Here is a 60,948-nt window from a genome sequence, read left to right on the forward strand (position 1 = left end):
AAAAACAGTCAGATATCATGGTTAATACCAGTACCTACAGGGTTAACAACAGTCAAATATCATGGTTAATACCAGTACCTACAGGGTTAAATACAGTCAGATATCATGTTTAATACCAGTACCTACAGGGTTAACAACAGTCAAATATCATGGTTAATACCAGTACCTACAGGGTTAAAAACAGTCAGATATCATGTTTAATACCAGTACCTACAGGGTTAAAACAGTCAGACATCATGGTTAATACCAGTACCTACAGGGTTAAAAACAGTCAGATATCATGGTTAATGCCAGTACCTACAGGGTTAAAAACAGTCAGATATCATGGTTAATACCAGTACCTACATGGTTAAAAACAGTCAGATATCATGGTTAATACCAGTACCTACAGGGTTTAAAACAGTCAGATATCATGGTTAATACCAGTACCTACAGGGTTAAAAACAGTCAGATATCATGGTTAATACCAGTACCTACAGGGTTAAAAACAGTCAGATATCATGGTTAATGCCAGTACCTACAGGGTTAAAAACAGTCAGATATCATGGTTAATACCAGTACCTACATGGTTAAAAACAGTCAGATATCATGGTTAATACCAGTACCTACAGGGTTAAAAACAGTCAGATATCATGGTTAATACCAGTACCTACAGGGTTAAAAACAGTCAGATATCATGGTTAATACCAGTACCTACAGGGTTAAAAACAGTCAGATATCATGTTTAATACCAGTACCTACAGGGTTAAAAACAGTCAGATATCATGGTTAATACCAGTACCTACAGGGTTAACAACAGTCAAATATCATGGTTAATACCAGTACCTACAGGGTTAAAAACAGTCAGATATCATGTTTAATACCAGTACCAACAGGGTTAAAAACAGTCAGATATCATGGTTAATACCACTCCCAACAGGGTTAAATACAGTCAGATATCATGGTTAATACCAGTACCTACAGGGTTAAAACAGTCAGACATCATGGTTAATACCAGTACCTACAGGGTTAACAACAGTCAGATATCATGGTTAATATCAGTACCTACAGGATATAAAACAGTCAGATATCATGGTTAATCCCAGTACCTACAGGGTTAAAAACAGTCAGATATCATGGTTAATACCAGTACCTACAGGGTTAAAAACAGTCAGATATCATGGTTAATACCAGTACCTACAGGGTTAAAAACAGTCTGATATCATGGTTAATACCAGTACATACAGGATTAAAAAGAGTCTGATATCATGGTTAATACCAGTACCTACAAGGTTAAAAACAGTCAGATATAATTTTTTATCACCAGTCCCTACAGGGTTAAAAACAGTCAGAAATCATGGTTAATACCAGTACCTACAGGGTTAAAAACAGTCAGATATCATGGTTAATACCAGTACCTACAGGGTTAAAACAGTCAGACATCACAGTTAATACCAGTACCTACAGGGTTAACAACAGTCAGATATCATGGTTAATATCAGTACCTACAGGATATAAAACAGTCAGATATCATGGTTAATACCAGTACCTACAGGGTTAAAAACAGTCAGATATCATGGTTAATACCAGTACCTACAGGGTTAAAAACAGTCAGATATCATGGTTAATACCAGTACCTACAGGGTTAAAAACAGTCTGATATCATGGTTAATAACAGTACATACAGGATTAAAAAGAGTCTGATATCATGGTTAATACCAGTACCTACAAGGTTAAAAACAGTCAGATATAATTTTTTATCACCAGTACCTACAGGGTTAAAAACAGTCAGAAATCATGGTTAATACCAGTACCTACAGGGTTAAAAACAGTCAGATATCATGGTTAATGCCAGTACCTACAGGGTTAAAAACAGTCAGATATCATGGTTAATACCAGTACCTAAATGGTTAAAAACAGTCAGATATCATGGTTAATACCAGTACCTACAGGGTTAAAAACAGTCAGATATCATGGTTAATACCAGTACCTACAGGGTTAAAAACAGTCAGATATCATGGTTAATACCAGTACCTACAGGGTTAAAAACAGTCAGATATCATGGTTAATGCCAGTACCTACAGGGTTAAAAACAGTCAGATATCATGGTTAATACCAGTACCTACATGGTTAAAAACAGTCAGATATCATGGTTAATACCAGTACCTACAGGGTTAAAAACAGTCAGATATCATAGTTAATACCAGTACCTACAGGGTTAAAAACAGTCAGATATCATGGTTAATACCAGTACCTACAGGGTTAAAAACAGTCAGATATCATGGTTAATACCAGTACCTACAGGGTTAAAAACAGTCAGATATCATGTTTAATACCAGTACCTACAGGGTTAAAAACAGTCAGATATCATGGGTAATACCAGTACCTACAGGGTTAAAACAGTCAGATATCATGGTTAATACCAGTACCTACAGGGTTAAAAACAGTCAGATATCATGGTTAAAACCAGTACCTACAGGGTTAAAAACAGTCAGATATCATGGTTAATACCAGTACCTACAGGGTTAAAAACAGTCAGATATCATGGTTAATACCAGTACCTACAGGGTTAACAACAGTCAAATATCATGGTTAATACCAGTACCTACAGGGTTAAAAACAGTCAGATATCATGTTTAATACCAGTACCTACAGGGTTAAAAACAGTCAGATATCATGGTTAATACCACTCCCAACAGGGTTAAATACAGTCAGATATCATGGTTAATACCAGTACCTACAGGGTTAAAACAGTCAGACATCATGGTTAATACCAGTACCTACAGGGTTAACAACAGTCAGATATCATGGTTAATATCAGTACCTACAGGATATAAAACAGTCAGATATCATGGTTAATACCAGTACCTACAGGGTTAAAAACAGTCAGATATCATGGTTAATACCAGTACCTACAGGGTTAAAAACAGTCAGATATCATGGTTAATACCAGTACCTACAGGGTTAAAAACAATCAGATATCATGGTTAATACCAGTACCTACAGGGTTAACAACAGTCAGATATCATGGTTAATACCAGTACCTACAGGGTTAGAAACAGTCAGATATCATGGTTAATACCAGTACCTACAGGGTTAAAAACAGTCAGATATCATGGTTAATACCAGTACCTACAGGGTTAAAAACAGTCAGATATCATGGTTAATACCAGTACCTACAGGGTTAAAAACAGTCAGACATCACAGTTAGAACATCACAATCCTAAATAATGTACAGACATGTTTCAGCTTAATGTACAGACATGCCACCATCAATGACAATAACCTGTAATCAGTCCTACTCCTTACACTGTGGTCAGTGTTATTAGAGCAGTAGTATATTACCTTGGGTTGGTCAGTGGGGTGCCGTCCACCCATATCAAGGTCCCCTCAGTAACAGAGTCAGTCAGACCAATCCAGAATCCCTTGTTGAGTTTGAAGAGAAACTCCTGTTGTTGAAAAAGATAAATATATATATATATACGCCTTGCATCTCTCTCTCTCTCTCTCTCTCTCTCTCTCTCTCTCTCTCTCTCTCTCTCACCTGTTCCTTATCACTGTTTATGATCACCAGGTCTGCTCCTCTCTCCATACAGTCCTCTCTGCTCTTCTTCCAGGTTTTAGTCTCAGTAGACAGGAAGTACCAACTGGAATCAAACTTCTGCCAGCCTTCAGAACAGGTTTGTTCTACAAGATGAAAACATGAATTTCCTTCAACTTATCACACTGGACACTTAATGAAAGAATACAGACACACGATAAGGTGTGTTGGATTAATGAAAATGTGTTACTGTAGGTTTACTCACTGAGATTGGTAAACCTCCCACTAAGAAAATCTCTCTCAGTCTGTAGCTGGTCTCTCTCTTTAGTCAGGGTGTTGTAACTGGTCTGTAGCTGGTCTCTCTCTTTAGTCAGGGTGTTGTAACTGGTCTGTAGCTGGTCTCTCTCTTTAGTCAGGGTGTTGTAACTGGTCTGTAGCTGGTCTCTCTCTTTAGTCATATTGCTGTAACTGGTCTGTAGCTGGTCTCTCTCTGTTGAGTTGTGATGACCAATGACTCCATCTGTAAAAGGGAAAAGTTAATCAAACATGTAACTACCACACCATTGATGATTAAGTATGATTAAGTAGGCTACATAAGTCTCAGTGACAACATACTAAACTTACAGTAGACAGACAGGCCTATGATCCCAGCCAATAGGAGAACACACAGCAGCCCCAGACACACTGCAGCAACTCCAGAGGGTCTCTTCCACCACTGAACATGTACTGAATAACACATTATTAAAGTAAGATCTTTGGTCATGTGTTTTACTGTATCATCCAGGATTGAGACAAATAAAGATAAAGTACTACAGGGTAATCACACCTGTAATGTGTTGTTTGTGTTATTTTTTGGTGTGTGTTAATGCGTGTGTGTGGGTGTGTGTGTTCGTGCAATCTTACCTGAAGAAACAACTCCATCTCTTGGACTGGGCTTGAAGGCTCTTACATTGGCATATAGTTTTCCATCAATGTCTGTGTTCTTCATTGCATCAGGCTCATCGTCTTCAAATCCATCTGATATTTCATAGACTCCCTCTGACATCTTAACACACTTGTGGTCAAATACAGTAACTTCTGCTTCTAACCTTAACTCTAATGTACGTCTGTACATGTGTCGTCTCCCTGCACTGTCCTGCGTCTGTGTTACTTTACGTTGTGAAACTCTTTATCAGTCAACCAAAGTGTGATATTAACACAACACTGGCCACCACGTGACTCCCACCAGCCTTAGTTTATAATATAATACATGATATTACTCCCACCAGCCTTAGTTTATAATATAATACATGATATTACTCCCACCAGTCTTAGTGTGATAATATAATACATGATATGACTCCCACCAGCCTTAGTTTGATAATATACTACATGATATGACTCCCACCAGCCTTAGTTTGATAATATACTACATGATATGACTCCCACCAGCCTTAGTTTGATAATATAATACATGATATGACTCCCACCAGCCTTATTTTGATAATATAATACATGATATGACTCCCACCAGTCTTAGTGTGATAATATAATACATGATATTACTCCCACCAGCCTTAGTTTGACAATATAATACATGATATGACTCCCACCCGCCTTAGTTTGACAATATAATACATGATATGACTCCCACCAGCCTTAGTTTGGTAATATACTACATGATATGACTCCCACCAGCCTTAGTTTGATAATATAATACATTATATGACTCCCACCAGCCTTAGTTTGATAATATAATACATGATATGACTCCCACCAGTCTTAGTTTGATAATATACTACATGATATGACTCCCACCAGTCTTAGTTTGATAATATAATACATGATATGACTCCCACCAGCCATAGTTTGATAATATACTACTTGATATGACTCCCACCAGCCTTAGTTTGATAATATCCTGCATGATATGACTCCCACCAGTCTTAGTTTGATAATATAATACATGATATGACTCCCACCCGCCTTAGTTTGACAATATAATACATGATATGACTCCCACCAGCCTTAGTTTGGTAATATACTACATGATATGACTCCCACCAGCCTTAGTTTGATAATATAATACATTATATGACTCCCACCAGCCTTAGTTTGATAATATAATACATGATATGACTCCCACCAGTCTTAGTTTGATAATATACTACATGATATGACTCCCACCAGTCTTAGTTTGATAATATAATACATGATATGACTCCCACCAGTCTTAGTTTGATAATATAATACATGATATGACTCCCACCAGCCATAGTTTGATAATATACTACTTGATATGACTCCCACCAACCTTAGTTTGATAATATCCTGCATGATATGACTCCCACCAGTCTTAGTTTGATAATATAATACATGATATGACTCCCACCAGCCTTAGTTTGATAATATACTACATGGTATGACTCCCACCAGCCTTAGTTTGATAATATAATACATGATATGACTCCCACCAGCCTTAGTTTGATAGTATAATACATGATATGACTCCCACCAGCCTTAGTTTGATAATATACTGCTCCAAAAAAAATAAGGGAACACTAAAATAACACATCCTAGGTCTGAATGAATGAAATAATCTTATTAAATACTTTTTTCTTTACATAGTTGAATGTGCTGACAACAAAATCACACAAAAATAATCAATGGAAATCCAATTTATCAACCCATGGAGGTCTGGATTTGGAGTCACACTCAAAATTAAAACAACACTACAGGCTGATCCAACTTTGATGTAATGTCCTTAAAACAAGTCAAAATGAGGCTCAGTAGTGTGTGTGGCCTCCACGTGCCTGTATGACCTCCCTACAACGCCTGGGCATGCTCCTGATGAGGTGGCGGATGGTCTCCTGAGGGATCTCTTCCCAGACCTGGACTAAAGCATCCGCCAACTCCTGGACAGCCTGTGGTGCAACGTGGCGTTGGTGGATGGAGCGAGACATGATGTCCCAGATGTGCTCAATTGGAATCAGGTCTGGGGAACCGGCGGGCCAGTCCATAGCATCAATGCCTTCCTCTTGCAGGAACTGCTGACACACTCCAGCCACATGAGGTCTAGCATTGTCTTGCATTAGGAGGTTCCCAGGGCCAACCGCACCAGCATATGGTCTTACAAGGGGTCTGAGGATCTCATCTCGGTACCTAATGGCAGTCAGGCTACCTCTGGCGAGCACATGGAGGCCTGTGCCTCCCCCCAAAGAAATGCCACCCCACACCATGACTGACCCACCGCCAAACCGGTCATGCTGGAGGATGTTGCAGGCAGCAGAACGTTCTCCACGGCGTCTCCAGACTCTGTCACATCTGTCACGTGCTCAGTGTGAACCTGCTTTCATCTGTGAAGAGCACAGGGCACCAGTGGCGAATTTGCCTATCTTGGTGTTCTCTGGCAAATGCCAAACGTCCTGCACGGTGTTCGGCTGTAAGCACAACCCCCACCTGTGGACGTCGGGCCCTCATACCACCCTCATGGAGTCTGTTTCTGACCGTTTGAGCAGACACATGCACATTTGTGGCCTGCTGGAGGTCATTTTGCAGGGCTCTGGCAGTGCTTCTCCTGCTCCTCCTTGCACAAAGGCGGAGGTAGCGGTCCTGCTGCTGGGTTGTTGCCCTCCTACGGCCTCCTCCACGTCTCCTGATGTACTGGCCTGTCTCCTGGTAGCGCCTCCATGCTCTGGACACTACGCTGACAGACACAGCAAACCTTCTTGCCACAGCTCACATTGATGTGCCATCCTGGATGAGCTGCACTACCTGAGCCACTTGTGTGGGTTGTAGACTCCGTCTCATGCTACCACTAGAGTGAAAGCACCGCCAGCATTCAAAAGTGACCAAAACATCAGCCAGGAAGCATAGGAACTGAGAAGTGGTCTGTGGTCCCCACCTGCAGAACCACTCCTTTATTGGGGGTGTCTTGCTAATTGCCTATAATTTCCACCTGTTGTCTATTCCATTTGCACAACAGCATGTGAAATATATTGTCAATCAGTGTTGCTTCCTAAGTGGACAGTTTGATTTCACAGAAGTGTGATTGACTTGGAGTTACATTGTGTTGTTTAAGTGTTCCCTTTATTTTTTTGAGCAGGGTACATGATATGACTCCCACCAGTCTTAGTTTGATAATATAATACATGATATGACTCCTACCAGCCTTAGTTTGATAATATAATACATGATATGACTCCCACCAGCCTTAGTTTGATAATATAATACATGATATGACTCCCACCAGCCTTAGTTTGATAATATAATACATGATATGACTCCCACCAGTCTTAGTTTGATAATATAATACATGATATGACTCCCACCAGTCTTAGTTTGATAATATAATACATGATATGACTCCCACCAGCCTTAGTTTGATAATATAATACATGATATGACTCCCACCAGCCTTTGTTTGATAATATACTACATGATATGATTCTATATCATGGTATATGATGTATGTGTGAATTCACAGGGTCCCAATTGTGGATGTGCTAAAATATATTGGGATTCTGATAATTGACATATACACTACATATATCCTGACTGAGTTTACAGCACCCACAGCCTTCAAATGGAGAGCACTTTATGGCTCTCACTCTGACTGCTTGTGTAGGGGGAAGTTGCCACTAGACGCTGATCTTAGGTTGGTTTTGCATTTCCACCACAAATGGTTAAGGTTAGGATTGGGGGAGAGACACCTGATCCTAGATCTGTAGCTAGGGGAAACTTCCCCCCGGAGTGTGACCGGCACCAATGGCCATTTACAGCAGGGGTCTTTTTTTAATCTATGCTGTCTGTGAAGATTTACTCAGAATGAAAAAGCAGAAGTTCTAACAATATCTCCATAGATTCAGTTTGACAGATTTAAGAGACAGACCAAAAAAAACCCTTCACATGTATTATGATAAAAAGTTCATATTTCCACCCTGTCTTTCAGTACAACATAACATATACATACCAGTTACATCTAATGACACAATTCTCTCTGTACTGATTGGATGTAGTACTAACTACAGGTACAGCTGTAGTGTTGGTGACGGAGACCAGGGTGGATGTAGTACTAACTACAGGTACAGCTGTAGTGTTGGTGACGGAGACCAGGGTGGATGTAGTACTAACTACAGGTACAGCTGTAGTGTTGGTGACGGAGACCAGGGTGGATGTAGTACTAACAACAGGTACAGCTGTAGTGTTGGTGACAGAGACCTGGGTGGATGTAGTACTAACTACAGGTACAGCTGTAGTGTTGGTGACAGAGACCTGGGTGGATGTAGTACTAACTACAGGTACAGCTGCAGTGTTGGTGACAGAGACCAGGGTGGATGTAGTACTAACTACAGGTACAGCTGTAGTGTTGGAGACAGAGACCTGGGTGGATGTAGTACTAACTACAGGTACAGCTGTAGTGTTGGTGACAGAGACCTGGCTGGATGTAGTATTAACTACAGGTACAGCTGTAGTGTTGGTGACAGAGACCTGGGTGGACGTAGTACTAACTACAGGTACAGCTGTAGTGTTGGTGACAGAGACCTGGGTGGATGTAGTACTAACTACAGGTACAGCTGTAGTGTTGGTGACAGAGACCTGGGTGGACGTAGTACTAACTACAGGTACAGCTGTAGTGTTGGTGACAGAGACCTGGGTGGATGTAGTACTAACAACAGGTACAGCTGTAGTGTTGGTGACAGAGACCTGGGTGGATGTAGTGCTAACTACAGGTACAGCTGTAGTGCTGGTGAAGGAGACCTGGGTGGATGTAGTACTAACTACAGGTACAGCTGTAGTGTTGGTGACAGAGACCTGGGTGGATGTAGTACTAACTACAGGTACAGCTGTAGTGTTGGTGACAGAGCCCTGGGTGGACGTAGTACTAACTACAGGTACAGCTGTAGTGTTGGTAACAGAGACCTGGGTGGATGTAGTACTAACTACAGGTGCAGCTGTAGTGTTGATGACAGAGACCTGGGTGGATGTAGTACTAACTACAGGTACAGCTGTAATGTTGGTGACAGAGACCTGGGTGGATGTAGTACTAACTACAGGTACAGCTGTAGTGTTGGTGACAGAGACCTGGGTGGATGTAGTACTAACTACAGGTACAGCTGTAGTGTTGGTGACAGAGACCTGGGTGGATGTAGTACTAACTACAGGTACAGCTGTAGTGTTGGTGACAGAGACCTGGGTGGATGTAGTACTAACTACAGGTACAGCTGTAGTGTTGGTGACAGAGACCTGGGTGGATGTAGTACTAACTACAGGTACAGCTGTAGTGTTGGTGACAGAGACCTGGGTGGATGTAGTACTAACTACAGGTACAGCTGTAGTGTTGGTGACGGAGACCAGGGTGGATGTAGTACTAACTACAGGTACAGCTGTAGTGTTGGTGACGGAGACCAGGGTGGATGTAGTACTAACTACAGGTACAGCTGTAGTGTTGGTGACAGAGACCTGGGTGGATGTAGTACTAACTACAGGTACAGCTGTAGTGTTGGTGACAGAGACCTGGGTGGATGTAGTACTATCTACAGGTACAGCTGCAGTGTTGGTGACAGAGACCAGGGTGGATGTAGTACTAACTACAGGTACAGCTGTAGTGTTGGAGACAGAGACCTGGGTGGATGTAGTACTAACTACAGTTACAGCTGTAGTGTTGGTGACAGAGACCTGGCTGGATGTAGTATTAACTACAGGTACAGCTGTAGTGTTGGTGACAGAGACCTGGGTGGACGTAGTACTAACTACAGGTACAGCTGTAGTGTTGGTGACAGAGACCTGGGTGGACGTAGTACTAACTACAGGTACAGCTGTAGTGTTGGTGACAGAGACCTGGGTGGACGTAGTACTAACTACAGGTACAGCTGTAGTGTTGGTGACAGAGACCTGGGTGGATGTAGTACTAACAACAGGTACAGCTGTAGTGTTGGTGACAGAGACCTGGGTGGATGTAGTGCTAACTACAGGTACAGCTGTAGTGCTGGTGAAGGAGACCTGGGTGGATGTAGTACTAACTACAGGTACAGCTGTAGTGTTGGTGACAGAGACCTGGGTGGACGTAGTACTAACTACAGGTACAGCTGTAGTGTTGGTAACAGAGACCTGGGTGGATGTAGTACTAACTACAGGTGCAGCTGTAGTGTTGGTGACAGAGACCTGGGTGGATGTAGTACTAACTACAGGTACAGCTGTAATGTTGGTGACAGAGACCTGGGTGGATGTAGTACTAACTACAGGTACAGCTGTAATGTTGGTGACAGAGACCTGGGTGGATGTAGTACTAACTACAGGTACAGCTGTAGTGTTGGTGACAGAGACCTGGGTGGATGTAGTACTAACTACAGGTACAGCTGTAGTGTTGGTGACAGAGACCTGGGTGGATGTAGTACTAACTACAGGTACAGCTGTAGTGTTGGTGACAGAGACCTGGGTGGATGTAGTACTAACTACAGGTACAGCTGTAGTGTTGGTGACAGAGACCTGGGTGGATGTAGTACTAACTACAGGTACAGCTGTAGTGTTGGTGACAGAGACCTGGGTGGATGTAGTACTAACTACAGGTACAGCTGTAGTGTTGGTGACGGAGACCTGGGTGGATGTAGTACTAACTACAGGTACAACTGTAGTGTTGGTGACAGAGACCTGGGTGGATGTAGTACTAACTACAGGTACAGTTGTAGTGTTGGTGACAGAGACCTGGGTGGACGTAGTACTAACTACAGGTACTGCTGTAGTGTTGGTGACAGAGACCTGGGTGGATGTAGTATTAACTACAGGTACAGTTGTAGTGTTGGTGACAGAGACCTGGGTGGACGTAGTACTAACTACAGGTACAGCTGTAGTGTTGGTGACAGAGACCTGGGTGGATGTAGTACTAACTACAGGTACAGCCTTAGTTGGTGACAGAGACCTGGGTGGATGTAGTACTAACTACAGGTACAGCTGTAGTGTTGGTGACAGAGACCTGGGTGGATGTAGTACTAACTACAGGTACAGCTGTAGTGTTGGTGACAGAGACCTGGGTGGATGTAGTACTAACTACAGGTACAGCTGTAGTGTTGGTGACAGAGACCTGGGTGGATGTAGTACTAACAACAGGTACAGCTGTAGTGTTGGTGACAGAGACCTGGGTGGATGTAGTGCTAACTACAGGTACAGCTGTAGTGCTGGTGAAGGAGACCTGGGTGGATGTAGTACTAACTACAGGTACAGCTGTAGTGTTGGTGACAGAGACCTGGGTGGATGTAGTACTAACTACAGGTACAGCTGTAGTGTTGGTGACAGAGCCCTGGGTGGACGTAGTACTAACTACAGGTACAGCTGTAGTGTTGGTAACAGAGACCTGGGTGGATGTAGTACTAACTACAGGTGCAGCTGTAGTGTTGGTGACAGAGACCTGGGTGGATGTAGTACTAACTACAGGTACAGCTGTAATGTTGGTGACAGAGACCTGGGTGGATGTAGTACTAACTACAGGTACAGCTGTAGTGTTGGTGACAGAGACCTGGGTGGATGTAGTACTAACTACAGGTACAGCTGTAGTGTTGGTGACAGAGACCTGGGTGGATGTAGTACTAACTACAGGTACAGCTGTAGTGTTGGTGACAGAGACCTGGGTGGATGTAGTACTAACTACAGGTACAGCTGTAGTGTTGGTGACGGAGACCTGGGTGGATGTAGTACTAACTACAGGTACAGCTGTAGTGTTGGTGACGGAGACCTGGGTGGATGTAGTACTAACTACAGGTACAACTGTAGTGTTGGTGACAGAGACCTGGGTGGATGTAGTACTAACTACAGGTACAGTTGTAGTGTTGGTGACAGAGACCTGGGTGGACGTAGTACTAACTACAGGTACTGCTGTAGTGTTGGTGACAGAGACCTGGGTGGATGTAGTATTAACTACAGGTACAGTTGTAGTGTTGGTGACAGAGACCTGGGTGGACGTAGTACTAACTACAGGTACAGCTGTATTGTTGGTGACAGAGACCTGGGTGGATGTAGTACTAACTACAGGTACAGCCTTAGTTGGTGACAGAGACCTGGGTGGATGTAGTACTAACTACAGGTACAGCTGTAGTGTTGGTGACAGAGACCTGGGTGGATGTAGTACTAACTACAGGTACAGCTGTAGTGTTGGTGACAGAGACCTGGGTGGATGTAGTACTAACTACAGGTACATCTGTAGTGTTGGTGACAGAGACCTGGGTGGATGTAGTGCTAACTACAGGTACAGCTGTAGTGTTGGAGACAGAGACCTGGGTGGATGTAGTGCTAACTACAGGTACAGCTGTAGTGTTGGTGACAGAGACCTGGGTGGATGTAGTACTAACTACAGGTACAGCTGTAGTGTTGGTGACAGAGACCTGGGTGGATGTAGTACTAACTACAGGTACAGCTGTAGTGTTGGTGACAGAGACCTGGGTGGATGTAGTACTAACTACAGGTACAGCTGTAGTGTTGGTGACAGAGACCTGGGTGGATGTAGTACTAACTACAGGTACAGCTGTAATGTTGGTGACAGAGACCTGGGTGGATGTAGTACTAACTACAGGTACAGCTGTAGTGTTGGTGACAGAGACCTGGGTGGATGTAGTACTAACTACAGGTACAGCTGTAGTGTTGGTGACAGAGACCTGGGTGGATGTAGTACTAACTACAGGTACAGCTGTAGTGTTGGTGACAGAGACCTGGGTGGATGTAGTACTAACTACAGGTACAGCTGTAGTGTTGGTGACAGAGACCTGGGTGGATGTAGTACTAACTACAGGTACAGCTGTAGTGTTGGTGACAGAGACCTGGGTGGATGTAGTACTAACTACAGGTACAGCTGTAGTGTTGGTGACGGAGACCTGGGTGGATGTAGTACTAACTACAGGTACAACTGTAGTGTTGGTGACAGAGACCTGGGTGGATGTAGTACTAACTACAGGTACAGTTGTAGTGTTGGTGACAGAGACCTGGGTGGACGTAGTACTAACTACAGGTACTGCTGTAGTGTTGGTGACAGAGACCTGGGTGGATGTAGTACTAACTACAGGTACAGCTGTAGTGTTGGTGACGGAGACCTGGGTGGATGTAGTACTAACTACAGGTACAGCTGTAGTGTTGGTAACAGAGACCTGGGTGGATGTAGTGCTAACTACAGGTACAGCTGTAGTGTTGGTGACAGAGACCTGGGTGGATGTAGTACTAACTACAGGTACAGCCTTAGTTGGTGACAGAGACCTGGGTGGATGTAGTACTAACTACAGGTACAGCTGTTGTGTTGGTGACAGAGACCTGGGTGGATGTAGTACTAACTACAGGTACAGCTGTAGTGTTGGTGACAGAGACCTGGGTGGATGTAGTACTAACTACAGGTACAGCTGTAGTGTTGGTGACAGAGACCTGGGTGGATGTAGTACTAACTACAGGTACAGCTGTAGTGTTGGAGACAGAGACCTGGGTGGATGTAGTGCTAACTACAGGTACAGCTGTAGTGTTGGTGACAGAGACCTGGGTGGATGTAGTACTAACTACAGGTACAGCTGTAGTGTTGGTGACAGAGACCTGGGTGGATGTAGTACTAACTACAGGTACAGCTGTAGTGTTGGTGACAGAGACCTGGGTGGATGTAGTACTAACTACAGGTACAGCTGTAGTGTTGGTGACAGAGACCTGGGTGGATGTAGTACTAACTACAGGTACAGCTGTAGTGTTGGTGACAGAGACCTGGGTGGATGTAGTACTAACTACAGGTACAGCTGTAGTGTTGGTGACAGAGACCTGGGTGGATGTAGTACTAACTACAGGTACAGCTGTAGTGTTGGTGACAGAGACCTGGGTGGATGTAGTACTAACTACAGGTACAGCTGTAGTGTTGGTGACAGAGACCTGGGCCCGGTTTCCCAAAATAATTTTAAGCCTAAATTCATTTTAGAACAAAAGGATTCTGTGGTAATAATGATGAAGCCTTACGATGCTTTTGGGAAACTGGGCCCTGGGCTGTAGAGCCTTCACTGAGCCCAAACACACACCCACGTTGCCTGCCCTCTCCATTACCACCAGCTCTACCTTCTTTGAACAGCAGGTGGAACTGCGGTCCACCCGGGTGTCACGGCTGTCTAAAGGATCGGACCAAAGTGCAGCATGGTTGTAGTTCCACATATTTATTTAATCCGTGAAACTATGCAATACATCAAATAACTGAAATATACAAAACAACAAACCGTGACGCAGAGGAGAAACAAACTCTACTCACAAATAGTCACCCACAAAAACAGGTGGGACAAACATCAGCTTAAATATGACCTCCAATTAGAGACAACGATGACCAGCTGCCTCTAATTGGAGATCATACCAAACAACACCAACATAGAAATACAAAACTAGAAACTGAACATAGAAATACAAAACATAGACAAACACCCCCTGTCACACCCTGACCTACTCTACCATAGAAAATAACAACTTACTCTGGTCAGGATGTGACACCGGGTCACATTCTCGGCCCTGGGGCCCACCGCCGTAGAAGTGTTGAGAGTCAATGTGCGGGGGCACCGGTGTCGAGGTAACTGAGGTAATTATGTACATGTAGGTAGAGTTATTAAAGTGGCTATGCATAGATAATAACAGCGAGTAGCAGCAGCTTGGGGGGGTGGGGCAATGCAAAAGTCTGGGAAGTCATTTGATTAGCTGTTCAGGAGTGTTATGGCTTGGGGATAGAAGCTGTTGGGGATAGAAGCCTCTTGGACCTAGACGTGGCGCTCCGGTACTGCTTGCCGTGCTGTAGAAGAGAGAACAGTCTATGACTAGGGTGGCTGGACTCTGACCATTTTTAGGGCCTTCCTTTGACACCACCTGGTATAGAGGTCCTGGATGGCAGGAAGCTTGGCCCCTGTGATGTACTGGGCATTTCGCATTACCCTCTGTAGTGCCTTGCGGTCGGAGGCCGAGCAGTTGCCATTCCATGCAATGATGCAACCTGTCAGTATGCTCTCGATGGTGCTGCTGCAAAACCTTTTGAGGATCTGAGGACCCATGCCAAATCGTTTCAGTCTCCTGAGGGGCAATAGGTTTTGTCGTGCCCTCTTCACGAATGTCTTGTTGTGCTTGGACCAAGTTAGTTTGTTGGTGATGTGGACATCAAGGAACTTGAAGTTCTCAACCTGCTCCACTACAGCCCCGTCGATGAGAATGGGGGCGTGCTCGGTCCTCCTAATAACAACTGGAGACTGCGTCCAGTGTGTTCGCCCGTTGTTATCAAGGTAATCACGTGTATATCCGGGATGCATCCAGTTTACTCAGTCCAACATCACATGCACACCAGCATTCAGTGTGCACAGGGAGCAGCGCGAGCAGCGACGTCGTCATTACATCATCCAAAAACATAGCAGACATCGGATGAATATAAAATATACTTTTTTATCGGCCTCAGCAAAAATTATTTGAATAATTCATTGGATATTTTGTTCACAAAGGTAATGACTAAAGTGACTTATTACACATTTTCAAATCTGACTTCTCTATGTGTCAAACTTTATTGGTCATATCTGGCTTGGTATAGATGGACTCAGACATTTTCAAACAATGCTTTCTGACTATAGCTACAGTGCCTTATACAGTACTGTATGATTACCTTTCTAACTGACTCCTAATGGTAATATCTACTGTATGATTACCTTTCTAACTGACTCCTAATGGTAATATCTACTGTATGATTACCTTTCTAACTGACTCCTAATGGTAATATCTACTGTATGATTACCCTTCTAATTGACTCCTAATGGTAATATCTACTGTATGATTACCTTTCTAACTGACTCCTAATGGTAATATCTACTGTATTCTAACTGTACTGACAAGTAGTTAAGTAGTTGGTCTAATGTGGGTCTCTGCTCTCTGTCTGTGGTCCAATACAGTTGATAGAATCACCTTCAAACAGGAAGTTAAACTTTTCAAGGTTATACTGTTTGTGGCATCGTTCATAAGGAAGTCGTAATAGGCTTGTGCTCTGTGGCCAGCCACCGATGGCCCTATAGGCGCCTTTTTATTTTATCTATTGTTGTGGACAATTCTATCCTAAGAGTAGGTAGAGACTATTGGAGTATAATAATGAACCTTTATTCAAGCAGCTGCAGGGGAGATGTATCTCTGAGTATAGTCAGGAAAGGAGCTCGGAGGGGAGATGGTTACATTTCCCTCATATAGTGGGAGGCGATAATGCAGTAATTTTGGTTACACAACAGTTATTTTATGCAAGCAACAGTTCCAGAACCCAATGGCCTTGTGTAAGGGTGCGAACATAACGGAGTCAATGAAATGTAGTTTATCTCAGTTCAACACAGAACAGAGCATAAAGTTACAACAGCTCACCCCAAATTCTGCCCCAACACTATGCTGTCTGTGTGTGACATCAGTGTGAAGAGTTACTCAGAAGTGTGTTTGGGGAATCTTTTATCTGCATCGTTATCAGAGGTTTTAAAAGGGAACTTCACACGTGTGTGTATGCGTTGTGTGTGTACTGTATGCTGGAAACTCCCTCCAGCCGTGTTTGCACCAATCCAATGCACACTTCTGGAGAAGGGTAGCGAATCAGATTGCAGCCAGATTCCAGGTGCACACTGCAAGTGCACACTTCGGAAAGGTAGAGTCTAGACACAGCACTAGTGACTGACTTGACAATTTACACGCTCAGAGATTCTCTTCTCCAGCGTTGCCATCTCATTGGTCAGGGCAATGTAACGCTCCTGTAACTGTTGTCTATTATCCTAAGTATTGCACTATATAGAGAATAAAATGCTGCCCTTGTCAATCTGCCCCTCTAGGCGGTTGCCTATACCTGCCTAATGTCCAGGCTGGCCGTGTTATTATCCAGCACTTACCAAGCACAGCAAACATATCCTGAAACCTGTCTCGTTCTCTCTGTGGCTGGTCTCTATCGTTAGTCAGGACATCGTAGCTGGTCTGTAACAGGTTGTAGCTGGTCTCTATCTGGTCTCTATCTTTAGTCAGGACATCGTAGCTGGTCTCTATCTGGTCTCTCTCTTTAGTCAGGACATCGTAGCTGGTCTGTAACAGGTTGTAGCTGGTCTCTATCTGGTCTCTCTCTTTAGTCAGGGAATCGTAGCTGGTCTGTAACTGTCACGCTCGTCGAAATGAGTAGACCAAGGCGCAGCGTGCATAGAGTTCCATATGTTTATTAGATGAAACTCACAGAAAACAATAAAGCGCAAAACGAAATGTGAAGCTAATGTAGTGCTCGCAGGCAACTAGACATAGACAAGATCCCACAAAAAAACAGTGGGAAAAGGCTGCCTAAATATGATCCCCAATCAGAGACAACGATAGACAGCTGCCTCTGATTGGGAACCATATCAGGCCAACATAGAAATGAAAAAACTAGACTGCCCACCCTAGTCACACCCTGACCTAACCAAAATAGAGAATTAAAAGGATCTCTAAGGTCAGGGCGTGACAGTACCCCCCCAAAGGTGCGGACTCCGGCCGCAAAACCTGACTCTATAGGGGAGGGTCCGGGTGGGCATCTAGCCTCGTTGGCAGCTCCGGTGCGGGATGTAGACCCCGCTCCGCTCGCGGATCCGCCATCTTCGGTGGCAACTCTGGTGCGGGGATCATCGCTGGAGGCTCCGGACCGTTGAACGTCGCCGGAGGAACCGGACCGTGGATCGTCGCCGGAGGAACCGGACCGTGGATCGTTGCCGGGAACTCCGGACCATAGATCTTCGCCGGAAGCTCTGGACCGTGGATCGGCGCTGGAGGAACCGGACCGTGGGTCGTCACCGGAGGAACCGGACCGTGGATCATCGCCGGAGGAACCGGACCATGGCTCGGCGCCGGGGACTCCGGACCGTAGATCGTCGCCGGAGACTCCGGACTGGGAACCCTCGCTGAAGGCTCCAGACTGGGAACCGTCGCTGGAGGCTCCGGACTGGGAACCGTCGCTGGAGGCTCCGGACTGGGAACCGTCGCTGGAGGCTCCGGACTGGTAATCGTCGCTGGAGGCTCCAGACTGGGAACCGTCGCTGGAGGCTCCGGACCTTGGATCGTCTCTGGAGGCTCCGGGCCATGGATCGTCACTGGAGGCTCCGGGCCATGGATCGTCACTGGAGGCTCCGGGCCATGGATTGTCACTGGAGGCTCCGGGCCATGGATTGTCACTGGAGGCTCCGAGCCATGGATCGTCACTGGAGGCTTCGGGCCATGGATCGTCACTGGAGGCTTCGGGCCATGGATCATCACTGGAGGCCGGGTGCGTGGAGCTGACACAGGACGTACAGGGCTGGGGAGACGCAGAGGAGGCGTGGAGCGTGGAGACGGCACAGGATATACTAGAACGTGGAGGCGCACTGGAGGTCTGGAGCGTAGAGCTGGCACAACGCATCCTGGACAAATGACCACCTTCGCATGGCAAGTGCAGGGAGCTAGCACAGGACGCACTGAGCTGTGAAGGCGCACCGGGGACACAGTGCGTAGAGCCGGCGCAGGATATACTGGACCGTGGAGGCGCACTGGAGGTCTGGAGCGTAGAGCTGGGACAACGCGTCCTGGACAAATGACCACCTTCGCACGGCAAGTGCAGGGAGCTGGCACAGGACGCACTGGGCTGTGGAGGCGCACTGGAGACACGGTGCGTAGATCCGCAAAACATGGCACCTGAACGGTGGCCAACTCCACACGGTGAGTACAGGGAGTTGGTTCTGGTTCCTCCCTTGGCTCCGCCAACCACCCCGTGTGCCCCCCCCCCCAAAAAAATATTTGAGGGTGCCTCTCGGGCTTCCGTTGTGGCCGTGAACCCCAGTAGCATTGTTGTTGCTCCTTCCCTGCCTCCGTCTGCTTCCACGGCAGGCCTTCGTATCTTGCCAGACTTCCTCCCAAGTCCAGGATATTCTCTCCTCAACCTCCTCCAAAGACCAGGATGCCATCTCCTCCCGGGTACGCTGCTTGGTCCTGTCGTGGTGGGATCTTCTGTCACGCTCGTCGAAATGAGTAGACCAAGGCGCAGCGTGCATAGAGTTCCACATGTTTATTAGATGAAACTCACAGAAAACAATAAAGCTCAAAACGAAATGTGAAGCTAATGTAGTGCTCGCAGGCAACTAGACAGACAAGATCCCACAAAAAACAGTGGGAAAAGGCTGCCTAAATATGATCCCCAATCAGAGACAACGATAGACAGCTGCCTCTGATTGGGAACCATACCAGGCCAACATTGAAATGAAAAAACTAGACTACCCACCCTAGTCACACCCTGACCTAACCAAAATAGAGAATTAAAAGGATCCCTAAGGTCAGGGCGTGACAGTAACAGGTTGTAGCTGGTCTCTATCTGGTCTTTGTCTTTAGTCAGGACATCGTAGCTGGTCTGTAACAAGTTGTAGCTGGTCTCTATCTGGTCTCTCTCTTTAGTCAGGACATCGTAGCGGTCTGTAACAGGTTGTAGCTGGTCTCTATCTGGTCTCTCTCTTTAGTCAGGACATCGTAGCTGGTCTCTATCTGGTCTCTCTCTTTAGTCAGGACATCGTAGCTGGTCTGTAACAGGTTGTAGCTGGTCTCTATCTGGTCTCTCTCTTTAGTCAGGACATCGTAACTGGTCTGTAACAGGTTGTAGCTGGTCTCTATCTGGTCTCTCTCTTTAGTCAGGACATAGTAACTGGTCTGTAACAGGTTGTAGCTGGTCTCTATCTGGTCTCTCTCTTTAGTCAGGACATCGTAACTGGTCTGTAACAGGTTGTAGCTGGTCTCTATCTGGTCTCTCTCTTTAGTCAGGACATCGTAACTGGTCTGTAACAGGTTGTAGCTGGTCTCTATCGGGTCTCTCTCTTTAGTCAGGACATCGTAACTGGTCTGTAACAGGTTGTAGCTGGTCTCTATCTGGTCTCTATCTTTAGTCAGGACATAGTAACTGGTCTGTAACAGGTTGTAGCTGGTCTCTATCTGGTCTCTCTCTTTAGTCAGGACATCGTAACTGGTCTGTAACAGGTTGTAGCTGGTCTCTATCTGGTCTCTATCTTTAGTCAGGACATCGTAACTGGTCTGTAACAAGTTGTAGCTGGTCTCTATCTGGTCTCTCTCTTTAGTCAGGACATCGTAGCTGGTCTGTAACAGGTTGTAGCTGGTCTCTATCTGGTCTCTCTCTACAGTGTAGTTGTGGTACAGAACACTGTGTTTTTTTCTCAGTATCACCAATCACTCTGGTATCTGTGGAGAGGAATACTAACCCAACAAACAGCCCTGACCAATAACATACACTTCTCCACAGAAATCACATACTGAAATGACACAGTCTATGTGAGGTTTAGTGTAACATAAAGTTGAGATGTTCACAGTAGACAGACAGACCTATGATCCCAGCCAGTAGAACACACAGCAGCCCCAGACACACTGTAACAACTCTGGAGCACCTCTTCCCTGAGTTCTGTGGAGACAGGTGTTATGGGTGTAAGATGGCACAGTGATGCCATCTGTTGGTAAATGTTAATTACTGCAACTCCAGTGTTTTACCAGTGTGCTTGAAATACCCGGATGTATTGCAATATACTGAACAAGACTGGTTACTCGCATCCATGCCTCTGTCTCGTCATTTAACATTCAAACATGGTGTCAGAGTCGGATAACTAACCATGCTTTCCGCAAATTAGTCACCTGTTCTGGTTTACCCCCTAAAAATGCTTTTTTGAGGTAAACTTCGCCTGACGCCGGAATTGTCCTTAGCTAGAGTGAGTTTGCTAGTTAGCTTCAGTGTTGTTAGCACCGATTAGACATGGCAGCGAACATTCCCCCTCCCGCCGTTATGAAGCTTAGCGGAGACTGGAGCACAAACTGGGATACGTTTAGAGGTGAATGGGAGGACTATGCACTAGCAACGGGACTTCTGGAAAAGGACGATGAGGTAGTGGCTGCCACTTTGAGGACTATAATGGGAACAGAATGCCGACACGTATACAAACACAACCTGAACCTAACAGCAGCTCAGCAAGGTAACGCTACAGCTATTCTTGATGCTCTTGAACATTACTTCAAGCCAGCAAAGAACGTTATCTACGAGCGTTATGTTTTCGGTTGTTGCAAACAGGAGGACGGGGAGTCCATTGACAGCTTTGTCACTAGGCTAAGGGAAAAGGCAGCTACATGTGACTATGGTGCTTTAAGAGATGAACTGATCAGAGATAAGCTAGTGCTTGGCATAACTGATGAGGGCACCCGCAGACGTTTGCTGAGAGAACGCGACCTGACGCTGGTCTTGGCGGTGGAGACATGCCGTGCAGCAGAGCTTACTGATATACGGGTAAGGTCCATGGAACTAGAAAGACAACATATGGACAATGTCAATGCTACATTCAGGCAGCCAGTAAGGAAATTCCCCTTTGCCACTGCTAATGCTAATACTACAGCCAACTCTGCAGCAGACAACCCCAATACGTGCAGATATTGTGGCATTTCTCATGGACGAGGAAAAGAATACTGCCCAGCCTATGGAAAAATATGCAAATCCTGTGGTACAGCTAATCACTTCGCAAGGGTCTGCATGAAAAGCAAGAGAAAGGAGGGTAAAGTGCACTCCATTGAAACAAACACAGATGAAGGGAACAACAGCACAGAGGATGTATATGCTAGCGAGTGCATAGGGGCAGTGAGGGCAAAAGGACAAAAGTGGTTTGTCACTCTGCTACTTAATAATAAACCACAGCAATGCCAGCTAGATTCAGGGGCCACATGTAATGTTATGAGCCTTAGAGACAAAAGGAGGCTCGCGCCCAGAGACAAACTCACACAGAGTAGCACCAAGCTGAAACTGTATTCGGGACAGTTCATGACCTCTTTAGGCCTGTTTGTGACAGAGTGTGTTTTACGTGGCCAGAAACACACCCTTGAGTTTGAAATAGTTGAGGCTAGTCAACAGCCATTACTGTCAGGTTCTACATGCGAGCGCCTTGGACTCATTAACTTCACCATCCCAGCTGATCTTAACATTGTAGACAATGTCCAGGCTGGGCCCCTGAGCAAGGAGACACTCCTGAGCAAGTACCATGATGTCTTCAATGCACCGGTCGAGTCAGTTCCTGGCGAAGTCCACTTTGAGTTGGACGCAGCAATCCAGCCTGTCCAGTGTGCACCCCGCAATGTACCAGTGGCCATGAAAGCAGCTACAAAGGCTCAGCTTGACAAATACGAAGCAGATGGCCACATGATATCCGTCACCGAGCCTACAGACTGGATAAGTAATATGGTCATCGTCAAGAAACCAGACAAGCTACGGATATGCATTGATCCTAAACACCTCAACCGGGCTCTGAGACGCTCACATTACATTATGCCCACGTTGGAGGATGTTCTTTACAAGCTCCCAAAGGCCAGAGTCTTCACGCTCGTGGACGCCAGAGATGCCTTCCTGCAGTGCAAGCTCGACGAGCCCAGCAGCTACATGACCACCTTTTGGACACCCTGGGGCAGGAAGAGGTGGTTGAAGCTCCCGTTTGGTGTCTCCGTGGCTCCAGAGGTGTATCAGCGGAAACAGCATGAGCTGTTGATGGGACTCAGTGGCGTGGAACCCATAGCAGATGACATCCTCGTAGTGGGCTGTGGGGACAGTGATGAGGAGGCAGAATGTGACCATGATGCCAAGCTGCTGGCCCTGATGGTCAGATGCAGACAGGTCAAGCTAAGGCTACGCATAAAAAAGCTTCAGTTTAAAGTGCCAGAGGTCCGCTTTCATGGGCACATCTTGTCCTCCACTGGATTGAAGGCGGATCCTGAAAAAGTGAAGGCTGTCTTGGAAATGCCCCACCCATCTGACGTGAAGGCAGTGCAGCGCTTCGTCGGATTCGTCACCTACCTGGCCAAGTTCCTACCGCGGCTCTCTGAAGTGTGTGAGCCACTAAGGAGGCTCATGGACAAGGACACCATCTGGCATTGGCTCCCAAAACATGACGCAGCGGTGAGGGAAATAAAACAACTGGTCACCCAGACACCTGTACTGCGATACTACGATGTGTCAAAACCTGTCACGATTCAGAGTGACTCAAGCCAGTATGGACTTGGCTGTTGCCTCATGCAGGAGGGCCAGCCTGTGGCATTCGCCTCTAGGGCACTCACCCCAACAGAGCAGAACTATGCCCAGATAGAGAAGGAGTGCCTCAGCATTGTGTTTGCATGCCAACGCTTCCACCACTATCTGTACGGGCGCGACAATATTACCGCAGAGACAGATCACAAGCCCCTTATTGCTATATTCAGCAAGCCTCTCCTGAATGCCCCGAAACGACTGCAGAGCATGCTACTGGCCCTACAAAACTACAACCTCAAGGTGGTGTATAAGCCAGGGCCAGAGATGTATGTGAGTGACACGCTCAGCAGGGCTACTGCATCAGGCACTCACACACGCTCCATGCATGAACGACACGCAGTGTGCAGCTTACAAACAGAGCAAGTGGATGTTGAACACATCAACCAGGCTGACTACCTCAATGTCACGGACCAGCGCCTGATACAAATCAGACAGCACACAGACAGGGACGAGCAACTCCAGGCATTGAGGTCTGTGATTCTGATGGGCTGGCCCGACTGCAAGGAAGAAACTGCTTTAGCCGTCAGAGATTATTGGCCAGTCAAAGAGGAGCTCAGTGTTCAAAACGGAGTAATATTCAAGGGTCAGAGAGTCGTTATTCCCCGGTCTCTGCGCCCTGAGATGTTGGCGCGCGTGCACTCAAGTCACATAGGAGGTGAGGCCTGTTACAGACAAGCACGTGACACACTGTATTGGCCAGGAATGCAGAGTGAAATCAAAGACTATGTCAGTAAATGCACAATCTGCAATGAATATGCCACTGAGCAACAGAGAGAGACGATGATGTCCCACGAGCTACCGATGCGCCCCTGGCAGATAGTAAGTCTAGATCTCTTCCAGCACAGTGGCAAAGACTTTCTGCTGGTAGTCGATCATTACTCAGACTTCTGGGAGATTGACCTCCTCCCCGACCTCTCAGCAGAGACAACAATCAAACGCTGCAAGGCTCAGTTTGCCCGCTATGGCCAGCCAGATAGGGTAATTTCAGACAATGGACCCCAATTCTCCGGGGTTGAGTTCCGAAAATTTGCTGCAGATTGGGAATTCGAGCACGTCACTTCATCACCACGACACCCAAAAGCTAATGGGAAGGCTGAGTCCGCAGTCAAAATCGCAAAGAACCTCTGCAAAAAAGCTCTGCGAGAGGGCAAAGATGCCTGGAAAGCAATCCTGCAGTGGCGCAATACCCCGACAGAAGGCATGGATAGCAGCCCGGCCCAGCGCCTCATGGCACGGCGCTTAAAAGCAGCTCTGCCAGTAGCCAGCACTCTCCTGGAGCCATGTGTGGTGACAGACGTGCTGGTGAAGCTACGTCACAGAAGACAGGTCTCCAAGTTCATCTATGACAAATCAGCAAAAGACTTACCTGAGCTCAGGGTGGGTGAAACGGTGCGGATGAAGCCACTACCAGGGGACCGGACTGGCCTCTGGAGACTCGGATCCTGTGTACAGAAAGTGGCACCACGCTCCTACTTGGTCGAGGTGAATGGATCACGGTACCGTCGTAACAGGGTTGACCTTCGGATTGCTGAGCCAGCACCTACTCAGAACCCTGATGGTCAAAGGGGTCGCATGACAAAAGACAGAACCCCAGCAAGTCACATGGGGCCTGAGGCACTGGGCGAAGAGCCAGGGGATCACAGGTCGGCCGCTCCCTCGCCCATCAATACTCCCCTTAGACAGTCAGGTGACACGCCTGTGCGGGAACCCGCAGTCCTCGCAGACAAGCCCCCTGTCTTTTCACGCTGTGGGCGTCTGTCCCAGCCACCAAAAAGACTTAATCTGTAGGTTTCCCATTAGGGATTGTTGACAGACAGAGATAAAAGTGAAGAGAGTATCAAAATGTGTTAAGTTGTTACCTGAAAAAAAAAAATTAAAAAAAAAAATACTAAACTGTTCATGTTGGAAATTATTACTAGGTTTGTTTTGTTAGTGAATTGACAGCTCCTGTCCTATTTTATAAAAGGAAAGATGTTATGGGTGTAAGATGGCACAGTGATGCCATCTGTTGGTAAATGTTAATTACTGCAACTCCAGTGTTTTACCGGTGTGCTTGAAATACCCGGATGTATTGCAATATACTGAACAAGACTGGTTACTCGCATCCATGCCTCTGTCTCGTCATTTAACATTCAAACAACAGGTACTATACATAGCATCATCAATGAGACACAATCAAACATTGACTATAGCGACTGATATAAAGGTGAGCCCTAACTTTAGCTTTAGTCAGAACTTCAATTAGTCTCCCATTAGCATCAATGCATGAATACGTGAAAATGTGACTTAAGTAGAAGACAGGATTCGCCCCATAGTGAGAGATCCCAAGTATGAAGAATCTCTTTTGTATCATCTGTAAATGAAAATGAAGAAAAGGTGCCAGGATTCTCAGACCCCATCTCTCTTCCTGTTGAGGGGGACTTGTGGTTGTTATACAGGTTCTCACAGCAACAGGAAGTACACAGTGGCCATTTACATAGGACTATATGAACATTAAAATGACTGTTTCAGCAGTCAATCAGCAGCCAAGGCTTGTGCAAGGCTACCAAATCAAATTTTATTGGTCACATACACATGGTTAGCAGATGTTAATGCGAGTGTAGCGAAATGCTTGTGCTTCTAGTTCCGACCATGCAGTAATATCTAACAAGTAATCTAACAATTTCACAACAACTACCTTATACACACAAGTGTAAAGGAATGAACAAGAATATGTACATATAAATATATATACATTAGCATCAATGCATGAATAAAGAGATAGACAGAGGACTCATCATGGATATAACCCATTTTAGGATGGACATTGCCATTGTTATTGGACATCATCCGACATTTGAATGTAGTCAAGTAGTCAACTGGGTGGGGATTCCTATGGGTTGTAGCCTCAATTGCGCTGCCTATGCTGTCACATACATTATAATAGCACATATATAAAGGTGTCCTCTATCTATCTCTATGAAGGCTACTTAGTTACCTTGGCTGTGTGCTGTCACACACCTTTATCGAGTCCGTCTAATTAGAGAGCCACGCCCCCAAGCAGCAATGCCATATGGGGATTGATGTTTTTGTGGTAGTATTTAGGAGGTGATGGCCATCAATCCACACTACAGTTATTGAAATGTTTACCAAATTCATATAAACATTTGCTGGATTTGTTCAAGTGTATTGGAGTCAACTCAGCCATTGATCTTGGACCACAAACAAACTCCCAGTCCTCAGCATTATGTCAAGTCAGACGCCTTTGGTTACAATCTTGTTGACTGTTGCTCCAAACAGGGACTTAATGCTGTTGATGCTACACAGCATAATGAAGCAGGTTGATGAAATGCTTGTTAAATGTGACGGCAGCATGTCAGATATGTGGCCCACCACCTGAATGCCACTGGACCTCTTTGTGGTTTTGACATCTCATCAGACCATTACAGCTCTCACAGATATGGGCCCGGTTTCCTAAGAGCATCTTAAGGCTAAGTTCATGGTTAGAACCATAGGAGGAACTTAGCGTTAAGATGCTTCTGGGAAACCGGGCCCTGTTCTGTGACTGCCTAGTGGTGGGTGGATGTTGGTGTTAGGGCTAGCTCTGGAGCTGTGGCTTTGCAATGGGTTGCTTGGTAGATCACCACAAATAAGATGACCTGGACAGAGGGGACCTGATCCTAGATCAGAGCTCTTACTATAAGATGGTTGATACATATAGGTGTATCTGCCTACCTTTACAAAGAGAACACGGGAAATGTCAATTTTTGTTCTGCAATTGAGATGACCAAAACTCACACAAGATGGCGCCAACGCAACATGCAATTCTTGATTGGCTGTTTAGTGCTGTAGCCACTAGCTTGGCTGACAGAGGCTGATGTTAGCAAGACTATGTAGCAAAAATAAAGAACAGGAGAGAAATTCCAAGGTCAGTCAATAATTATTGGCTATTTGTTACAAAAACCAGACTGCTGTATTAAAACAGACTACTTATTATTGAGACTACTCACTATCAGTCATTTTCTCAGACACAAGCTTTCAAATCAAATCTAATTATATTTGACACATGCGCCAAATACAGTGAAAGGCTTACTTTCAAACCCTGAACCAACAATGCCATTTAAAAAAAATAAGAGTCAAGAAAAATATTTACTAAATAAACAAAAGTAAATAATAAAAGAGCGACAATAAAATAACAATAACAAGGCTATATACAGGGGATACCGGTACAGAGTCAATGTGCAGGGCTACAGTTTCGAGGTAGTCGAGGTAGTTGAGGTAATATGTACATGTAGGTAGGGGTAAAGTGACTGTAGGTAGGGGTAAAGTGACTATGCATAGATAATAAACAGCGAGTAGCAGCAGCGTAAAAAAGGGGGGGGGGCTCAATGCAAATAGTCAAGGTAGCCATTTGATTAGCTGTTCAGCAGTCTTATGGCTTGGGGGTAGACGCTGTTAAGAAGCCTTTTGGACCTAGACTTGGCACTCCAGTATCACTTGCCGCGCGGTGGCATAGAGAACAGTTTATGACTAGGTTGGCTGCAGTCTTTGGCAATTTTTAGGGTCTTCCTCTGACACCGCCTGGTATAGAGGTCATGGATGGCAGGAAGCTTGACCCCAGTGATGTACTGGGCCGTACGCATTACCCTCTGTAGCACCTTGCCGTCGGAGGCCGAGCAGTTGCCATACCAGGCGGTGATGCAACCAGTCAGGATGCTCTCGATGGTGCAGCTGTAGGGCTTTTTGAGGATCTGAGGACCTATGCCAAATCTTTTTGGGGGTTAACACCTCACACCCTGTTGTAAATCAAGGACAGAACATTCAGCATCTCCCTCTCCAATGTTCACCAGAGGAATATGCCTTTGTTTCATACTTTTTCTGACCAAAACGCTAACACGTTCTTAAGCGAATACTGGAACAATATTTCGAACATAGAATGTGGGGAATGGTCAAAAGCGGTCTAAAGAACACTAATGTCATATTGTGTGTTATTCTGTGATGTCATAAAAAAAATGATTAAGGAAATACTGTAACTTGAAAAGTATACACACTACATGTACGAAGTTTCCATCCTTTGCGTTGTGCATGCTATATGAAAAATGATGAGTGTTTTTAAGAGAGGGATGTGATTTTAGAAACTATAAGAGGAAATTAACTGTGCACAGTAAGTAGTCACCGCCCCCTTGAGTGTGGTCAGAGAGCGTGTCAGCCTGACGAAACCGCCCCTTTTGAACAAACTGTATAAAATGATGAGTTAAGAATTAACATATCAGACCAGAGAGACATACAGTCGTGGCCAAAAGTTTTGAGAATGACACAAATATTAATTTTCACAAAGTTTGCTGCTTCAGTGTCTTTAGATATTTTTGTCAGAAGTTTCATTACAAGCATTTCATAAGTGTCAAAGGCTTTTATTGACAATTACATGAAGTTGATGCAAAGAGTCAATATTTGCAGTGTTGACCCTTCTTTTTCAAGACCTCTGCAATCCGCCCTGGCATGCTGTCAATGAACTTCTGGGCCACCTCCTGACTGATGGCAGCCCATTCTTGCATAATCAATGCTTGGAGTTTGTCAGAATTTGTGGGTTTTTGTTTGTCCACCGGCCTCTTGAAGATTGACCACAAGTTCTCAATGGGATTAAGGTCTGGGGAGTTTCCTGGCCATGGACCCAAAATATTGATGTTTTGTTCCCCGAGCCACTTAGTTATCACTTTTGCCTTATGGCAAGGTGCTCCATCATGCTGGAAAAGGTATTGTTCATCACCAAACTGTTCCTGGATGGTTGGGAGAAGTTGCTCCCGGAGGATGTGTTGGTACCATTCTTTATTCACGGCTGTGTTCTTAGGCAAAATTGTGAGTGAGCCCACTCCCTTGGCTGAGAAGCAACCCCACACATGAATGGTCTTAGGATGCTTTACTGTTGGCATGACACAGGACTGATGGTAGCGCTCACCTTGTCTTCTCCGGACAAGCTTTTTTTCCGGATGCCCCAAACAATCGGAAAGGGGATTCATCAGAGAAAATTACTTTACCCCAGTCCTCAGCAGTCCAATCCCTGTACCTTTTGCAGAATATCAGTCTGTCCCTGATGTTTTTCCTGGAGAGAAGTGGCTTCTTTGCTGCCCTTCTTGACACCAGGCCATCCTCCAAAACTCTTTGCCTCACTGTGCATGCAGATGCACTCACACCTGCCTGCTGCCATTCCTGAGCAAGCTCTGTACTGGTGATGCCCCGATCCCGCAGCTGAATCAATTTTAGGAGACGGTCCTGGCGCTTGCTGGACTTTCTTGGGCGCCCTGAAGCCTTCTTCACAACAATTGAACCGCTCTCCTTGAAGTTCTTGATGATCCGATAAATGGTTGATTTAGGTGCAATCTTACTGGCAGCAATATCCTCGCCTGTGAAGCCCTTTTTGTGCAAAGCAATGATGATGGCACGTGTTTCCTTGCAGGTAACCATGGTTGACAGAGGAAGAACAATGATTCCTTTTGAAGCTTCCAGTCTGTTATTCGAACTCAGTCAGCATGACAGAGGGATCTCCAGCCTTTTCCTTGTCAACACTCACACCTGTGTTAACGAGAGAATCACTGACATGATGTCAGTCGGTCCTTTTCTGGCAGGGCTGAAATGCAGTGGAAATATTTTTGGGGGATTCAGTTCATTTGCATGGCAAAGAGGGACTTTGCAATTAATTGCAATTCATCTGATCACTCTTCATAACATTCTGGAGTATATGCAAATTGCCATCATACAAACTGAGGCAGCAGACTTTGTGAAAATTAATATTTGTGACATTCTCAAAACATTTGGCCACGACTGAAGACATAGACCGCCACCCCTTGTCTTACCAGAGGCAGCTGTTCTGTCTTCAGCCACGACTCGGTGAAACAGTTTTAATATCCCATTGGTAGGATAGTCTTGAACGGAGCTCATCCAGTGTATTCTCCAATGATTACACGTTGGCCAATAGGACGGATGGTAGAGGTGGGTTAACTACTCGCCGACAAAGTCTAACAAGGCACCCGGACCTGCGTCCCCTGTATAGGCATCTTTTCTTCGCGCGAATGATGGGATTTGGGCCTGGTCCGGTGTCTGGAGTAAATCCTTCGCATCCGACTTGTTAAAGAAAAATCTTTGTCCAGTTCGAGGTGAGTAATCGTTGTTCTGATATCCAGAAGCTCTTTTCGGGTCATAAGAGATGGTAGCAGAAACATTATGTACAAAACAATTTACAAACAACATGAAAAAACACACAAAATAGCACAATTGATTAAGAGCCTGTCACGCCCTGATCTATTTCACCTGTCTTGTCTCCACCCCCTCGAGGTGTCACCCATCTTCCCCATTATCCCCTGTGTATTTATACCTGTGTTTTCTGTTTGTCTGTGGCCAGTTCGTCTTGTTTGTCAAGCTTACCAGCGTTCGTCCTGTCAGCTCCTCTCTTTTTCTCGACCTCCTGGTTTTTGACCCTTGCCTGTCCTGACCCTGTACCCACTCGTCTGACCATTCTGCCCGTCCCTGACCCTGCCTGCCGTCCAGTACCTTGCTACTACTCTGGATTATCGACCCTTGCCTGCCTTGACCTGTCGTTCACCTGCCCCTGTGGTTACAATAAACATTGTTACTTCACACAGTCTGCACTTGGGGTCTTACCTTGATTCCTGATAGAGCCTGTAAAAAGGCAGCCATCTCCTCCGGCACCATTCTCATCCATGTTCAATGCCACTCTCATTCATGTTCAATGCTGTGCAAGCAAATAAAAACATGCATCTAGACTAGTGTTTGTGCAGCACTTTGCAACATTTATTTCCACACAAAATCCACAGTTTGTTTCATAATAAGCATTGTGGACGACCAAGTCCAAAATGGTAAAAACCAGGACCTGTAGGTGACAGAGTGACATGAAGAATGCATGGATATTCAACCTAATACGCAATGAAGCATCTGAAAAAGCACTGGTTGAGATAGGAAAGAAACAAGTCAACAACGTCAGTACATAGTACAGTTCTAGCATGTGTTACACCGAGAGATGGATTACAAATCACCATGTCATTAGTCTGTATATTTGCTATACACAGGGAATACAGAATGAACCAATGAGATATTCATAATGTCACGTTTCTGAAAAGGTCTGAGACTGGTAGCAATAGCATCAAATGAACAAATATCACCATCAATAAGCGTTAAGCTTTAGGAAACGTATTATAATCAATAGCTTTATCATTCATATGTTTATTATAATCAATACCTTCATCATTAATATGTTTATTATAATCAATAGCTGCAATGATGATACATACAGTTACATTGGTGACAGTGCTGTCAACCTTCTCTCTCAGAATCAAACATGCATGATAGACAGAAGAGACAGAATTGCAATTACTTGTACAGTAGCATACCCTCAAGGAATACACATTGTTCAATATAATTAACTAACAGTCACATAGTTGCTATAGCTACATGTATATCACATAGTTGCTATAGCTACATGAACACCGAATGTACAAAACATTATGAACACCTGCTCTTTCCATGACAAAGACTGACCAGGTGAATTCAGGTGAGCCAATTGAGACATGGATTGTGTATGTATACCATTTAGAGATTGAATGGGCAAGACAAAAGATTGAAGTACCTTTGAACAGGGTATGATGGTAGGTGCCAGGCTGTTGGGTTTTTCACGCTCAATAGTTTCCCGTGTGTATTAAGAACGGTCCACCACCCAAAGGACATCCAGCCAACTTCACACAACTGTGGGAAGCATTGGAGTCAACATAGGAGGGGACTCAATATTACGAAGGTATTCTTAATGTTTTGTACCCTCAGTGTATATCGCATACAGTCGTGGCCAAACGTTTTGAGAATGACACAAATATACATTTCCACAAAGTTTGCTGCGTCAGTGTCTTTAGATATTTTTGTCAGATGTTACTATGGAATACTGAAGTATAATTACAAGCATTTCATAAGTGTCAAAGGCTTTTATTGACAATTACATGAAGTTACAGTTGAATTCGGAAGTTTACATACACCTTGGCCAAATAAACTCAGTGTTAAATTCCTTAAATTCCTTACATTTAATCCTAGTAAGAATTCCCTGTTTTAGGACAGTTAGAATTACCACTTTATTTTAAGAATGTGAAATGTCAGAATAATAATAGAGAGAATGATTTATTTCAGCTTTTATTTCATTCATCACATTCCCAGTGGGTCAGAAGTTTACATACACTCAATTAGTACTTGGTAGCATTGTCTTTAAATTGTTTAACTTGGGTCAAACGTTTCGGGTAGCCTTCCACAAGCTTCCCACAATAACTTGGGGGAATTTTGGCCCATTCCTCCGGACAGAGCTGGTGTAACTGAGTCAGGTTTGTAGGCCTCCTTACTCGCACACGCTTTTTCAGTTCTGCCCACAAATTTTCTATAGGATTGAAGTCAGGGCTTTGTGATGCCCACTCTAATAGCTTGACTTTGTTGTCCTTAAGCCATTTTGCCACAACTTTGGAAGTATGCGTGAGGTCATTGTCCATTTGGAAGACCCATTTGCGACCAAGCTTTAACTTACTGACTGATGTCTTGAGATGTTGCTTCAATATAATTTTCGTTCTTCATGATGCCATCTATTTTGTGAAGTGCACCAGTCCCTCCTGCAGCAAAGCACCCCCACAACATGATACTGCGACCCCCATGCTTCACGGTTGGGATGGTGTTCTTCGGCTTGCAAGCCTCCCCGTTTTTCCTCCAAACATAACGAAGTTCATTATGGCCAAACAGTTCTATTTTTGTTTCATCAGACCAGAGGACATTTCTCCAAAAAGTACGATCTTTGTCCCCATGTGCAGTTGCAAACCCTCGTCTGGCTTTTTTATGGCGGTTTGGAGCAGTGGCTCCTTCCTTGCTGAGCGGCCTTTCAGGTTATGTTGATAAAGGACTCGTTTTCCCGTGGATATAGATACTTTTGAACCTGTTTCCTCCAGCATCTTCACAAGATCCTTTGCTGTTGTTCTGGGATTGATTTGCACTTCTCGCACCAAAATACGTTCATCTCTAGGACACAGAACGCGTCTCCTTCCTGAGCGGTATGACGGCTCCGTGGTCCCATGGTGTTTATAATAGCATACTATTGTTTGTACAGATGAACGTTCTACCTTCAGGCATTTGGAAAATGCTCCCAAGGATGAACCAGACTTGTGGAGGTCTACAATTTTTTTTCTGCGGTCTTGGCTGATTTCTTTTGATTTTCCCATGATGTCAAGCAAAGGGGCACTGAATTTGAAGGTAGGCCTTGAAATTCATCCACAGGTACACCTCCAATTGACTCAAATGATGCCAATTAGCCTATCAGAAGCTTCTAAAGCCATGACATCATTTTCTGGAATTTTCCAAGCTGTTTAAAGGCACAGTCAACTTAGTGTATGTAAACTTCTGATCCGCTGGAATTGTGATACAGTGAATTATAAGTGAAATAATCTGTCTGTAAACAATTGTTGGAAAATTTACTTGTGCCATGCACACAGTAGTTGTCCTAACCGACTTGCCAAAACTATAGTTTGTTAAGAAGAAATGAATGACTCCAACCTAAGTGTATGTAAACTTCCGCCTTCAACTGTAGTTGCTAAAGCCTGCTACCAGTCAATGGCAGGATAGTGCAGCATCCATATTAGGAAGTCGGTGAACCGTGAGACATTCTTCCCTGCTGGGAGCAAAACCAACAGTCTTCAGACATCCTGGCCCAACAGTGTCATATTCATTATGTACCAAGCAGTAGAAAATGGACTGAAACAGAGAAGGACTTCCCCCCCATTGCAAAACATTTTGCTACGGTGCGCCCTAATGAATATGGCCCAGCTTTCCACAAAATGAACTTGGCACTACTGTACCAATGCTTCTAATTAAATTCTCTGGGTATACAAAATAAAGGTAGTAGCTAGTAGTACAAATATAGAGGAGGCTATATAGTATCAGAAAAAAAAGGGTAAACATCCAATCGCAGTCATAATAACTCGGCGAGGTAACAGTCTGACATTTTGCCTTGGTCTATCAACAAAGGGTCTGGGGGGGTGGGCATAGCCTGGTTCCAGATCTGAGAAGACAGCACAAACAGATTGGGGACCAGGCTAGAAGAAGCATACTGTTCATAGGAAACAACTGGCAGCTGAGCTGCTCTGAGGTCAGCTTTGCTTCTCATATCCCAATGGTTAAGATTAGGAGTGGGGGTCGAGTCAGCCGGTCTGAAACCTGTACATAAAGGGTAACTTTGAAACAGACATGGTTCTTATTAAAATGCAGTTTCACAAGTCATTGATCACTATTGACAGGTGAATGTTGTCATTACAACAAGTTTTCAACACATAACATGTTTACAACTTGATTACAACATGTTTTCAACCTACAATGATCAGAGGAAGGGATAATAGTTAATGCCATTCTATTGCTAAACATGTACCTTTTTTTTGCACGTCTCGCATTTCATAGTTGTACTGTGAGTATCTTTAAAAAAGAGACTGCTGAAATAGTAGTGCTGAACATGGGTTTCGGTATGCGACTAGAAGACAACCACACATAGGACAGTACTACATGACAGAGGAGAACCCAAATACTTAGTCATGAAAAACAGCCTCTCTGTCAGCAAGACACAGATGAGCAATGAGCCCACTGGCTGTTCATGTTATGTTTATCTCTCAACTTTCTCTCTCTCTCTCCCCTCTCAAACTCCCTCTCTCTCTCTCCCCCCTCTCGCTCTCCCTCTCTCCACCCCTCTCTCTCTCTCTCTCTCCACCCCCCTCTCTCTCTCACTCTTTCCCCATCTCTCTCCCTCTCCCTCTCTCCACCCCCCTCTCTCTCTCACTCTTTCCCCATCTCTCTCCCTCTCCCTCTCTCCACCCCCCTCTCTCTCTCACTCTTTCCCCATCTCTCTCCCTCCCCGTGTCTCTCTCTCCCCCTCTCTCTCTCTCTCCCCCTATCTCTCTCCCTCCCTCCCCACGCTCAGCTATGCGGCTGCACTGACTGACGTGGTGACATGACATCATGCTTTGTGACAGTCTCTGAGTCCCCCCGTTCACACGTACACAACGTTTTCTTTAACCACACAGGATGTCTGAACATGGAAATCTGGTCAAAAAATGTTTTTCCCAGAACTGTCCACCCAGGTGAATGAGCCAGTGGGAGCGAGTGACTCATCAGCAATAACTGTAATTATACATAAGCTGCCGAATAAGAGCTTTACACAAACACACACACATGCACACACACATAAACACACTCACATGCACACATAGTGGTGAAAGAGAGATGTAGAAAATGAAATGCAAGGATCATCTCCTGTCTGTGGTTATCGTCACACTAAGAGTTAACATGCTATTTCTCTCCAGCCCAGATAACAAGATATCCATCATCACCTTGATGCAAGTCGCAGAGAATAGTCCAACTGGTTACAGCATTAAAATCAATCTACTGTAACTTTGAGCCAATCTAGAGGTCAATAGCTTTGAAGTCAGGCTTGGGTCTCAAACAAGACTCAGTACATGGGAAATCCATGGCAACCATTCCTACAGTATGAAGGCACTGCTTGTTACCAGAGAAACTAAATGTAGCCTTCAGATAACTGTATATGTGACAATAACAACAACATGAAATGAAAGCTGTGATTTTCTCATTTTCACACTACGCCTGTTCAGCACAATAACATTCGGCAGTATATTTTGATCGCTGTTTAAATTGAGTCATTCTGTAATTGACTAGTGAGCACTCAATCTGTACCAATCCTTAGGCGATTATGGTAAAATGGTTCTGTTATATTCAAAAATAAATTATTCATGATTATTAAAACTGCAAGAAGGTTGAAAGATGGTGCTATCACTTAGCAAATACATGTCGTGTATGTGTTGGCAGAGCAGTCAATAACTTTGAAAAGCATATGAGCATAAACATACAAAAGCAAAGCACACGAGAGAAAGCCCTGTCGCGGTTCCAGTTTGAAAAGCTCACAAAACAACTCCTCCGTTCCCTCTAGGTCTAGGACAATATGGGAGAGGGCACTATTTAGGATGAAACGGTCTCGATCACGACAAAATGGGCGCTTCCAAAAAATCAAGCACAATGCCTTGAAATCACAGCTGTAACTTCTGATGTTAACAGTCCTTCGTCCAGCTCTTCATTTCCAGTTCTAGTTTTCCATTTCACTTCCTTTGCTTGGTGTTGCTAATTTGCAAACGATTACATTCAATATCATAGGTGAAGGTTTAAAGTTAGAGTTAGGCTGTTGAATGAGCAATTGAGCAGATAATGAAACTCCATGGCAAGAGGACAGAGAGAGGATGTTGTAGATCGGGTAGAGAGCACACTAAGATCAGTCCACATGGTACATAGTTCTAAACCTTGGGAGAGATACACACCACAATTCCTCTTTTGAAATGTCAGAATAGGACAACGTCTGGATGTGTACTAGTAGCTAACAGTGAAACAGCACTAGAATACGTATCAGAAAACCAATGCAAAGTCTTGGCGTGTGGTAACTGTACACACCACCGCACTGACCACTCCGAAACCAATGGACAGTCAGACAGTCGTGGAGTGATTTCAATAGCTCTTGTCCATCATCATAATGTTCATATCATTATTGCCTTGCAGATTGCCGACCGTCCGAGCAGCAGCGCAACAACAGATCAATGTGGGTGTCAGACAGTGAGGTCAGTCTGTACCAGCCTGTTACTAGACTAGACCCAGTCTCACCTTGTCAATGACTGTACATCCAACAGCAACATCAACTACTGGCCCTCGTCAAAGGCAGGCTGCTCTGAGAGAGAGGGATGGGAGAGGAGGAGAGGAGGAGAAGAGAAGAGGAGCAAACCGTACTCTGATGGGAGGATGGGGAGAGGAAGAAAGCGGGAGGTATTTTTGCAAAGCAAAAGGGCAGGTGCAGCAGTGCTTCAGACACAGCAGGTGGGTTGTTGTGTGTGTGTGTGTGTGTGTGTGTGTGTGTGTGTGTGTGTGTGTGTGTGTGTGTGTGTGTGTGTGTGAACATTGTGCTGACTTTATACTGTCTCATGCAGCTGTTGCTCCTCTTGCTGTGATGAGAGAGAAAGAGAGAGAGAGATGGTGAGAGAGAGGAAGAGAGACAGAAAGACAGAGAGACAGAGAGAGAGAGGGAGAGAGAGACAGAAAGACAGAGAGACAGAGCGAGAGAGAGGGAGAGACAGAAAGACAGAGAAAGATAGAAAGAGAGAGAGACAGATAGAGCGAGAGATGGTGAGAGAGAGAGAGAGAGAGAGAGAGAGAGAGAGAGAGTATCATTAACAGTTTCACTGCTGCGTTGGTTTCTGCACTTTGAGAAATAATAAAAGGTGTCTTTGTTCCCGGTGGCAGCGCAGCGGGACAGAATGATAATGACCGTCAGAAAGATCAACACAGATAAACAGTCCGACTCCCTCTGTAACGACTTCCTTCCTCCTTTCAATTAGAAGGCTGTGATGATCCACTTCCTCTGTGTTACTATGGTGACTTGACATTACTACAGTAAGCCGTTATCACAAGCAGGCCCATACTAGTTGATGTGGGCCTTGGCTTCCTTCCTGGCTTGAACAGTAGGGGGTGCTACTGGGTCAAAGTAAACACTTTTAAGTGCCATTGGCTCCATTTGTTGTCAGTCAAGTGAGTTTTGGTCACCTGACCAAATTAGTTAGCCCTCATTGGCTGTCCTCATGACGACTCCACGGTGATGATGGCGTCCCCGCCCCTGGGGATGGCCGAGGAGGCGTGGCCACACTGGGCGACCTGCTGCGCTCGGAGGGAACAGTCCACACTGTCATGGAGGAAACCCGCCCCCTCCACTCCATCCCCTTCTCCATCTTGATCTTCTTTCACCTTCTTCTCCGCATCCTCTTCCTCGCTCTTCACTTGGCAGCGGCACACTTCGATGCCGGAGTCGCCTGTGAGCCGGCGGTGACGGAAATGATCCTCATCCTCCTCTTCCTCCTCCTCTTCCTCTCTCCTCTCTTTCTCCACGGGCTCGAAGAAGTCCACATTGGTGGAGAAGAGGGCGTGTTTGGGGGGAGACTGGGTGGGCTTGGGGGGAGAGAGGATGGAAGGGCTCTGTCTTGCTGCGGCCCCCCCTTCACTCAGGCCGCCCTCCACCCCTCTCTGCTCAGCCAGCACAGCCAGGGGGTCCATAAGGATGAGTGGAGGGAGTGTCGGATGATGTGAAGGAGGAAGTGGAGAGGGAGAAGATAGTTTGGGAAGGGGGAGAGTGGGAGGGAGAGGAGAAGACGCTGTGGGAGAAGGTGTAGGTAGAAGTTCAGGTGCAGGAGGGGTCAGAGGAGGAGGTGGATATCCTCCAGGAGACAAAGGGGACCTGGCAGACACAACTCCCTCCAGAGATGAACCCTCCCTGGGGAAGCCTCTCAGGACCTCCCCCCCTCCTCCTCCAACCTCGCTACCGGGCGTGGAGGCATGGCTGGTATTATCCGTCTCGTAGGTCACCTGGACAGAGAAGGAGGTGCTGGATGGGGAGGTGAGGAGTGAGCAGGACTCGCAGGAGCAGCTGGTGTAGTTGTCTGAACTCTGAGATGAGGTCAGGCCACCACCGGCACCGCTGGGGCCCGCCCTGGAGCTAACCAAGTAGGAGGGAGGGCCGGGGGTTTGTTGCTGGTGGTGATGGGGGTAGGCTGAACCGTAAGGGGTGGCTGTGTAAGCGGTGGCGCCCCCCATCGCCCCCTGCAGAGCAAAGACGGAGCTGTAGGATGGAGGGGGTGAGGGGGGCTGGGCTGCCACCTCCTCATAGGACGGCAGCTTGAAGGAGGCCAGGAAACCTACAGTATAACACATGACAGATAATCAATTTCATCTCCTAACCACTAGGGTTACATGAGCAGCAATAGGGACTGAGACACCAAGCTCCAAAATAGTAATTGTGCAGTGCATTCAAATGTATTGTTTTTTTAATGATATTTCCACACTATGAGGTCGAAATGACACTCTGAAATTGAGAAAATTATGATAATGCCCTTTTTGTGTATGAGCTGTTTGAAAAAAAATCCTGGAATTTCAGCCTGTTCAGGTGAGATGGAGTTTTTGGCCCAGATCATGACATCACAATCAGATCTGATTATTCTGACCAATGACTAGTCATCTTTTATTTGCATATATATCCCCCTACTTTGAAGGGGTACGCGGGGTAGGCTCTACAGTCTAGGTGCTCCTATCCGCCAGTCAGGGTTGTGTACGTAAATACTGTATATTAACATTTGTATCAACACGCCCACACGATCAGACTGAGCATTTCAATGGCAAAAGGAGGCTCAGGAAAACAAATTATTCAAAAATGCATCTGGAGTTTTTTACATTTGAAAATAAAATGAAGAAGACTGCATCAGGGCTTTAAATTGTACTTCCTTGACCTTCCCTGGCACAATGCAACCAATGGAATAGTCCCAAAAGTTCAAATCCGACCAATCTAGCACCCTAGACAGACTCAAGCAAATGAGCAAACATTTCAGAAACTATTTGAACCCAGGTCTGCTAATAAGACGACAAGGTGACGCAGACAATGAAAGTACCAGGGAGAGAGGCGACCGTAGCCATACGTACTGAGGTCCAACATGGACGCAGGGTAGTTGCAGGCTCCGTGATAGGCGATCAGGTTGATCTCCCTCTGTCTCTGCTGCTGCTGGACACGCAGCTTGGCCCGCCGGTGGCGGTAGGCACAGCAACAGCTGAACAGAATCACAACGGTCCACAGCAGCCAGAACCCTGCAGGATACAGACACACAGAGACACTGTCAATACTGAATTGAATTCAAGCAACTTTATTAATCCCAATTATTGAACAGCCTCTGGTAGCTTTACTGTTGCTTAATCACCTTGAAAAAGCTTTTATAAATTGTAATTTATTATACCATAATAAGACAAACCGTATACAGTTTGATCGGAGGACCAGCCTTAAGGGCTTGCTCATGTTAAACTCCCGATCTGGTCTGGTTACATACCACAATGCATCAGTATAGCTGTGTGACAGCAAATGCTGACAAGACAAGCCTCTTGGCTGGTACTTGACTAGTTGTTACTCACACCACAGCTCGTAGTAGTAGGTGCAGCATCCTGTCTCCCCACAGCAGTGGCCGGTCTCACACAGGTAGCCTGGGTTGTTGTTGACCCCAGGGCAGTACTTATGACTGAGCATGGGCTGGCTGCCTGAGCCAGCTTGGTCCTTCACCCCCTAGTGGACAAGACATGACATGACAACAACGTACATGGTAAACAACAACAACATGGTTGTTTAGCTTGAGCAGGGTGTTTCTCAAATTTCCAGTTGTGGGGTTGGAGACGAGTACCCCCCAGGGTTGCACTTTTTTGTTCCAGCCCAGCACCATCTCATCTGATTTAGCTACTTAACTAGTCATCAAACCCTTGAATAGTTGAGTGGGTCTGATGTGTTAGCGTCAAACAAAAATGTATTCATTACCTTTACTTAACCAGGTATACACAGCGCATTCGGAAAGTATTCAGACCCATTCCGTTTTTCCACATTTTGATACGTTACAGCCTTATTCTAAAATGGATTAAATAAAAACATTTCCTCATCAATCTACACACAATAGCTCATAATGACAAAGTGAAAACAGGTTTTTAGAAATGTTAGAAACGTATAAAAAATATAAAACAGAAATACCTTATTTACATAAGTATTCAGACACTTTGTTATGAGACTCGAAATTGAGCTCAGGTTCATCCTGTTTCCATTGATCATCCTTGAGATGTTTCGACAACTTGATTGGAGTCCACCAGTGGAAAATTCAATTGATTGGACATGATTTGGAAAAGCACACACCTGTCTATATAAGATCCCACAGTTGACAGTGCATGTCAGAGCAAAAACCAAGCCATGAGGTCGAAGGAATTGTCTGTAGAGCTCAGAGACAGGATTGTGTCAAGGCACAGATCTGGGGAAGGGTACCAAAAGATGTCTGCAGCATTGAAGGTCGCCATAAACACAGTGGCCTCCATCATTCTTAAATCAAAGAAGTTTAGAACCAACAAGACTCTTCCTAGAGCTGACCGTCCAGCCAAACTGAGCAATCGGGGGAGAAGGGCCTTCGTCAGGGAGGTGACCAAGAACCCGATGGTCACTCTGACAGAGCTCCAGTGTTCCTCTGTGGAGATGGGAGAACCTTCCAGAAGGACAACCATCTCTGCAGCACTCCACCAATCAGGCCTTTATGGAGAGTGGCCAGACAGAAGCCACTCCTCAGTAAAAGGCACATGACAGCCCATTTGGAGTTTGGCAAAAGGCACCTAAAGGACTCTCAGACCATGAGAAACAAGATTCTCTAGTCTAATGAAACCAAGATTGAACTCTTTGGCCTGAATGACAATCGTCACGTCTAGAGGAAACCTGGCACCATCCCTATGGTGAAGCATGTTGGTGGCAGCATCATGCTGTGGGGATGTGTCCTTGGGTGGCCCAGCCAGAGCCCGGACTTGAAACCGATCAAACATCTCTGGAGAGACCTGAAAATAACTGTGCAGCGACGCTCCCCATCCAACCTGACAGAGCTTGAGAGTATCTGCAGAGAAGAATGGGAGAAACTCCCCAAATACAGGTGTACCAAGCTGGTAGCGTCATTCCCAGGACGACTCGAGGCTGTAATCACTGACAACGGTGCTTCAACAAAGTACTGCGTAAAGGGTCTGAATACTTACGTAAATGTTTTTATTTTTAATAAATTAGCAAACATTTCTAAAAACCTGTTTTTGCTTTGTCATTATGGGGTGTTGTGTGTAGATTGACGAGGGGGAATAACTATTTAATCCATTTTAGAATATGGCTGTAACGTAATAAAATGTGGAAAAGGTCAAGGCGTCTGAATACTTTCCAAATGCACTGTATATTTTATTGAGAAACAGGGGATAGCAGACATAAACGGAATACATCTCTAACCTTGTTGATGGTTCCCATGTCTGAACCCTTTGGAGACACAGTCGTCTGCAATGAGAAAATAAACGTTATCTAGGAAGTCTTAATCTGGTCTTTCCACACATTCATCACCGTTGACGTGTAATGTAAAACTGCGGAATCACTAGGCTACTGGTTTGACCACTTTGACCAAAACATCCACATGACCGTGGGCTAGCAGGAGTGAAGACTGTGGGCTAGCAGGAGTGAAGACTGTGGGCTAGCAGGAGTGAAGACTGTGGGCTAGCAGGAGTGAAGACTGTGGGCTAGCAGGAGTGAAGACTGTGGGCTAGCAGGAGTGAAGCACTTAAAGGAATACTTCAGGATTTTGGCAATGAGGCCTGTTATCTAAACCATAGTGGATATCATGCTGAAGATGCTTGTTATAGGTACATAAGTCCGAGGCTGGTTTACATGTTAATTCAAGGTTAGTTAGCGTGTTAGTGATACCAGGAGAGGGTTTTGCAGTATACACACCCACACCTTTTTCACAGATGCTGGACAAACAGTAGATCCAATATGTAGAAACCCTGCAGCTTTGAGAGCAGGTAGCAACACAGTGTGAGATGGACATTCCTTGTTTTTTCAGAATGCTTGTTAACCCCCTAGTTCTCTCCATCCCTCCCTCTTTTTTTTGCACTCCCCCTCCCTTGTCTTCAGATTCCTAGTTCATCTTCAGTGTTGTACTGTTATTAGCCCCCTATAGTTCCCTCCCTCCCCTACCCCTTTCCACCTCCCTCTCTCTCCCTCTCTCTCCCTCTCTCTCCCTCTCTCTACCTCTCTCCCAACCCTTTTCTTGTTAATCGTTTTCCTTGTTTGCCTCCCACTGCTAGTTCCTTTCTATGTGCTGTGCTGGTTGTTGTGAATGAATGACTGGGGATTGAAAGGTTAGACTCCTTACCTTAGCTGCTGGTCCTTCCAGCCCCTGCAGGGAGATGGTCATCTGGAGAGAGAACGGGGGTGGGGCAGAGTTAATACAGCTGACATTTACACAGGCAGAGCCAGACTGACTGACAGACAGGCTGCACATCAGAGAAAGAGAGGAATGTGAGGAGAGAGAGAGAGAGAGAGGCCAACCCTTCGTTCTGTATTTACAGTTTAGCTAATAAATCGAATAAAACCTTGTCCAGTTCACTTAACATCTGTAACGCCTATAAGCCAATATTTAGTAGTCTGTTTTTTGGGTATACGGTCCCCCCAGTACCAATATTTAGTAGTCTGTTTTTTGGGTATACGGTTCCCCCAGTGCCAATATTTAGTAGTCTGTTTTTTGGGTATACGGTCCCCCCAGTACCAATATTTAGTAGTCTGTTTTTTGGGTATACGGTCCCCCCAGTGCCAATATTTAGTAGTCTGTTTTTTGGGTATACGGTCCCCCCAGTACCAATATTTAGTAGTCTGTTTTTTGGGTATACGGTTCCCCCAGTGCCAATATTTAGTAGTCTGTTTTTTGGGTATACGGTCCCCCCAGTACCAATATTTAGTAGTCTGTTTTTTGGGTATACGGTCCTCCCAGTGCCAATATTTAGTAGTCTGTTTTTTGGGTATACGGTCCTCCCAGTGGTACTATACACACACATTGGTTTACGTTTTGTATGTCCATTCTGTGAGCCATGTAGTTTGTGATTTTGCATGCAAATGTCACATCCATAATGCTGGAATTGCCCGTTCGCCTATCCAGACAGCCTGACTGTGGATGTTCACCTATCCAGACAGCCTGACTGTGGATGTTCACCTATACAGACAGCCTGACTGTGGATGTTCACCTATCCAGACAGCCTGACTGTGGATGTTCACCTATCCAGACAGCCTGACTGTGGATGTTCACCTATCCAGACAGCCTGACTGTGGATGTTCACCTATCCAGACAGCCTGACTGTGGATGTTCACCTATACAGACAGCCTGACTGTGGATGTTCACCTATCCTGACAGCCTGACTGTGGATGTTCACCTATCCAGACAGCCTGACTGTGGATGTTCACCTATCCAGACAGCCTGACTGTGGATGTTCACCTATCCAGACAGCCTGACTGTGGATGTTCACCTATACAGACAGCCTGACTGTGGATGTTCACCTATACAGACAGCCTGACTGTGGATGTTCACCTATCCAGACAGCCTGACTGTGGATGTTCACCTATCCAGACAGCCTGACTGTGGATGTTCACCTATACAGACAGCCTGACTGTGGATGTTCACCTATCCAGACAGCCTGACTGTGGATGTTCACCTATCCAGACAGCCTGACTGTGGATGTTCACCTATCCAGACAGCCTGACTGTGGATGTTCACCTATCCAGACAGCCTGACTGTGGATGTTCACCTATACAGACAGCCTGACTGTGGATGTTCACCTATCCAGACAGCCTGACTGTGGATGTTCACCTATACAGACAGCCTGACTGTGGATGTTCACCTATCTAGACAGCCTGACTGTGGATGTTCACCTATCCAGACAGCCTGACTGTGGATGTTCACCTATCCAGACAGCCTGACTGTGGATGTTCACCTATCCAGACAGCCTGACTGTGGATGTTCACCTATACAGACAGCCTGACTGTGGATGTTCACCTATACAGACAGCCTGACTGTGGATGTTCACCTATCCAGACAGCCTGACTGTGGATGTTCACCTATCCAGACAGCCTGACTGTGGATGTTCACCTATACAGACAGCCTGACTGTGGATGTTCACCTATACAGACAGCCTGACTGTGGATGTTCACCTATACAGACAGCCTGACTGTGGATGTTCACCTATCCAGACAGCCTGGCTGTGGATGTTCACCTATCCAGACAGCCTGACTGTGGATGTTCACCTATCCAGACAGCCTGACTGTGGATGTTCACCTATCCAGACAGCCTGACTGTGTCAGTCTCTGTGTTAAATGTGTGTTATTTCTGTTACTGGGAAGGGAGTCTGGTAGCAAGTGTACAAAGGTGGTATGTGGTCTCCAATCAGCAGGCAGTAATCAGTGTTCCCTATTTTCACTAGGTTCTCAAGGATACTCGCAGGACAAAAACTTTGTAACAGAAACTCTCCCTCTCTCTGTTTCTCTCTTTCTTTCTCTCTCTTTCTCCATCTTTCTCTCTCTCCATCTTTCTATCCCTCTCTCTCTTTTCTTTCTTTATCTCTTTCTCTCTGTGTCTCTCTCTCTCCATCTTTCTCTCTCTCTATGCTCAATAGGCCCCTAGTGAGATCCCAGACAGACAGCGCCTAAAAGATAAACTCTACAGGGCCACCACAGTCAACCCCCGACACACTCTCAACCAGATACACACAAACAAACAACCGCTCAGTGTCCCTGCAGTGAAAGGGGACAACAAGGTACCCTGAGTCCAAAACAACCGTGATGTAATTTTCAGGTTATCATTTATCAATTTCCCTGTCTGGCGCCTCCTTACAGACAGACAGACAGACAGACAGACAGACAGACAGACAGACAGACAGACAGACAGACAGACAGACAGACAGACAGACAGACAGACAGACAGACAGACAGACAGACAGACAGACAGACAGACAGACAGGCCCTTACAGACAGGGTTATGTTGAGTAGTAGGGCACATTTTGCAACGGAAAATGAAAATCTGTTCTTATTGAGCAAGTTTAGTTGGTACTAACTTCACTGATTGACTACAGTTAAAACATTTTATTCCTTACTGAACACGATCCAGCATTCACATGAACTGTGGAACAGGACAGTTCCTGTAAAAAGGATTAGTCCATAATCAAGTCAAAAGCACATATTGGCTAAAGGATTGTGATCACTTGTAAGCGTACTATCATCCCAGATACCAGAGTCCATCTGCAATTGAAATCAGTGAGCGAGCCCACTTCACGCTTACAATCCCCAGATACAATACCTCCATTGTACTCGGCACGTCCACCTCAAACACACAACAGAACGCAACACAACACAATGCCTGTGTGTGTACATTTCAGACAGACAGGAGGACGGTTGCATAACAGTAAAAGGAAAATGCCTACAGTGAGAGAAAAAAGTATTTGATCCCTGCTGATTTTGTACGTTTGCCCAGTGACAAAGAAATGATCAGTCTATAATTTTAATGGTAGGTTTATTTGAACAGTGAGAGACAGAATAACAACAAAAAAATCCCAAAAAACACATGTCAAAAATGTTATAAATTTGCATTTTAATGAGGGAAATAAGTATTTGACCCCCTCTCAATCAGAAAGATTTCTTGATCCCAGTGTCACGATCTTCGTCGTCGGACGAAACAGAGAAATCATCGTCTGAGAAAGTGGACCAATACGCAGCGGGGTTATGTGTACTCATCTTCTTTATTTCTGGATAAGAAGGCAAACAGTAAACCAAAAACACGTACACAAGAAAATAACAAAAACGAGGACGAACAGTTTCACAGGCTATAATGACAACAGCAGTGCGAAATAAACAACAACCCACAAACCCCAGGTGAAAAACACACTCCTAATATATGACTCCCAATCAGGAACAACGATAACCAGCTGTTCCTGATCGGGAGCCACACAGACTAACAAAGAAATAGACATACTAGAAAAACCATACAACACAACCCTACTGCCACGTCCTGACCAAAATCTAATACAATTACTCCCTCTGCTGGTCAGGACGTGACACCCAGGTGTCTTTTATACAGGTAACGAGCTGAGATTGGTAGCACACTCTTAAAGGGAGTGCTCCTAATAGCAGCTTGTTTCCTGTATAAAAGACACCTGTCCACAGAAGCAATCAATCAATCAGATTCCAAACTCTCCACCATTGCCAAGACCAAAGAGCTCTCCAAGGATGTCAGGGACAAGATTGTAGACCTACATAAGGCTGGAATGGGCTACAAGACCATCGCCAAGCAGCTTGGTGAGAAGGTGACAACATTTGGTGCGATTATTCGCAAATGGAAGAAACACAAAAGAACTGTCAATCTCCCTCGGCCTGGGGCTCCATGCAAGATCTCACCTCGTGGAGTTGCAATGATCATGAGAACGGTGAGGAATCAGCCCAGAACTACACGGGAGGATCTTGTCAATGATCTCAAGGCAGCTGGGACCATAGTCACCAAGAAAACAATTGGTAACACACTACGCTGTGAAGGACTGAAATCCTGCAGCATCCGCAAGGTCCCCCTGCTCAACAAAGCACATATACATGCCCATCTAAAGTTTGCCAATGAACATCTGAATGATTCAGAGTACAACTGGGTGAAAGTGTTGTAGTCAGATGAGACCAAAATGGAGCTCTTTGGCATCAACTCAACTCGCCGTGTTTGGAGGAGGATGAATGCTGCCTATGACCCCAAGAACACCATCCCCACCGTCAAACATGGAGGTGGAAACATTATGCTTTGGGGGTGTTTTTCTGCTAAGGGGACAGGACAACTTCACCGCATCAAAGGGACGATGGACGGGGCCATGTACCGTCAAATCTTGGGTGAGAACCTCCTTCCCTCAGCCAGGGCATTGAAAATGGGTCGTGGATGGGTATTCCAGCATAACAATGACCCAAAACAAATGGCCAAGGAAACAAAGGAGTGGCTCAAGAAGAAGCACATTAAGGTCTTGGAGTGGCCTAGCCAGTCTCCAGACCTTAATCCCATAGAAAAGAGTTGCCAAACGTCAGCCTCGAAACCTTAATGACTTAATGAAGATCTGCAAAGAGGAGTGGGACAAAATCCCTCCTGAGATGTGTGCAAACCTGGTGGCCAACTGCAAGAAACGTCTGACCTCTGTGATTGCCAACAAGGGTTTTGCCACCAAGTACTAATTCATGTTTTGCAGAGGGCTCAAATACTTATTTCCCTCATTAAAATGCAAATCAATTTATAACATTTTTGACATGCGTTTTTCTGGATTTCTTTGTTGTTATTCTGTCTCTCACTGTTAAAATAAATCTACCATTAAAATTATAGACTGTCAGTGGGCAAACGTACAAAATCAGCAGGGGATCAAATACTTTTTTCCCTCACTGTATCTGTTTAGTGTTGCAGTGGGCTGCGTGGGTCCAGCCACAGAGGACACAATGCTCGCATGGATGGAGACAGTGGGCTTTTTTTTTACACCCGACTCAGTCTGACCGGATGGCATGTCACCAAAAATGCAAATGAGCAGTCAGCCTTTTGTCAGCTGACGGTGGGTCTCTGTTGGCCAGGCTGCACTGGGCACTGCATCTCTCTCCCTAATACTGCATCTCTCTCCCAACACTGCATCTCTCTCCCTAATACCGCATCTCTCTCCCCGACACGGCATCTCTCTCCCTAATACTGCATCTCTCTCCCCAACACTGCATCTCTCTCCCAACACTGCATCTCTCTCCCCAGCACTGCATCTCTCTCCCCAACACTGCATCTCTCTCCCCAACACTGCATCTCTCTCCCCAACACTGCATCTCTCTCCCCAACACTGCATCTCTCTCCCCAACACTGCATCTCTCTCCCAACACTGCATCTCTCTCCCTAACACTGCATCTCTCTCCCAACACTGCATCTCTCTCCCCAGTACTGCATCTCTCTCCCCAACACTGCATCTCTCTCCCCAGCACTGCATCTCTCTCCCCAACACTGCATCTCTCTCCCCAACACTGCATCTCTCTCCCCAACACTGCATCTCTCTCCCTAATACTGCATCTCTCTCCCCGACACTGCATCTCTCTCCCTAATACTGCATCTCTCTCCCCAACACTGCATCTCTCTCCCTAATACTGCATCTCTCTCCCAAACACCGCATCTCTCCCCCTAATACTGCATCTCTCTCCCCAACACTGCATCTCTCTCCCCAACACTGCATCTCTCTCCCCAACACTGCATCTCTCTCCCCAACACTGCAGCTCTCTCCCCAACACTGCATCTCTCTCCCCAGCACAGCATCTCTCTCCCCAATACTGCATCTCTCTCCCCAACACTGCATCTCTCCCCCTAATACTGCATCTCTCTCCCCAACACTGCATCTCTCTCCCCAACACTGCATCTCTCTCCCCAACACTGCATCTCTCTCACCAACACTGCATCATTCTCCCCAGCACAGCATCTCTCTCCCCAATACTGCATCTCTCTCCCCAACACTGCACCTCTCCCCCTAATACTGCATCTCTCTCCCCAACACTGCATCTCTCTCCCCAACACTGCATCTCTCTCCCCAACACTGCATCTCTCTCACCAACACTGCATCATTCTCCCCAGCACTGCATCTCTCTCCCCAACACTACATCTCTCTCCCCAACACTGCATCTCTCTCCCCAACACTGCATCTCTCTCCCCAGCACTGCATCTCTCTCCCCAACACTGCATCTCTCTCCCCAGCACTGCATCTCTCTCCCTAATACTGCATCTCTCTCCCCAGCACAGCATCTCTCTCCCCAACACTGCATCTCTCTCCCCAGCACTGCATCTCTCTCCCCAACACTGCATCTCTCTCCCCAACACTGCATCTCTCTCACCAACACTGCATCATTCTCCCCAACACTGCATCATTCTCCCCAACACTGCATCTCTCTCCCCAACACTACATCTCTCTCCCCAACACTGCATCTCTCTCCCCAACACTGCATCTCTCTCCCCAACACTACATCTCTCTCCCCAACACTGCATCTCTCTCCCCAACACTGCATCTCTCTCCCAACACTACATCTCTCTCCCCAACACTGCATCTCTCTCCCCAACACTGCATCTCTCTCCCCAACACTACATCTCTCTCACCAACACTGCATCATACTCCCCAGCACTGCATCTCTCTCCCCAACACTGCATCTCTCTCACCAACACTGCATCATTCTCCCCAGCACTGCATCTCTCTCCCCAACACTGCATCTCTCTCCCCAGCACTGTTTGAACTCACACATAGATTTGGTACTAGGCCTATCATCCGAGCCTGCACTGTATTGGAGTCATCCCATAATCACCCATAAGCACATTGCATAATGGAGCCCCAATCGCATACTAGATCAGGGTTATTCAACCTAAACGAGGTCCAGAGCCTGCTGGTTTTCTGTTCTACCTGATAATTAATTGCACCCACCTGGTGTCCCAGGATTAGAGGGGAACAATGAAAAAAAGCACTGGAACTGTCTTGAAGGTCCAGAGTGTAGTTTGAGGGTACTAGTGCAGGCTAACAGAAACTAGTCAGTAGCGAAGGACAATGACTGATTTCAAATCAGTTAGTTAGGGAAATCCTCCATCTTAACCTTCACACAGTCAAAACTGTAGCTACTCTACATGTCTCACTACTACACCCTACTACACACTACTACACCCTACTACACACTACTACACACTATTATAAACTACTACACACTACTACACACTACTGCACACTACTACACATTATTACAAACTACTACACACTATTACAAACTACTACACACTACTTCACACTATTACAAACTACTACACACTACTACACCCTACTACACACTATTATAAACTACTACACAGTACTACACACTATTATAAACTACTACACACTACTACACACTGCTGCACACTACTACACATTATTACAAACTACTACACACTATTACAAACTACTACACACTACTACACACTATTATAAACTACTACACACTCCTGCACACTACTACTACGCATTATTAAAAACTACTACACACTATTACAAACTACTACACACTACTTCACACTATTACAAACTACTACACACTATTACACCCTACTAGACACTACTACACCCTACTACACACTACTACACACTACTACACACTATTACACACTACTACACACTATTACACACTATTACACACTACTACACACTACTTCACACTATTACACCCTACTACACACTACACACTACTACACACTATTACACACTATTACCCACTACTACACACTATTACAAACTACTACACACTATTAAACACTATTACACATTACTACACACTATTACCCACTACTACACACTATTCCACACTATTACAAACTACTACGCACTACTACACACAATTACAAACTACTACACACTATTACACCCTACTAGACACTACTACACCCTACTACACACTACTACACCCTACTACACACTATTACACACTATTACACACTATTACCCACTACTACACACTATTACAAACTACTACACACTATTAAATACTATTACACATTACTACACACTATTACCCACTACTACACACTATTCCACACTATTACAAACTACTACGCACTACTACACACAATTACAAACTACTACACACTATTACACCCTACTAGACACTCCTACACCCTACTACACACTACTACACCCTACTACACACTACTACACACTATTACACACTATTACACACTATTACCCACTACTACACACTATTACAAACTACTACACACTATTCCACACTATTACACACTACTACACACTACTACACACTATTACACACTACTACACACTACTACACACTATTACACACAACTACACACAATTACAAAATACTACACACTACTACACACTACTACACATTACTACACACTACTAAAAACTAGTACATACTACTACACATTACTACACACTACTACACACTATTACACCCTATCAGGGTTGACTCAGAGTCCTCCTAGTAGTCTCCATCCATCCAACTCCTGCTGCTCTCTAACAAAGTGAGGCACTGCAGCAGCAGTAGAGTACAGGGGGAGGACAAGCAGCTGGCGTCTGTGCCAGGTATTGATCAAACAGTAGCAGAGCAACACACACACACACACACACACACACACACACACACACACAGAGAGAGAGAGAGACACACACACACACACACACAGAGAGAGAGAGAGAGAGACACACACACAGCAGTAGCAGAGGAGTGTGAGACTAGTTTGGGATAAACATTACACAGGCAGCTCCGGACTGGAAACCTCACTCCGTCAACGGCAGGACCACTAACAACAGATGTCAGCCTGGTTAGAGGAGTGAAGATAGTAATGTACAGTTACTGGACAGTGTGAACGGAATACCAGAGATTTTACAAAACATCTAGATAATCTTGTATCCCGTTGTTTGGTCACATTTTATTTGGATAGTTCCCTATATGTGTTCTACAGATCTATCAACAAACTATCAACTGTAACTCTGTGGATGGTCAACAGCTTAAAAGTTATGGTTAGGGTAGGTTCAGGGTTAGAGTAAGATGTATCCCAACACATTGGAAAATGTGATTGGTTGAGAGAGGGAAAAAGAAGAAGAAATGCTCTTTAGGCTGGTTGCAACTTATACCAGTCCATCTTGACTCAAGATGTTACAAGGATGAAGACTGCAGTATTGACAGTTTGATGCGATTACCACTGAGAGCAAGAGAGATGTTGTCAACAGTGTCAGCAGGACTGTCAACTGGTTGCTGTAGAATTGAGTATGATTCCTACTGTATCTGACTGGGAGTATGAGACCTACTGTATCTGACTGGGAGTATGAGACCTACTGTATCTGACTGGGAGTATGAGACCTACTGTATCTGACTGGGAGTATGAGACCTACTGTATCTGACTGGGAGTATGAGACCTACTGTATCTGACTGGGAGTATTAGACCTACTGTATCTGACTGGGAGTATAAGACCTACTGTATCTGACTGGGAGTATGAGACCTACTGTATCTGACTGGGAGTATGAGACCTACTGTATCTGACTGGGAGTATGAGACCTACTGTATCTGACTGGGAGTATTAGACCTACTGTATCTGACTGGGAGTATTAGACCTACTGTATCTGACTGGGAGTATGAGACCTACTGTATCTGACTGGGAGTATGAGACCTACTGTATCTGACTGGGAGTATGAGACCTACTGTATCTGACTGGGAGTATGAGACCTACTGTATCTGACTGGGAGTATTAGACCTACTGTATCTGACTGGGAGTATGAGACCTACTGTATCTGACTGGGAGTATGAGACCTACTGTATCTGACTGGGAGTATGAGACCTACTGTATCTGACTGGGAGTATTAGACCTACTGTATCTGACTGGGAGTATTAGACCTACTGTATCTGACTGGGAGTATGAGACCTACTGTATCTGACTGGGAGTATGAGACCTACTGTATCTGACTGGGAGTATGAGACCTACTGTATCTGACTGGGAGTATGAGACCTACTGTATCTGACTGGGAGTATGAGACCTACTGTATCTGACTGGGAGCATGAGACCTACTGTATCTGACTGGGAGTATGAGACCTACTGTATCTGACTGGGAGTATGAGACCTACTGTATCTGACTGGGAGTATGAGACCTACTGTATCTGACTGGGAGTATGAGACCTACTGTATCTGACTGGGAGTATGAGACCTACTGTATCTGACTGGGAGTATGAGACCTACTGTATCTGACTGGGAGTATGAGACCTACTGTATCTGACTGGGAGTATGAGACCTACTGTATCTGACTGGGAGTATGAGACCTACTGTATCTGACTGGGAGTATGAGACCTACTGTATCTGACTGGGAGTATTAGACCTACTGTATCTGACTGGGAGTATGAGACCTACTGTATCTGACTGGGAGTATGAGACCTACTGTATCTGACTGGGAGTATAAGACCTGACTGTATCTGACTGTATCTGACTGGGAGTATGAGACCTACTGTATCTGACTGGGAGTATGAGACCTACTGTATCTGACTGGGAGTATGAGACCTACTGTATCTGACTGGGAGTATGAGACCTACTGTATCTGACTGGGAGTATGAGACCTACTGTATCTGACTGGGAGTATGAGACCTACTGTATCTGACTGGGAGTATAAGACCTACTGTATCTGACTGGGAGTATAAGATCTACTGTATATGACTGGGAGTATAAGACCTACTGTATCTGACTGGGAGTGATCGGCAACAACAACTCAGTAAATGCATTTCACTGGCGTAGGAGGGGATTTCAGGCAGCCAAACAGTCTTATCTACAGGAAGAGAAGTCTTGTAATATCACAGGCCTCCACTCTGCTGTAAAGTTGAGAGTCTGTGGTTTTGCCCACCACATCATACATCATACATTACTAGATCTGAAGAGGTCATTCAATCATCCCCCGAGACCATGTTAAAAACCACCAGACACCTCTACTACAAGTTGTAGATGTCTCCCACACTAACACCTAACCACGGCGCAAAGCCACAGACAGGCAGCGAGACAAACAGCTTAACACACTTCCTCACTTCCTGCCTTTTCACCAGTGTGTGTGTGTGTGTGTGTGTGTGTGTGTGTGTGTGTGTGTGTGTGTGTGTGTGTGTGTGTGTGTGTGTGTGTGTGTGTGTGTGTCTGTGTCTGTGTGCGTGCGTGCATGCGTGCGTGCGTGCGAGCGAGCGAGCGTGAAATTCAGCTATGATAGTAAACACCTACAATATCTGAGTTTTCTTCTTAGTGAGTGTATTCAATAGGAGATAACTTTTTTAACATACACACTAACAGATGAATAATACCCGCTACAACTAAGCCTACAATCAATGTAAAGATCATCTTGAGAACGGTAATTGCACATATTCTTGTAGCTGACTTGTTCTGTATATACAGTGTGTTTAGCCAAGCAGGGAAGACCTCTAGGCCTATACAGGGCCGGATTAAGAAATCATAGGCCCCAGGGCTTTGTTTTTTTTATAGCCCCCTGCCCCGCCGCCGTCCTACCCATTGGCCTTCTATAGATTATATGTCTATGGTCACATAGCAACAAGCTGGAGCTGATATTTGGTGCGAATGTTGCCCAAACTGTGTTTCCCGACTGTAGGCATACCGGTAACTGCCAAAATAAAGGAAACACTTGAGTAAACAAGGGATACAGAATATATGTTATGGTGTTGGTTTAGGTCCACTTGTAGAATCTATGCCAAGGTGCATTGAAGCTGTTCTGGCTTGTGGTGGCCCAACACCCTATTAAGACACTTTATGTGTCACGTCCTGACCATAGAAAGCTTTTATTTTCTATGGTAGAGTAGGTCAGGGCGTGACAGGGGGTTTTGTCTAGTTTATTTTTTTCTATGTTGATTCTAGTTTATTTTTTCTATGTTGGGGGTTTTGTCTAGTTTATGTATTTCTATGTGGGGTTCTAGTTTCTGTATTCTATGTTGTTTTTTGGGGGGATGATCTCCAATTAGAAGCAGCTGGTGATCGTTGTCTCTAATTGGGGATCATATTTAGGTTGTTGTTTTTCCCACTAGGTTTTGTGGGAGATTATTTTGAGTAAGTGTATGTTGCACCTCTTCGTAACGGTTTGTTGTTTTGTTTATTTGTATGTCTTGCATAGTTTCACAGTTATAATAAAATGTGGAACGATACACACGCTGCGCCTTGGTCCCATTCTTCAGACAGACGTGACAGAATCTCCCACCACCAACACAGGACCAAGCAGTGTACCCAGGAGGTAATGGCATCCTGGTCTTATGAGGAGATTAGGAGGAGTATATCCGGGGCTTGGGATGAAATAGTGGCAGGAGACAAGAGCCTGCCAGGGAAGCAGGCGGAAGGAAGAGAAGGAGGGACAGCTACGAAGTCGGGAAGGAAGGCCACAGAAACCCCAATAATTTTTTTTGGGGGGGGGCACATGGAGCAGTCGGAGGAGCCGAGGAGTGAACCAGAGCCAATCCGAGAGAAGAGGGAGAATTTGGAGAAGAGAGAAATGGGAGAGTTGTTGAGTTGGTGGAGGATGCACAAATTTTTCCCAAAGGAACGTGTTGTCCGTTTGGTGCCACCTGAGTCAGCTCCCCGTACTCGTCCTGAGAAGTGTGTTGAAGTTCCGGAACAATTGATACCGGCTATACGCACCAGGTCTCCAGTACGTCTCAACAGCCCGGTACGTCCTGTGCCTGCTCCTCGCATTCGCCCTGAAATGTGTGTCACCAGTCCGGTGCCACCTGTCCCGGCTCCACGCACTAGGCCTTCAGTGCGCCTGCCCAGTCCGGTGTGTCCTGTTCCTGCTCTCCGCACTCGCCCTGAGGTGCGTGTTACCAGTCTGGTGCCACCTGTGCCAGCCTCACGCATCAGGCCTCCAGTGCGCCTTCCCGTTCCAGAGCTTCCGGCGACAGTTCCCAGTCCAGAGCTTCCGGCGACAGTCCCAGTCCAGAGCTTCCGGCGACAGTTCCCAGTCCAGAGCTTCCGGTGACAGTTCCCAGTCCGGAACCTCCTGAGACGGCCGCCTGCAGTCCAGAGTCTCCGGCAGCGGTCTGCAGTCCAGCGTCTCCGGCGATGTTTCACGGTCCGGTGACACAAAAGCGGAGGGATCAGCTGGCGGGGGGTACTGTCATGTTCTGACCATAGAAAGCTTTTATTTTCTATGGTAGAGTAGGTCAGGGCGTGACAGGGGGTTTTGTCTAGTTTATTTATTTCTATGTTGGTTCTAGTTTCTTCTTTCTATGTTGTTTTTTTTGGGATGATCTCCAATTAGAGGCAGCTGGTCATCGTTGTCTCTAATTGGGGATCATATTTAAGTAGTTGTTTTTCCCACTAGGTTTTGTGGGAGATTATTTTGAGTACGTGTATGTTGCACCTCTTTGTCACGGTTTGTTGTTTTGTTTATTAGTTTATTTGTATGTCTTGCATAGTTTCACAGTTATAATAAAATGTGGAACGATACACATGCTGCGCCTTGGTCCCATTCTTCAGACAGATGTGACATTATGTTGGTGTTTCCTTCATTTTGGCAGATACCTGTGTGTGCTTTATTGAGATAAACTGTTGATTCTCTGGGGCTAAATTATGCTCTCTGGTGTATTTTGAACATTGAGAGTAGGCTCCTGTGATTGTATAAAAATGACATCATTTGTTTTTTGTTGCTGTTTGTTTTGCCTCTTGGGCCACCTATGATTTTGGGCCCAGACCATTATTCACACAATTGACCAGTCACATTTAATTATAATGCAGTTTACTTAAATGTACTTAATAATCAGTTACCCAATCAAGGCAGGGCCCCCCAGTTACCCACGTGTCCCCCTACCTCCTGTCCTCCCCATCTGATGATTAGCAGAGTGGCAGCAGAATGCAGCAGGCTGTCTACACTCATTGAGAGTGGGCTCCTGAGTCTTCCTGTGGTTGGCGGTTTAAGAAATATACTACATATATAGTGTATACAGTGCATTCGGAAAGTATTCAGACCCCTTGACTTTTCCCACATTTTGTTAGGTTACAGCTTTATTCTACAATTCATGATTTTTTTTCATCATAAATCTACACACAATACTCCATAATAACAAAGCAAAAACAGTTTATTTTGCTAATTTATTAAAAAATAAAAAACTGATTTACATAAGTATTCAGACCCTTTACTCAGTTCTTTATTGAAGCACCTTTGGCAGCAAATACAGCCTCGAGTCTTCTTGGCTATGACTCTATAAGCTTGGCACACCTGTATTTGGGGAGTTTCTCCCATTCTTCAAGCCCCGGCTCTGGCTGGGTCTCTCAAGGATATTCAGAGACTTGTCCTGAAGCCACTCCTGCGTTGTCTTGGCTGTGTGCTTAAGGTCGTTGTCCTGTTGGAAGATGAACCTTCAGCACTGTCTGAGGTCCTGAGCACTCTGGAGCATGTTTTCATCAAGGATCTCTCTGTACTTTGCTCCGTTCATCTTTGCCTTGATCCTGACTAGTCTCCCAGTCCCTGCTCCTGAAACACACCCCCACAGCATGATGCTGCCACCACCATGCTTCACCATAGGGATGGTGCCAGGTTTCCTCCAGATGTGACGCTTGGCATTCAGGCCAAAGAGTTCAATCTTGGTTTCATCAGACCAGAGAATCTTGTTTCTCATGGTCTGAGAGTCTTTAGGTGCCTTTTGGCAAACTCCAAGTGGGCTGTCATGTGCCTTTTACTGAGGAGTGGCTTCCATCTGGCCACTCTACCATAAAGGCCTGATTGGTGGAGTGTTGCAGAGATGGTTGTCCTTCTAGAAGGTTCTCCCATCTCCAGAGAGGAACTCTAAAGCTCTGTCAGAGTGACCATCGGGTTCTTGGTCAACTCCCTGTCAAAGGACCTTCTCTACCGATTGCTCAGTTTGGCAGGGCGGCCAGCTCTAAGAAGAGTCTTGGTGGTTCCAAACTTCTTCCATTTAAGAATGATGGAGGCCACTGTGTTCTTGGGGACCTTCAATGCTGCAGACATTTTTTGGTACCCTTCCCCAGATCTGTGCCTTGACACAATCCTGTCTCTGAGCTCTACAGACAATTCCTTCGACCTCTTTGGTTTGATTTTGCTCTGACATGCACTGTCAACTGTGGGACCTTATATATACAGGTGTGTGCCTTTTCAAATCATGTCCGATCAGTTGAATTTACCACAGGTGGACTCCAATCAAGTTGTAGAAACATCAAAAGGATGATCAATGGAAGCAGGATGCCCCTGACCTCAATTTTGAGTCTCATAGAAAAGGGTCTGAATACTTATATAAGTAAGGTATTTCTGTTTTTCATTTTAATAAATGTGCAAAAAAATGTAAAAACCTGTTTTCGCGTTGCCATTATGGGGTATTGTGTGTAGATTTCTGTGGATTTTATTTTATTTTATACATTTTCGAATAAGGCTGTAAAGTAACAAAATGTCAAGGGGTCTGAATACTTTCCGAAGGCACTGTATTTCCTTCATAGTTGTTGTTTTTTGTTGCCTCTGTGGCCCCCCACGGGCCTGGGACCAGGGGCTTCAGCCCTGGTAAACCCCTGCATTATCCCGGCCCTTGGCCTATAGCTCATTGAATCAGCACTATAGTATTTCCCCATTGGCAGAGGGGTTATAAATTACCTTTATTATGCGGGGTCGGGAGCTAAAAGCACTTCTAATTATGGGCTGTGTAAAATTGAGGTCATTCTTTGGTGCATTACAGCAAATTAATTTCCAGACAAAGAGATGAGGAAATCAACTTTCAGATATCAGCAACACATCTTAAATTAAAACATAAATGAAAGGATAATCATGCAGTTGTGTGTGTGCTGTACAACAAGTCTATCTATGCTCAAAAAGCCTGATTTAGAAAAACTTGAACTTCAGACTGTCCATAAAATCTTAGTCTTGTGAAGCCTAAATATTTGTTGCAATATCAATTGAATTATTTCCAACAATAACAGATATCCACTGAATCGACGGTATGACAACAAATCCGTGCAATCTACGAACATTGCTTAGAAAACATCACAACGGCATACACAGTAGCATAATACCCCTGCAGTATAATATTGCCCAGTTGTTGACAAAATCACCATAACTCACAGCAATCATATCAAGCGAAGATGTTGATAATACAAAATCTGTAAGTCAACATACCGCCTCTGCTTTGAGTCCTAGGCAGAACGTCAACGTTTTCTCTGGATCCATGGCCAGGGGCAGCAGAGATTTAGAACGACAACAGAGAGAGAGAGAGAGAGTGGAAAACACAGAGGACTGGGATCTATTTTATTGAGCTAAGCCCCCATCTCTCTCCCACACTGAATCCACAGCACAGCAGCCTGCTGCTCCGCCATTCCCCGCGCGGAGAGAACGCCCCTCCCCGAATCCGATACTATCCGGGATACCGCCGCGGCCAATCCAACAATGGTACAGGCTGCGCGATATCGACAAGGGAACGGAAAGCGTCCCAATGGCAAACGGCGCTCAGGTGTTTTCTCTTCCAGCTCGTGGGAAGATGGAGGAGTGAGGATTCAAGTTTTCTTTTTTTCCTCGTTAGTGGTACGGGGGCGCTCTTTAAATGATGTCATGTAATTCCAGCCCTCTCAAACTAGGAAAAGAGGAGAGGGCTGTGCAGATGATTGGACGTCGCCGGTCTATCTCCGGTTCCTGGCAACAGTCGCAGAGGCTGAGAAAGCGATGGCTGCTTAGTAGAGCTCCGTTTTAAACGAGTTTTATTCCAAATGCAATGTTCTTGCATTGTGTAGATTTGCAAGCAACGTATTTTCTGTTTCTTTTTATAGGGGCCTAATTGTTTCAGCCACCATGAGGGCTAGGGATGGGGTAGGGATGGGGTAGGGATGCTTGGCCAAGGTCACCCGATAAAGACATGCATGTTGAAATAGATAACGTTAGAGGGGGACAAGAAAACAGAAGTGAATATACACGCTGTACATTGACTGAGACAACAATGTGTTGCTTATTACTGTCATGTTACATACCCCTACACGTGTAAAGTGTACAAAACCCCTATGTGTGTGAACTGCAGCTGTTTTATGTAGGACAGGTTATCCTATCCTACCATCAAATCCATAAAAAGGAAGTACCTTACATAAGTACTTGGGGAAATCCACAGGACAAACGCTGCAACATTCCTGTTGTCCACAAGGTGGGAGCAGACTATTGGAAATGTAATGTTGGTGCCCTACTTTTACAGCAGTGATGAAAACCTTTACAATTTGAAATAATCATGCTTGATTTGCGGTAAAATTCCCGAAGTGAATATTGACAGAAATAATTGTGAAGATTTTCATCTCATGTAATGGATATCCATCATTGAACTTAACGCTTTTATTTTCACACATTTCTACAATTATTTCTGCCAAT

The 60,948-nt window shown here is 45.3% G+C and overlaps 1 protein-coding gene and 1 long non-coding RNA gene across 3 annotated transcripts; both read right to left on the bottom strand.

The window, feature by feature from the left end:
• Positions 1 to 3,949: 3,949 nt before the first annotated feature.
• LOC115191692 (uncharacterized) lies at positions 3,950 to 4,734 on the bottom strand. Its single transcript, XR_003877758.1, has 3 exons — positions 4,424 to 4,734; positions 4,145 to 4,246; positions 3,950 to 4,040 (listed from the first exon to the last, which is right to left on the bottom strand). It is a non-coding gene; the product is annotated as an uncharacterized LOC115191692 (long non-coding RNA).
• Positions 4,735 to 37,780: 33,046 nt separating this feature from the next.
• Positions 37,781 to 60,157, bottom strand: LOC115191693 (atrophin-1-like). Of its 2 annotated transcripts, XM_029749539.1 has the most exons (7): positions 59,722 to 59,766; positions 43,409 to 43,450; positions 42,991 to 43,043; positions 42,493 to 42,537; positions 40,623 to 40,770; positions 40,143 to 40,304; positions 37,781 to 39,364 (listed from the first exon to the last, which is right to left on the bottom strand). In XM_029749539.1, exons 4-7 carry the CDS (start codon positions 42,508 to 42,510, stop codon positions 38,256 to 38,258), a joined length of 1,437 nt encoding a protein of 478 aa, XP_029605399.1. In that variant the 5' UTR covers positions 42,511 to 42,537; positions 42,991 to 43,043; positions 43,409 to 43,450; positions 59,722 to 59,766; the 3' UTR covers positions 37,781 to 38,255. The 2 variants fall into 2 exon arrangements, with proteins under 2 accessions (XP_029605399.1, XP_029605398.1); XM_029749538.1 differs by lacking the exon at positions 42,991 to 43,043 and having other exon boundaries at positions 59,722 to 60,157.
• Between the last annotated feature and the right edge of the window lie 791 nt (positions 60,158 to 60,948).

This window comes from Salmo trutta, chromosome 4 (assembly GCF_901001165.1).
Source record: "Salmo trutta chromosome 4, fSalTru1.1, whole genome shotgun sequence".
Taxonomy (NCBI): domain Eukaryota; kingdom Metazoa; phylum Chordata; class Actinopteri; order Salmoniformes; family Salmonidae; genus Salmo; species Salmo trutta.

Excerpts from the sequence above, each read along its gene's own strand:
- LOC115191693 (XM_029749538.1), bottom strand. The coding sequence starts at position 59,772 with ATGGATCCAGAGAAAACGTTGACGTTCTGCCTAGGACTCAAAGCAGAG. Across the intron at positions 42,538-43,408 it reads TGGAAGGACCAGCAGCTAAG|ACGACTGTGTCTCCAAAGGG; the intron begins GTAAGGAGTCTA and ends TTCTCATTGCAG. Across the intron at positions 40,305-40,622 it reads CTACTACTACGAGCTGTGGT|GGTTCTGGCTGCTGTGGACC; the intron begins GTGAGTAACAAC and ends TGTATCCTGCAG.